General features: G+C 43.6%; 1 protein-coding gene across 1 annotated transcript; it reads right to left on the bottom strand.

Annotated features, from left to right (window-relative positions):
* Positions 1 to 30,802: 30,802 nt before the first annotated feature.
* On the bottom strand, positions 30,803 to 37,786 carry LOC309890814 (uncharacterized protein; the record flags this gene model as incomplete). Its single annotated transcript, XM_082785220.1, has 3 exons — positions 30,803 to 33,389; positions 34,308 to 35,801; positions 36,838 to 37,786. The coding sequence occupies 3 exons, from the start codon at positions 37,784 to 37,786 to the stop codon at positions 33,205 to 33,207; spliced, it is 2,628 nt and encodes an 875-aa protein (XP_082641346.1). The 3' UTR covers positions 30,803 to 33,204.
* Positions 37,787 to 72,089: the final 34,303 nt, after the last annotated feature.

The following is a 72,089-nucleotide window of genomic DNA, read 5'->3' as shown; positions in this document are numbered from 1 at the left end:
CTCGAAACAAGACACTGGAACTCATGATAAGGAAGCGGCAGACGGACAGAGAAACGAATGTAAGGACTATAAATCTTGAAACTGGACATTGGAATTCATTATAAAGATACAACAAACGGAAGAATTAGCAACAACCAGCTCTTGCAATTAAGAAACATGCCAATTCAGCAGATTCCTGACCAAAGGTGAAAAGTACACTGTGAGGAAGACTCGGGGTCTTCCTCCCAAAGACCCCTGCCCACGTCCCAAAGACCCCTGCCCACAATTCTTGGAAGGCTCTGCGCAGGCGCAAGGTGCCAAAAGGCTAATTAGCATGAGAAGCGAGGGAAGGCGGGGATAGGTAATGAATATGTATAGGCACTTGTAGAATATTGATAGATTGATTGTATAAATTCAAGACTGCTTTCCGCTTTGGGTATGCACGATAGGTGGAGAGATCCCCCGTGCATCCAGCGCTACAATAAAGAATATACCACTTAAAGGAATTTCGGCTTCGATCTTTGAATCAGAGCCTTCAGCATGAAAGACCCCTAGAGACCCCCAGAAGAGACCCCAGAGGAGACTGCGCATGCTCCAGTAGGAGAGACTGCACCCCGGAAGCTAATTTTAATAATCTATTTTTTTTAGAAGTAGTAATGAATATGTATTAGTCTAGGAGCATAAAAATCAGCTGCTTGATGTAACTGGTGTGCGTCCTGGTGGAGCGGAGACTCCCGGTGCACCCAGCGCTGTTTGCTTACCTCTATTCCTTTATATTCTTTCATAGAAGACAGCAGAGATGCTTGTGGATACCGTCCAGTTGGATTCTGGATGAATACGACTGATTCGTAAGATACCGTCCGGTTGGGTAAAGGTGCGGTTGCTAGTATTTGTGTGTGAGAGTGTAACTGAGACTTCTAAAGTCCGTGTGGAGGTCTTTTTGTTTTCTCACCAGTTCTAATCTCCTGTCGGGGGTGCTGGGCTGGTGAAGAGAGGGATACGTGGGTGGGTGATAGGTCCTAAACCCCCTGCAAGACACTCTCACTAGGGGCAACCAAGGACTGTGGGAATTGCCACTAGTAAAATTCCCGGATGGGTCAGATAAAATCGAAGACCAAGGACCAGAAAGGGAGCAAATTACCAGATATATGACCAAAAAGTCCATTACGAATAATGATTAGAAATTGGAACAATAGGGGCCCCAGAAAATTAAAGAGTAAATTAAAAATGATCCTGTATTATATGATAGAATGACCAAAAGAACTCTTAAGACCCCATGTATTTTGATCCACGGAGGACGGGGTCTGTCAGGCTTTGAACATTAATAGTTGAATACCCATGGATCCAGAAAAGAGCAAGCTGAAACATTGGAATTAGAAATTTGAGAGCAATTGATTAAGAATGAATATGTGCTACATTTGTGCCTGTGCTGCACTTATACCACCAGATAACAGGAGCCTCTCGGACCCCGAGAACCAGATCAAAAACAACCTCATGGTTCGGACTTTAATCAAGGGGTCTGAGATAAGGAGGACTGCTCACAAAGGGACAGCTTAGGAATATGTATATGTATAGGAATGTTCATGTATATGTAACTCTTTACTAGAGCAATTTGCCACGTTAGGCGTGCACGACTTTGGTGGGACTACCCACCCCGTGCTGCATGGAACTGAGTAAACATACCTACTTTACAATCTTACTGATTGTGGAGTCAGCTTTCTGTGAGTCATTTTGGTGAGCCAGGCAGGAGACACTCTGCTCGGCTGCGGGATCGGCTGCAGCGTGGACGCCCCTAGGTGCACCCTGAGCGTTTTTGCTCGGAGGGGACTCCACTCTCAGCTGCTCACCGCAGGAGCAAAGATCTCCTGAAACTGCAGACAAACGGTATGTTTTCAGCTGCTGGAGGGATACTAACTGGAGTGTTAATAATTGTATGTGTTTTTATGTATGTATTTTGTGTTGACATTTTGTATATTGTAATATTTGCATATTGTATGTATTTTGTGTTGAAAGTATTTGTGTAAATGTAAGGGTTTGAAACAAAGTGTTACAAGTCACTTCATGAAGAACACAGTCAGAGACAATACTTGTTTGGTTGGTTATCATTCTAAATTATATTCCTGTGGTATGAATGAGATGTGCTGGAGGCCTCCGTGTGCGATTGTGCTGTGTGAGTGAGACGCAGCGTTGCTGCAAAGCGAGTGCAGAGTTCCGATCCGTTGTTCCGTACTCTCCACAAGGGGAGTGGGCAGAGACGAACGAAGTGCTTGACAGACTGAAAAGAAGTGCTGTTTTATCCAAGTTTTGAGTGGTGGTGCCCAGTGTATCTTGTGTATCTTGTGTATCCTATTTTTGCTCTTAAATGTTTTGACTGTGACAAGAAAAAGGCAGGAGCATGATATGACATGCTTTCTGCAACATATGAGGCCTGCACAGGCCGAGACCTGGACTCGCTGAGACCTGAACAGGCCGAGAGACCGGAGCGGTGCCGAGAGACTGGAGTGGCGCTGGGAGACCCGAGACACTACGGAGGGACTACCACTGGACGGAGAGAGCCCTGAGAGACGCTGCAGAGCCACGGACGGCTCTGAGAGACACAGAATAGACCGGACAGAAGCCGGAAAACGCGGGGAATTGAAGTAATTGCGGGACATCCAAGATCGAGTTGCTACGGGAGACCAGAGGCGTCAGTGGACACCGGTAGCCGACCCTCACCGTGTGGCCAGTCGGCACAGAGCAGAGGGGCGGACATCAGGACCCTGCAGCCTGTCTGACGTAACCATGGAGGCAGCGGCAGCAGCGGCTGTGCTGCTTCACTCTAGCATTCTTTTTATAAAAGGTTTATCTTGCAATGCAAAAAAGACTATTAGTCCCCAGATCGGTGTTATAACTGTTACTAATGACGACTAAGCTCTATTGCAGGGCAGGAGTGCAGAGACGCAGATTACACTGCCAAATGACCACCAGCAGGCTCTTTCACAAACCTAAGGTTGCAGCTGGCACTGCCTGCAGCCATATAGCAGACGTTACACTCTCTTTCCTAACTAGTAATCATGTGTCTCATCCATTTGTGGTGAATGGTCAGTGGCAAAAAGAAAAGGAGGATGCCACTGACACTAACAGCATGGGTAATAGGAGTAGTATAAGTGACACAGGTGACGGTGCGAGGCGAGGCGCTCTGCCTGCTGCTTGCCTTCGCCTGACTGTGCACTGCTGCCGACGGTGCTAGAGTAAAATGTGAAGACTGCTCAGATGGCAGTGATGAGAGTGTTTGTGTGAAGAAGATGTGTGAAGAAGATGTGTGCTGAATCTGACTTTGTGTGCAACAGTGGTCAGTGTGTGCCAAACAGATGGCAGTGTGATGGGGATCTGGATTGTGAAGATGGGTCTGATGAAAGTGCTGAGCTGTGTCATATGAGAACAGTGTCATGGAAATGTGATGGTGAAAAAGACTGTGACAGTGGAGAAGATGAAGAGAATTGTGGCGATGTGATAGAGATCCTTACTGTAAGGATGGAAGAGATGAAATTAACTGCCCTTCCTGGACCTGTAGGCCAGACCAGTTCAGATGTGAACTGTGTCTATGGGAGTAGGCAGTGCAGTGGTGTGAGAGACTGTCTGGATGGCACTGATGAAGCAAACTGTAACAATGTTATTCAGTGCTCTGGACCTGGCAAATTCAAGTGCAGAAGTGGAGAATGCATAGATATCAATAAAGTGTGTAACCAGCAGAGAGACTGCAAGGACTGGGGTGATGAGCCCCTGAAGGAATGCAACATAAATGAATGTGACTGTCCAGCTGTGAAACTGTGGAGATAGTGATGAATGCCAAAACCCTGTAGTCAAATCTGTATCAACCTGAAAGGCTATCAGATGAATCCTGCTACAGGAACCTGGAAAGGGCCATACGGCAAAGCAAATTAAATAACTGCTATTTAACTTGTCAGAAGATAAAAAATAAAGTGTTTCAACAAGCAGCCACGGGAGGGAAGAATCGCTGAACCCTCGATGTGAGGGACTGTACCTTGTTTTACTGACTACTGAAACAGCTGTGAGAACTGCAGAAAGGGACCCACGCATCCAGAATAAAAGGACCAGTAACTACTGAAACTTGGAGGGTTGAGTCCGCTCCTGGGAAACTGAAACTCAAGCTAAGGGAGAACTAATATTCTGGCAACGAGGCTCTGCATGAATTAAGGATGCCAAATAAAAAGGACAAGCCTAAAGGGAGAAAAGGGAGAAGGCAAGACTGGGGCAGGACCCTCCACTGTGGTGTGTATGGTCTACCGAGGGAGGCAACCCCTATCGGTATTGACTGCCGAATGAGAGGGCCTCGACCGGACTTCTTCCACACTAAGATCAGGTTGTCCCGAGAAAATAACATAAAAAACCTCTTTTTTAAACCTATATAAAATTGTGATTCGTTTTACAGGAGCTGGATCACCCTGACAGGCCGAACGGTAACACAAGTCTGAATCGACCCTGAAGGCGTTTGCCTATTATGATCCAGCTACATGGGCAGAAGACAGATCCTGGGGCTATAGGACCTCAGTATATATACTTAATAGAATAATTAGGTTATTAGCTGTAATAGAAATAGTTATAAATGATGAGAACTGATCTAAATGAGTTATAAAGATGAGAACTGCTTTGTATCAAAATTGCCTAGCTTTGGATTGTTTGCTAGCACAAGAAGGAGAAGTCTGTGGAAAAATTAACTTTAGTAATTACTGTTTAAAGATTGATGAAAAGGTGTTTCTTCCTAGTAACTGATAGAATGTTATGTTCTGGTTTAGGATGAGAAGAATGTTAATAATATGCTGATGTTTTAATTGTTTTTAATTGTTACAGAGCAGTGCTTACACCAAGCCAAGGACCAAGCCAAATTCAGCTTCTCACTGTCCTGCCAGCAGGCAGGCTGGGAGGAGGGCCGGACTGCTCGGGGTAAGGTTGGGCATCGGACAGCAGGTGGTGAGCAATTGCATTGTGCATCACTTGTTTCGTACACATTATTACTAGTAGTACTATTATCATCATTATTGTTATTATCTTCTTGTTTTTAACTCAACTCACAGGCTTCACTTTCCCATTTCTCTCTCCCATCCCAGAGAAGGAGGGGGGAGGTGAGCGAGCAAACACAAACCTGGAAGGATATGGAATGGGATTTATTTTCATGGCTGCCTGGTGGACCATGGGTCAAAAGAGTGTTATTTTTATTGTTATGTGGTGTAATTACGTTATTATTTGTACCTTGTATGATACCTTGTCTTACATTATTAATACACCGGGTGATAAATAGTACATTTGTAATAACTTCATTAAAAAAAGAAGGGAATATGTCAATTATGATGCTTAAGAATTGGACCCTCCAAGAACAAACTGATGAAATCCAATTATTAATAACAGAAGAGACACGAATTGGGGATGTTAAAAAGAAGATAAGGGATTGTGAGGAATGTTTTAACAATTCGTGTCCATAAAGAACAATTCTGTTTGAATCCTGTCTGCCTCTGGGCCCTGCACTGGCAATTTAATTCTTGAACCACAGCTGCAGTGTGTCCCAGTCTCCCCCTCATTCTAGTCAATTTATCACTCCTTAAATTTATGAACCTGTTTGCTTTTGTTATTCCGGACTTCTATTTCTAACACTGCTATAGATGTGTCTGTGAATGGCTGGGGAAGAATGTTTTAATTACTCATGAAGCTGTTTGTGTTTGATGTCTGGGAGTTTCAGAACAACTGATAACAACTAGTGACTGTTATGGGATACTATGCGGATCTTTGGTATCTGGTTAGGGGGGCCGAGAGATTAAGAGGAAGGAAAAAGAAGCTGAAGGACGGCTGGGAGACAAGTCTTGAAGAGAATGTTCTATAAACTTGGTATGGTGCCAAGTAAGTACAAAGGGGGAGAGGAAGACTACGAGCCTTCAGCATGAAAGACCCCTAGAGACCCCCAGAAGAGACCCCAGAGGAGACTGCGCATGCTCCAGTAGGAGGGACTGCACCCCGGAAGCTAATTCTAATAATCTATTTTTTTTAGAAGTAGTAATGAATATGTATTAGTCTAGGAGCATAAAAATCAGCTGCTTGATGTAACTGGTGTGCGTCCTGGTGGAGCGGAGACTCCCGGTGCACCCAGCGCTGTTTGCTTACCTCTATTCCTTTATATTCTTTCAATAAATCCTATTTTTTTATTTAATCCTAATTTGAATCCTGAGCCATTTATAACAAGGGTTAGGTTAACTTTAAGGTTTATGTTAAGTGTAAGTGTAAGGGTAACGGAGACAGTAAAGGTAAGGGTAAGGGGAATGGTAAAGTTAAGGCTACAAGTACGTGTTAGGGTATGGGTTATGGTAAGGGTAAGTGTTAGGGTAATGGTTAGGGTTAATTTTAGGGTTAGGGTGAGGGAAACATAAGGGTAAGTGTTAGGGTAATAGTTAAGGGTAAGGTTAAGGTTAAGAGTAAGTGTAAGTTTTAGGGTAAGGGTTAGGGTTAATGTAAGGGTCAGGGTAAGGGCTGGGGTAAGGTTTAGGGTTAGGGTTAGGTTAAGGGTAAGGATTAGGGTAAGGGTAAGGGTATGGATAAGGATAAGTGTAAGTGTTAGGGTAAGGGTAATGTTAAAGGTAACAGTAAGTGTAAGGAGAAGGGTTAGGGTAAGGGTAAGAGTAAGGGTATTGGCAACAGTAAGGGTGAGGGTTACAGTAAGGGTAAGTGTAAGGTTTAGATTTAGGCTAAGGGTAAGTGTAGCAGAAAGGGTAAGGTTTACTGTAAGGTTTAAGGTTTCGGCTTAGGTTAAGGGTAAGGGTAAGGGTAATTGTACGAGTAATTGCTAGGGTAAGTGTAAGCGTAAGTGTACATGTAAGTGTTGTTGTAGGGCTTATGGTAAGGGTAAGGTCAAGGGTAAGGTTTATGTTAAGGGTAAGTGTAAGGGTAACAGATAGAGTAAGGGTAAGGGTAAGGTTAAGGGTACAAATATGTGTTAGGGTATGGGTTATGGTATGGGTAAGAATTAGGGTGAGTATAAGGGTAAGGGTAAGTGTAAGGGTACAGGTCAGGGTAAGGGTTAGAGTAAGGGTTAGGGTTAGGGTTAGGGTAAGTGTAAGGGTTAGGGTAAGGGTTAGTTTTAGGGTTAAAGTCAGGAAAATGTATGCGTAAGTATTAGGTTAATGTTAAGGGTAAGGTTAAGGTTAAAAGTAAGTGTAAGGTTTAGGGTAGAGGTTAGGGTTAATGCAAGGGTCAGGGTAAGGGTTGGGGTAAGGTTTAGGGTAAGGGTTAGGTTCAGGATAAGTGTTAGGGTAAGGGTAAGGTTAATGGTAACCGTAGGGTTACGGTAAGGGTAAGAATAAGGGTATGGGTAATGGTAAGGGCGAGGGTTAGGCTAAGGGTAAGTGTAAGGTTTAGATTTAGGCTAAGGGTAAGTGTAGCAGAAAGGGTAAGGTTTACGGTAAGGGTAAGTGTTAGGATAAGGGTAAGGTTTAGGGTTAGGTTAAGGGTAAGGGATAGGGTAAGGGTAAGGGTTACGGTAACGGTAAGGGTAAGGGTTACGGTAAGGGTACGGGTACGGGTAGAAGTATGTGTTAGAGTATGGGTTATGGTAAGGGTAAGGGTTAGGGTAAGGGTAAGTGTTGGGGTAATGGTTAGGGTTAATTTTAGGGTTAGGGTGAGGGAAAAGTAAGGGTAAGTATTAGGTTAAGGTTAAGGGTAAGGTTAAGGTTAAGTTTTAGGGTTAGGGTTAATGTAAGGGTCAGGGTAAGGGTTCAGGTAAGGTTTAGGGTTAGGGTTAGGTTAAGGTTAAGTGTTAGGGTAAGCGGAAGTTGTATGGATAAGGATTAGTGTAAGGGATAGGGTAAGGGTAAGTGTTCGGGTAAGGGTAAGGTTAATGGTAACCGTAAGTGTAAGGGTAAGGGTTAGGGTAAGGGGAAGAGTAAGGGTAAGGGTAGGGGAAGTCTAAGGTTATGGGTCAGGGTTAAAAGTTAGACTAAGGGTTAGGATTAGGGTTAGGTAAGGATAAGTGTTAGGGTAATGGTTACGGTTAATTTTAGGGTTATGTTGAGGGAACATAGCAACAGTGCGCGCAGTCGCAGAATATACCAGGATGTGCTGAGTAATCCCAGAATTAGCAAGGTATAAAAAGGGACCCTGGCAGGGGTGAGGTGCGTGCCGTTGGCGGAGCTGAGACTCCCCGGCTGCCCAGTGCTGTTTTGCTTGATGTTTGCTTACTCAATAAATTCCTTTCTATGATTAATACAATGCTCTCTGAAAATTAATTAAGGGGGCAACTTATAACACTTTGGACGCTCAAAACCCAAACCCAAAAACTTTGGACGCTCAAAACCCTATCCCGAAAACAGGACGCTCAAAGCCCTAACCCAAAATCATTAGGATGCTCCAAGCCCTAACCCAAAACATTCGGACGCTCAAAACCCAAACCCAAAACATTAAGATGCTCCAAACCCTATCCGGAAAACATTAGGAAGCTCAAAGACCTATCCCAAATACTTAGGACGCTCAAAACCCTATCCTGGAAACACTGAGATGCTCAGAACCCTATCCTCAAAATTTAGGACGCTCCAAACCCTAACCCAAAAACATTAGGACGCTCAAAGCCCCAACCCAAAACATTAGGACGCTCCAAACCCTATCCTGGAAACATTAAGATGCTCAAAACCCTATCCTGAAAACTGAGGATGCTCATTACCCAGACCCAAAATATTAAGATGCTCAAAACCCTAACCCAACTACTTAGGATGCTTGAAAGCCGATCCCAAAAAATTAGGGCACACAAAAGCCTAACCCCAAAAATTAAGATGCTCAAAATCCAAACCCCCAAAATTAGGATACTCAAAACCCTGGACCTGGAGAACCTAACCTGAAAAAAAAAAAAAAAAAAAAAAAAAAAAAAAAAAGATCTTAAAACCCTAACCGTAAATAACTGACCAAAAATAAAACCTTAAGACTCTAACCCTAAAAAACATATCAACACTACAACCCAAAAAACTCTAATACCCTAACACGCTAACCCTGAAACCCTTAAAACCCTAACCCCCAAATCCTTAAAACCCTAACCGTTAAAACTCCAACCCTAAAAACCTTAAAATCCTAAACATAAACCCTGAAACCTCTTACCCTGCAACCCAACCCTAGTGCCCAATCCCTGAAACCTTAAAACCCTGAATCAATCTGTAGCAAATAGCATAGGCTGAGTCGAGGATCTCAGTACAGTAGCATTATTATTCGAGATTACAATGGCGGGTGTCCCACAAGCAGGAGGGTGCCTACTAATTCCATACACAGTTTATACACTTTTTTTTTCTGCTGAGGACCGGGACCCTCCCGACCCTCCCCTGTTTCCCCTTTAACTGTGCTATTCAAGGTTCACAATCTAGCTGGTGCTTCACAGAAAATACACAGCTGCTGGCCTGTTACAAGTCACATTTCTTTTGAGGTTTTTACTCTTTGAGGTGGTAATGTTTCTTACGCCGTGATTTCCACCTAATTGCTGTAAGGATTCTGGTTGTCTGCGTTTTACAAGGTTGTCTGTTATAATAAATAAAAGTCCCAAATAGGATTACAATCAAAGTTTACAATTCACTGAATGAATAGAGGTAAGCAAACAGTGCTGGGTACGCCGGGAGTCTCTGCTCCACCAAGACGCGCACCAGTTATACACCAGTTACCTCCCTTAAGGGATATAGAGAAGCCCTCTCAGATACATCCGTCCTACTTCTCCTGCATGCGGCCGGAGGTCGGTCTAATTCTGGTGCTGTTGGTGGTGGAAGCTGGGGCAACGGTGGTACTGGTGGCGATACCACAGCCACCGGAGGGGGAGCCGCCGGGGGTGGATTGTTAGGATATGGAGGTGGTAGCTTATCCAACGGCTCACGTTTATCTTCTTTTTCTTTTTCATGTTCTTCTTGTTCTTCAAATTTCTTACCTGCTTTTAGTGTAAATATTGAGGCTGGAAAAGGACGTGAAGTCCTCCTGATCCATAATCCTGCATAATCACTTTCTTCCTGGCTAAAAGGTTCCTTTGAATTAACATGGATATTTAAGGCCTGGCAAATCCAGTCTTCGAAGGATCCAAAAACAGGCCAAAAGACATGTAGTCTTAAAGGCTCCTTTGGCCATTCTGTCACACGATACTGGACCATTTTTAATTTACTTTTTCCTTTTCTGGGGTCCCTATCATTCCAATTTCGAATCGTTATTCCTAATGGACTTTCTGGTGGTATGACTGGTAATTTCTCCCTTTCTTCTGGTCTCTGGTCTTCGATTTTGTCTGACCCATCTAGGAATTTTACTCTGGCAATTCCCACAGCCCTTGGTTACCTTAGTAAGAGTGTCTTGCAGGGGGTCGAGGACCTATCACACACCCACAAATCCTATAGGAATCCCTTCGGTCCTTCACCGGCCACGTCCCTCGTGGGAGATTGAAAACGCGGTTAGAAGACCTTCACAATCGCTTCGGAACTAAGTTCCATCTCAGTCACACTCTTACACACACAGGCAACCGAACCCCACCCAACCGAACGGTATACGCTTTAAATGCTTACGACTCCGTCATCTTCGTTCGGATCTTCACACACACAGTTACGGGCAAAATATAGTGCTGCAGCTGGCAAGGGAGCTGAAAAAAAGAATCAGAAACGTTGCTTACCTTTATTCAGGTTCAAGATGCCATTAGTTCCGACCTGACTCAAACAGCAGCCACCAAATGGTGGGGGTGCCTCTCCTAGATCAAACCAGAAATCAGGAACCAAAGCCCTCCCGGACGAGCGCCCACTTGTAATAAATGACTGGGTCCCAAATAGGATTGCAATTGAAATTTACAATTTATTAAATGAATAGAGGTAAGCAAGCAGCGCTGGGTGCGCCAGGAGTCTCTGCTCCACCAAGACGCACACAAGTTACATCAGGCGGCTGGTTTTTATGCTGCTAGGCTAATACATATTCATTACTACTTCTACAAAAGGCAGGGTTATTCTAATTAGTTCCCAGAATCCAAACCCTCCCACTGGTGCAGGCGTTATCAGTCTCCGGTGGTCCCTCTGGGGGCCGCTCGTACTGAAGGCTCGTAGTCTTCCTCCCAGGCTTTTCTCTTGTCCATCTCCTTTGTCCATCTTGGCTGGATGGCAGACACTTGCATAGTGTCCCATGCAACAGTTGTAATAGTTAGCAGTTATTCTGAAACCCCTTTGTTCTCTTATCCCCTATTGACCCGAATTGATGGACCATTCCTTTGCAAGATTCAAGAACTATATATATTAACCACTCTGGTTTTCTCAGACTTTTCATCATATCATGCGGCCCTAGCATTGTTCCATATTGACACGAATCAGATGAACTCATTTCACACTGTTAAGCTGTCTTATCACTGCAAGCATATCTCAATACCACCTTCCTTCCCTCTACAGGATGTAACTGCGCAAAAACAACATTTTTATTCCCACAACCTTGATCCCCTTACCCTGAAATCCTTATTCCCCTTAAACCTAACAACTCTAACCACAACCCTAACCCTTATTATCAACCCCCTAACGCTAATGACACTGACCTTAATCCAAACCCCAAACTGCCCCTAACCCCAGACAACCAACAACGAAACACACACACACAAAGATGGAAACTACAAAAAAGGCAAAACCCACGATACAGGCCCCAAATCACAAATACGCAACCAAAATGCTACAGAAAAGCCCCAGATGCAGGCCCCAAATGCTACTGCTAGGCCTCAAAAGCTCAAGATGCATCCCAAAGCAAAAATGCAGGCCCCAAACGTTACAGAAAAGCCCCCAAACCCAGGCTGCACAAGTCTACAAGCAGGCCCCAAACTGCCAACAGAAGCAGGCACCAACCACACCCAGATGCAGACCCCAACTGCCCACAAGCAGCTCCTACCCCACCACCCCCTCCCAAGAACTGGACTCCACCCAGACACTGGCCCAAGACCCGGACCCGACCCCCGCCAACCCCCCTACCCTCCCCCCGACACAGGTGTACAAGCAGCTCACAACCCGCCCCTTCAGAGACCGGTCCCACTCCCCCCACCCCCCCCAAGACACGGGATGCGGAGGTGTACAACCAACTCCCAACTCCCTCCCCCTCAAAGGGAGGCCCCAAAGACCCCCAAATGGAGGCTCCTAGAGTGAACAAACAGCTCCCAACTTCCCCAGGCACAGGCCCACCCCACCCCCCCCAAACACAGGCCACAAAGGTGTATAAACAGCCCAGACCCCCCTCCAACACCATGGCCCCTATAGTGTACAAGCAGCTCCCAACCACCCACAGATGCAGGCCCCAACCCTTCTCAAAAGGGAGGCACCTAGAATGCATGAGCAACTCCCAACCAGCCTAAACATAGGTCCAAAAGTGCACAAGCAGCTCCCAACCCCCCTCAAATACAGACCCCAAAAGTGTACAAGTAGCTCCCCCCCTGAGACAGGACCCAAAGGTGTACAACCAGTTCCCAACACCCCTGAGACACAGGCCCCAACCCCCCCCCCCAGACACAGCGACCCAAATTCTACAAGCAGCTCCCAACCCCTGCCAGGCAGGCCCCCTACCCTATACAAGCAGCTCCCAATCCTCCCCCCCCCCCCCCCCGAGGGAGGCCCCCAAGCCCCCCACAAACACAGGCCCCTACAGTGTACAGGCAGCTCCCAGCCACCCCCAGATGCTGGCCCCAAAGTTGTACAAACAGCTCCCAGCCACCCTGCAGAAACAGATTCCTACATTGTACAAGCAGTTCCCAGCCCGCTAGACACAGGCCCTGACCCCCCACACATGCAGGCCCCAAAGGTGTACAAGCAGCTCCCACCCCTCCCCCAGACGCAGGTCCCAAGCCCCCCCCCCCAAACACAGGCCCCTACAACCAGCACCCAACCCCCTACCCCCGATGCCAGGCCCAAAGGTGTAGAAGCAGCTCCAAACCTCCTCCCTCAACCCAGGCTCCAACAGTGTACAAGCACCTCCCAACCAACCCTCCCCTTCCCCCCCCCCCCCCCCCCGCCCCCCGACACAGGCTCCAAAGGAATACAAAGAGCTCCCACCCCTCCCCCAGATGCTGGTCTCAACCCCCCCCCGCCCCCAGAAGCAGGCCCCAAAGGTGTAGAGTCAGCTCCCAACCCCCTCAATGCCGGCCCCTAGGGTCTACAAGCAGCTCCCCCCTTGCCCCCAGATACCGGCCCCCAGACACAGACCCCAAAAGCCTAATCACAGGCCCTGAACTCTAGAGGCAGGCTCCAAAACCCAGGACAAAGCCCCAGTGGTTCGAGACAGGGCCCAAATCCCAGACACAGGCCCCAAACGCTAAACATATGCCAAAAAAAGTATTAGTGCTGGTGCCAAATGTTACAGACAGGCCCAAAAGCCCGAGATGCTCAAGGCTGAGACGTAACTTGGCTTTCTGAATTACTGGAAAGCAGCTTTCATTCTCAGATAATTGTGTGCAGGCTAGATAGGATGGGGCTTCAGGCACCTCTTCACCTGAGGAAACACACTGCCATCAGGCACCGCTGTGCCAGACAAGCTTGTTCTGCTAGAACACCCTACTCAGATGCACTGTGGCATTCAAGTGAACTGCTTTCATGCAAATATAACGACTGATGTTACAACCCACCTTGCCTGTGGCACCTGATGAACAGAAGAGTAAGCCACCGCAGCGCTTCAAAACCATCCCTGCACGTGCCGCTCCTTGTCGCTCTCTGGCCTTATCTCATATCCTTATCCACTTCTGTGGAGAGCCTGCCACGGCACCTGCAAAGCAAGACGGACACCTTTCATAGTCACCTTGTGCTACTTGGTCGTTCTGCTCCAACCCAGCTCATGACCAGCCCCTCTTCTTACACAGCTCTTCAGAGTGCAGTTTGCTCCTTTGAGCCTGTGCGAGACACCTGTGAAAGAAAAAGAAACGCATAGGCCGATGCAGCATCCAAAGACACAGCACAACTAGGTAAGTTACTCTCATCTGCTCTCTTACCTCTGCCGCTTACCAGCCCCCGAGGCAGATGCTTCAATCTACCCTCTTCAAACAGTTACAACACCTCTAAAAGACAAAGAGGGGATGCCTAGAGGAACAGTGAGACCTACAACACAACAACTGCTACATCTGTTCCTCACTCACCTTGCCAGAGGCAGCTCTGCGTGTGACGTCCCAGGTTGTACACTGCGTTACCTAACCCTTACCGTAACCCTTACCCTAACCCTTCTCACCCTTACCATTACCCAAATCCTTACCTTTACTTTTTCCTTACCCTTACTCTTTCCTTTAACCATAACCTTACCCTTACCCTATACCTTACTCCAACCCTTCCCCTTACCTTCCCCTTCCCCTTACACTTAACCTAACCCTTACCCTTCTGCTTCCCCTAAAACATATCCTAACACATTCCCTTACCCTTACACTTACCCTAACCCTTTCTATTACCCTTACACTTACTCTTGCCCTAATCCTTGCTTGCACCCTTACACTTATCCTAACCCTTACCCTTACCCATACTCAAACCCTTACTCTAACCCTTACCCTGACCCGTACCCTTACCCTTACCCTTAACCTAAGCCTAAACCTTAAACCTTACTTTAAAGCTTACCCTTTCTGCTACACTTACCCTTAGCCGAAATCTAAACCTTACACTTACCCTTAGCCTAACCCTCACCCTTACCATTACCCATACCCTTATTCTTACCCTTACCGTAACCCTTACCTTTACACTTACGGTTACCATTAACCTTACCCTTACCCTAACATTTATCCTTAACCTAACCCTTACCCTAAACCTTACCCCAACCCTTACCCTGACCCTTACATTAACCCTAACCCTTACCCTAAAACTTACACTTACTCTTAACCTTAACCTTACCCTTAACATTCACCTAATACTTACGCATACGTTTTCCTGACTTTAACCCTAAAACTAACCCTAACCATTACCCTAACATTTAACCTTACCCTAACCCTAACCCTAACCCTTACTCTAACCCTTACCCTGACCTGTACCCTTACCCTTACCCTTGCCCTTATACTTACCCTAATTCTTACCCATACCCTAACACATATTTGTACCCTTAACCTTACCGTTACCCTTAACCTTACCCTTACCCTTGCTCTATCTGTTACCCTTACGCTTACCCTTAACATAAACCTTACCCTTGACCTTACCCTTACCATAAGCCATACAACAACACTTACATGTACACTTACGCTTGCACTTACCCTAGCAATTACTCATACAATTACCCTTAACCTTACTATTAAGCTAACCCTAAACCTTACCCTTATCCTAACACTTACCCTTATCCTAAACCTTACCCTTTCTGCTACACTTACCCTTTGCCTAATTCTAAACCTTACCCGAACCCTCACCCTTACCTAAATCTAACTAAAATCTAACCATTACCCTAACCCCTCACCCTTACAATATACATATTTTTACCCTTTACCTAAACCTTTACCCCAACCCTTACCTTGACCCTTACATTAACCCTAATCCTTACACTAAACCTTACACTTACTCTTAACCTTAACCTTAGCTGTAACCTAATACTTACTCTTACGTTTCCCTCACCCTAACCCTAAAATTAACCCTAACCATTACCCTAACACTTACCCTTACCCTAACCCTTACTCTAACCCTTACAATTACCCGTACTTTTACACATACCCTTACACTTACCCTTACTCTTAAACTTACACTAACCCTTACCCTTAACTAAATCTAACCCTTACACTAAACATCATCCTTATCCTTACCATTATCCCTTCTCTTACCCTTATCCTAAACATTTCCCAAACCCTTACCCTTACATTAAACCTAACCCTTACCATAACTCTTAACCTTATCCTTAAACTTAACCTAATACTTACCCTTCCGTTTCCCTCACCCTAAACCTAAAATTAGCCTAACCATTACCCTAACACTTACCCTTACTCTAACCCTTACCCTGAACTTAAGTGTAAGTGTTAGGATAACGTTAACCTTAAGGGTGACCCTTAAGCTTATCCTTAATGTTTATGGTTAGGTTAAGAGTAATTGTACGAGTAATTACTAGGATAAGTGTAAGCGTAAGTGTACATGTAAGTGTTGATGTATGGCTTATGGTAAGGGTAAGGTCAAGGGTAAGGTTTATGTTAAGGGAAAGTGTAAGAGTAACGGATAGAATAAGGGTAAGTGTAACGGTTAAGTGTTAGGGTAATGGTTAGGGTTAATTTTAGGATTAGGGTGAGAAAAATGTAAGGTTAAGTACTAGCTTAAGGTTAAGGGTAAGGTTAAGGTTAAGAGTAAGTGTAAGGTTTAGGTTAAGGGTTAGGGTTAATGTAAGGTTCAGGGAAAGGTTTGGGGTAAGGTTTAGGGTTAGGTTCAGCTTAAGGGTAAGGGTTGGGGTAAGGTTAAGGGTATGGATAAGGAAAAGTGTAAGGGATAGGGTAAGGGTAAGTGTTAGAATAATGGTTAGGGTTAATTTTAGGGTTAGGGTGAGGGAAACGTAAGGGTAAGTATTGGGTTAAGGTAAGGGTAAGTGTAAGGTTTAGATTTAGGCTAATGGTAAATGTAGCAGAAAGGGTAAGGTTTACGATAAGGGTAAGTGTTAGGGTAAGGGTAAGGTTTAGGGTAACATAAAGGGTAAGGATTACGGTAAGGGTAAGGGTACGGGTAGAATTTGTTAGAATATGGCTTATGGTAAGGGTAAGGTTTAGGGTAAGAGTAAGTGTAAGTGTATGTGTAAGGGTACGGGTCATTGTAAGGGTTAGAGTAAGGGTTAGGGTAAGGGTAGGTGTTAGGGTAATGGTTAGGGTTAATTTTAGGGTTAGGGTGAGGGAAACGGAAGGGTAAGTATTAGGTTAAGGTTAAGGGTAAGGTTAAGGTTAAGAGTAAGTGTAAGTTTTAGGGTAAGGGTAAGGGTTAATGTAAGGGTCAGGGTAAGGGTTAAGGTAAGGTTTAGGGTTAGAGTTAGGTTAAGGTTAAGGTTTAGGGTAAGGGTAAGTTATATGTATAAGGATAAGTGTAAGGGTAAGTGTTAGGGTAAGTGTAAGGATAAGGATAAGTGTACAAGTCAGGGTAAGGTTTAGAGTTAGGATTAGGGTTTGGGTTAGGGTAAGGGTAAGTGTTAGGGTAATGGTTAGGGTTAATTTTAGGTGTATGGTGATGGATAAGAAAGGGTAAGTAGTAGGTTAAGGTTAAGCGTAAGGTTAAGGTTAAGAGTAAGTGTAAGTTTTAGGGTACGGTTTAGGGTTAATGTAAGGGTCAGGGTAAGTGTTTGGGTAAGATTTAGGGTTAGGGTAAGAGTAAGTATATGGGTAATGGTAAGGGTAAGTGTTAGGGTTAGGGTAAGTGTAAGGTTTAGATTTAGGCTAAGGGTAAGTGTAGCAGAAAGGGTAAGGGTTACGGTAAGTGTAAGTGTAAGGATAAGGTTAAGGTTTAGGCTTACGTTAAGGGTAAGGGTAATGCTTTGGTAAGGGTAAGATTAAGGGTAAAGGTAAGGGTTACGGTAAGGGTAAGGGTACTGGTAGAAGTATGTGTTAGAGTACGGCTTATGGTAAGGGTACAAGTAGCTCCCCCCCCAGAGACAGGACCCAAAGGTGTACAACCAGTTCCCAACACCCCTGAGACACAGGCCCCAACCGCCCCCCCAGACACAGCGACCCAAATTCTACAAGCAGCTCCCAACCCCTGCCAGGCAGGCCCCCTACCCTATACAAGCAGTTCCCAACCCTCCTCCCCCCCCCCCGCGAGGGAGGCCCCCAAGGCCCCCACAAACACAGGCCCCTACAGTGTACAGGCAGCTCCCAGCCACCCCCAGATGCTGGCCCCAAAGTTGTACAAACAGCTCCCAGCCACCCTGCAGAAACAGATTCCTACATTGTACAAGCAGTTCCCAGCCCGCTAGACACAGGCCCTGACCCCCCACACATGCAGGCCCCAAAGGTGTACAAGCAGCTCCCACCCCTCCCCCAGACGCAGGTCCCAAGCCCCCCCCCCCAAACACAGGCCCCTACAACCAGCACCCAACCCCCTACCCCCGATGCCAGGCCCAAAGGTGTAGAAGCAGCTCCAAACCTCCTCCCTCAACCCAGGCTCCAACAGTGTACAAGCACCTCCCAACCAACCCTCCCCTTCCCCCCCCCCCCCCCCCCCCGCCCCCCGACACAGGCTCCAAAGGAATACAAAGAGCTCCCACCCCTCCCCCAGATGCAGGTCTCAACCCCCCCGCCGCCCCCAGAAGCAGGCCCCAAAGGTGTAGAGTCAGCTCCCAACCCCCTCAATGCCGGCCCCAAGGGTCTACAAGCAGCTCCCCCCTTGCCCCCAGATACCGGCCCCCAGACACAGACCCCAAAAGCCTAATCACAGGCCCTGAACTCTAGAGGCAGGCTCCAAAACCCAGGACAAAGCCCCAGTGGTTCGAGACAGGGCCCAAATCCCAGACACAGGCCCCAAACGCTAAACATATGCCAAAAAAAGTATTAGTGCTGGTGCCAAATGTTACAGACAGGCCCAAAAGCCCGAGATGCTCAAGGCTGAGACGTAACTTGGCTTTCTGAATTACTGGAAAGCAGCTTTCATTCTCAGATAATTGTGTGCAGGCTGATTAAGGAGGTATTGGGGAGGCAAGGACAATCCCCAGACAAGGACTGTATATCTCGAAACAAGACACTGGAACTCATGATAAGGAAGCGGCAGGCGGACAGAGAAACGAATGTAAGGACTATAACTCTCGAAACTGGACATTGGAATTCATTATAAAGATACAACAAACGGGAGAATTAGCAACAACCAGCTCTTGCAATTAAGAAACATGCCAATTCAGCAGATTCCTGACCAAAGGTGAAAAGTACACTGTGAGGAAGACTCGGGGTCTTCCTCCCAAAGACCCCTGCCCACGTCCCAAAGACCCCTGCCCACAATTCTTGGAAGGCTCTGCGCAGGCGCAAGACCTTAATGATTATTAAATTAAAGCCAGGACAGAAACCCGTTAAGGTTAAGTAATATCCTTTGAGGATAGAAGATAGGAAAGGAATTAAAGAGATAATTGATCAATTTTTACAGTATGGATTATTGATTGAATGCGAATCAGAATACAATGCACCCATATTGCCAATTAAAAAGGCAGATGAAAAAGCTATAGGCTAGTTCAGGATTTGAGGGCCATAAATAAAATCACTGAGGATATATGTTGCGAGGACATTTGTTGTCGACGGAAGGAAGACACAGACGCTCAATATGAGTGATCAGTGAACTTCGATTTATTGGATAGCTCAGTCGTCTTTTATCTAATTCAATATAATTAGCTCATACATATTGCAAAAGCTAAGCTCATGATTGGTTAGTGCATTTCTCTATTCTATCAGCTAGTTTCCCACCAAAGTAACACAGTTAGTACTTTCCCAGCATACCAACAGATATCATGTTCTTGTACCTGAAACCTCCCTGAAACCTCCCTAAAACCTCCCAGAACTTACATTCCTTCCCAGGCCGCATTCACGTATTTTCTCAGGCTTATTTACGTACTTTCTCAGGCTCATTTGAGCTGTGTTCGATACTTTGTTAACTTGCGGCCTCCTAGCTGTGCAATGTTCACATGGCCTACTTCGCTTAACCATTCCTCCACAGATATACATCCAGTAGTGGCAAACCCTTATACTTTGCTGACTAAATTAAAGAATAGTCAAGTCTGGTTTACCGTACTGGATTTAAAAGATGCCTTCTTCTGCCTAGGCTTAGCCACAGAAAGCAAAAACCTATTCGCCTTTGAATGGGAAAATCCCGATTCAGGCAGAAAGACGCAGCTTACGTGGACATTACTACCTCAAGGATTCAAGAATAGCCCCACTATTTTTGGAAACCAATTATCAAGGGAACTTGAAACATGGATACCTCCGGACACTGAAGGGGCTTTGTTACAATATGTAGATGATCTCTTAATAGCTACCGAGACTAAAGGGAGTTGTATTCAATGGACTATAAGTCGTCTTAATTTTCTGGGTTTAAATGGATATCAAGTCTCTTGACAGAAAGTCCAGCTGGCTCAACAAAGTGTGACCTATCTGGGATTTGACATTTCGGAAGGACAACGAGAACTAGGAACTGAACATAAGGAAGTCATTTGCCGGACTCCAGAACCTCAAATGGTAAAGGAGCTACAAAGCTTTTTAGGAATGACAGGTTGGTGTCGCCTTTGGATTTATAATTATGGACTATTGGTAAAGCCTCTATGTGAATTGATAAAGATTAACCAGTCAAAGTTAGTCTGGACTGGAGAAGCACAAAAAGTTTTTAAACAACTTAAACAAGAATTGATGATTTTGAAATATCAAGCAATATTGGTAGAACAGGACGACGTGGAAATTGTGATAATTCATATTGTGAATCTAGCCTCTTTTCTTAGTGATGCTCCGGCACAAGCTGTGATTCACGATTGTTTAGAAACTCTAGAGACTGTGTATTCCAGCCGACCAGACCTTAAGGAGGAGCCCATGGAAGACGCGGAAGAAACTTGGTTCACGGATGGGAGCAGTTTTGTTACGCAAAGACAACGTAAAGCTGGATATGCTATAACAACTACTCAGCAGGTAATCGAGTCTAAGCCTTTACCCCCTGGAACATCAGCTCAAAAGGCGGAGATAGTTGCTCTCACGAGAGCATTGGAACTGGCAGCGGGAAAAAGGGTAAATATTTGGACAGATTCTAAATATATATTCGGCGTGGTACATGCTCATGGAGCAATTTGGAAAGAACATGGATTGCTGACCGCTCAGTGAAAACACAAAGTATGCTGAAGAAATTTTAAAATTGTTAGAGGCTGTAAAACAACCAGAAAAGGTAGCTATCATGCATTGTCAGGGACACCAAAAGGGGAACACCGATTTTGAAATTGGAAAATCGATTGGCAGAGGCTAAGCAGGCAGCTGAAATAACTGAGGTGAAGGCATTGTCTTTGATACCAAAATCCAAACTATATCCAAATTATACAAAAGAAGACTTAAAATTAATTGAAGATTTGAAAGGTAAAATGAAACCAGATGGATGAGTATATTTAAAAGATAACCACATAGTAATACCCTCTAGTTTGACATGGCCCATAGTTCTTACAGAACACAATAAAACGCATTGGGGAGCTGGCACACTGCATAAGAGCCTGAGTCAGACATTAGTGGGACGATATGATAAAACAAGTAACTCAACAATGTAGCATTTGCTTACACAATAACCCCAATACCAAGAATAGAATAAAATTTGGAATAATCGGTAAAGGAAATTATTCGGGGCAACAGTGGCAAATTGATTTTTCAGAACTCTCTAGAAAAGGGGGGTATCATTATTTACTGGTTCTGACTGACACGTTTTCAGGAAGGCCTGAAGCCTTTCCCTGTCGAACAAACAAAGCAAGAGAAGTGGTTAAAGTCTTGTTAAATGAAATAATACCATGCTTTGGGATTCTAGTAGCAATGTCTTCTGATAGAGTTTCACATTTTTGTGCGCAAGTGGTACAACAGATAAGTAAGATTCTAAAGATAGATTGGCAACTGCATGCTCCTTATAGACCACAGGCAAGTGGACAGGTAGAAAAAATGAACCATTTAATTAAACAATAAATAGCTAAAATTGGATAAGAAGCTAATTTGTCATGGCCTCAATCCCTCCCTTTAGCATTACTTGGAATTAGAGTTAAACCTAGAATAAAAGGAAATTTGAGTCCCTTCAAAATCTTATATGGAAGGCCATAGCAATTTCTATTTAGTGGAGAGGACCTAACGCAGTTAGGATCAGAATATTTATATGCTTATATAACTGAACTTCAGAAACAATTAAATAAAGTACATACATTTGTTTTAGGGACCAGGGCTAGAGGGTTGGATCAACCAATCCACCCCTTTAAGCTCGGGGATTATATATATATAAAGACTTTTTCAGGACAACCCGTGCAGGAAAAATGGAAGGAAAGTGGATGGGACCACACCAAGTATTACTGACAACACACACCGCCATTAAGATTAAGAAGCAAGCAGCTTGGATCCACAATTCAAGGGTGAAGAAGGTCCCGGCGAGGATATGGACCACCACTCCAATTGGACCAACAAAATTACGGTTTTCCAGATCCTAATGATTGCAGGGGTGCGGTTCTCAGATTTGGGGTGGGCAACTTGGGATGAGAACTTACACCTGACCTTAATACAAACAATTTCTCAAGTAACTAATAAGACGAACTGTTGGGTATGCACCCATCTGCCACAGCATGGGAATAAGGGTGTATCGTTAATTGGGATTCCCTTGCCTGCAAACTTATCTTGGACTAATTTGTGGGAAAACACATCTTGGGGTCGAAAATATTAAGCAGTTTTGGAACTAGAAGTGAGTAGCTTCTTGCCGTTAGAATCCTATTATGTGTGTGTACAAAGGTGTAACCCGCCTAAGGGTATAGGAAAACAGCATTGTATGAATACGGATACTACTTATGTGGGAAATCAGACATCTTGTAATTGAACAATTGATATTAGTACGACTAGCGGCTGGGCAAATTCAACCAGCTGGACGGTTCCAGAAGGAAAAGGGTGGTATTGGCTATGCAATGATATAGCCCGTAAGGTCTTGCCTGAGAACTGGAAGGGAACTTGCACTCTTGGAGCGGTAGTCCCCAATATGACAGTACATGATGTAGTGCCTCGAGGTTACTTGAGAACTCATATGCGGAGAATCAGACGAAAAATTAACAATCCATTGATAGAGAGACACACCCCTTTTCATAGTTTTGTGCGATGGTTTATCCCATGGTTAGGAGTGAGTGAATTGGAAAAGGCAATAGTTAATATTTCTGCAATTATAGAGAAGTTAGAAAACAAAATTCTGGATGCTATAAAGGCTCAACAAGAAGAGATACCTAGTTTATCACAGGTAGTATTCCAAAATCGGATGGCCCTAGACTTGTTACTGGCCACTCAAGGGGGAGTCTGTACAGTAATAAACACAAGTTGTTGTATGTATGTAGATCAGAGTGGAAGGATCTCTACCGACCTGGAAGAAATATGGAAGCAGACCAGGATCCTACATGAGATCAGTAAAGATGATCTTTCATGGAGTTTTAGTGAACTATGGACTAAGTTAACCTCCTGGTTGCCCAATTTCCAATGGTTGAAACAAGTATTCATTGCTCTAATCGTATTAGTAGTGTTAGGAATATTTGTGTGCATGTTGTTTAGATGCCTGCTTTGTTGTGTTACTGTAAATAAAGAAAGTATCTGATGCAAAAGAATTTGCATGGGAAAAGAAAAGGGGGGATTGATTAAGGAGGTATTGGGGAGGCAAGGACAATCCCCAGACAAGGACTGTATATCTCGAAACAAGACACTGGAACTCATGATAAGGAAGCGGCAGGCGGACAGAGAAACAAATGTAAGGACTATAACTCTCGAAACTGGACATTGGAATTCATTATAAAGATACAACAAACAGGAGAATTGGCAACAACCAGCTCTTGCAATTAAGAAACATGCCAATTCAGCAGATTCCTGACCAAAGGTGAAAAGTACACTGTGAGGAAGACTCGGGGTCTTCCTCCCAAAGACCCCTGCCCACGTCCCAAAGACCCCTGCCCACAATTCTTGGAAGGCTCTGTGCAGGAGCAAGGTGCCAAAAGGCTAATTAGCATGAGAAGCGAGGGAAGGCGGGGATAGGTAATGCATATGTATAGGTGCTTGTAGAATATTGATAGATTGATTGTATAAATTCAAGACTGCTTTCTGCTTTGGGTATGCACGATAGGTGGAGAGATCCCCCGTGCATCCAGCGCAGCAATAAAGAATATACCACTTAAAGGAATTTCGGCTTCGATCTTTGAATCAAGGCTAGATAGGATGGGGCTTCAGGCACCTCTTCACCTGAGGAAACACACTGCCATCAGGCACCGCTGTGCCAGACAAGCTTGTTCTGCTAGAACACCCTACTCAGATGCACTGTGGCATTCAAGTGAACTGCTTTCATGCAAATATAACGACTGATGTTACAACCCACCTTGCCTGTGGCACCTGATGAACAGAAGAGTAAGCCACCGCAGCGCTTCAAAACCATCCCTGCACGTGCCGCTCCTTGTCGCTCTCTGGCCTTATCTCATATCCTTATCCACTTCTGTGGAGAGCCTGCCACGGCACCTGCAAAGCAAGACGGACACCTTTCATAGTCACCTTGTGCTACTTGGTCGTTCTGCTCCAACCCAGCTCATGACCAGCCCCTCTTCTTACACAGCTCTTCAGAGTGCAGTTTGCTCCTTTGAGCCTGTGCGAGACACCTGTGAAAGAAAAAGAAACACATAGGCCGATGCAGCATCCAAAGACACAGCACAACTAGGTAAGTTACTCTCATCTGCTCCCTTACCTCTGCCGCTTACCAGCCCCCGAGGCAGATGCTTCAATCTACCCTCTTCAAACAGCTACAACACCTCTAAAAGACAGAGGGGATGCTTAGAGGAACAGTGAGACCTACAACACAACTGCTACATCTGTTCCTCACTCACCTTGCCAGAGGCAGCTCTGCGTGTGACGTCCCAGGTTGTACACTGCGTTACCTAACCCTTACCGTAACCCTTACCCTAACCCTTCTCACCCTTACCATTACCCAAATCCTTACCTTTACTTTTTCCTTACCCTTACTCTTTCCTTTAACCATAACCTTACCCTTACCCTATACCTTACTCCAACCCTTCCCCTTACCTTCCCCTTCCCCTTACACTTAACCTAACCCTTACCCTTCTGCTTCCCCTAAAACATATCCTAACACTTTCCCTTACCCTTAAACTTACCCTAACCCTTTCTATTACCCTTACACTTACTCTTGCCCTAATCCTTGCTTGCACCCTTACACTTATCCTAACCCTTACCCTTACCCTTACTCAAACCCTTACTCTAACCCTTACCCTGACCCGTACCATTTCCCTTACCCTTACCCTTATTCATACCATTACCCTTACCCTTAACCTTACCCTTACCCTAACACTTATCCTGAACCTAACCCTTACCCTAAACCTTACCCCAACCCTTACCCTGACCCTTACATTAACCCTAACCCTTACCCTAAACCTTACACTTACTCTTAACATTAACCTTACCCTTAACCTTTAGCTAATACTTAACCTTACGTTTTTCTCACCCTAACCCTATAATTAACCATAACCATTACGCTAACACTTAACCTTACCCTTACAATAAGCCATACAACAACACTTTACCATTAATCTTACCCTTACGCTAACCCTTACCCTTACCCTATCCCTTACACTTTTCCTTATCCATACCCTTAACCTTACCCCAACCCTTACCCTTAAGCTGAACCTAACCCTAAACCTTACCCCAAACCTTTCCCTGAACCTTACATTAACACTAACCCTTAACCTAAACCTTACACTTACTCTTAACCTTAACCTTACCCTTAACCTTAAGCTAGTACTTAACCTTACATTTTTCTCACCCTAATCCTAAAATTAACCCTAACCATTACCCTAACACTTAACCGTTACACTTACCCTTATTCTATCCGTTACCCTTATGCTTTCCCTTAACATAAACCTTACCCTTGACCTTACCCTTACCATAAGCCATACAACAACACTTAAATGTACACTTACGCTTACACTTACCCTAGCATTTACTCGTACAATTACCCTTACCCTTAACCTAAGCCGAAACTTTAAACCTTACAGTAAACCTTACCCTTTCTGCTACACTTACCCTTAGCCTAAATCTAAACCTTACACTTACCCTTACTGTAACCCTCACCCTTATCATTACCAATACCCTTACTCTTACCCTTACCCTAACCCTTACAATTACCCGTACTTTTACACATACCCTTACACTTACCCTTACTCTTAAACTTACACTAACCCTTACCCTTAACTAAATCTAACCCTTACACTAAACATCATCCTGACCCTTACCATTATCCCTTCTCTTACCCTTATCCTAAACGTTTCCCAAACCCTTACCCTTACATTAAACCTAACCCTTACCATAACTCTTAACCTTATCCTTAAACTTAACCTAATACTTACCCTTATGTTTCCCTCACCCTAAACCTAAAATTAGCCTAACCATTACCCTAACACTTATCCTTACTCTAACGCTTACCCTGAACTGTACCCTTACACTTCCACTTACCCACTTAAGTGTAAGAGTTAGGATAACGTTAACCTTAAGGGTGACCCTTTAGCTTATCCTTAATGTTTATGGTTAGGTTAAGAACAAGGGTAATGGTTTGGTAAGGGTAAGGTTAAGGGTAATTTTACGAGTAATTGCTAGGGTAAGTGTAAGCGTAAGTGTACATGTAAGTGTTGTTGTATGGCTTATGGTAAGGGTAAGGTCAAGGGTAAGGTTTATGTTAAGGGTAAGCGTAAGGGTAAGGGATAGAGTAAGGGTAAGGGTAAGGTTAAGGGTAACGGTAAGGTTAAGGGTACAAATATGTGTTAGGGTATGGGTTATGGTATGGGTAAGAATAAGGGTAAGTGTAAGGGTAAGGGTCAGGGTAATGGTAAGAGTAAGGGTTAGGGTTAGGGTAAGGTTAAGTGTCAGGGTAAGCGTAAGTTGTATGGATAAGGATAAGTGTAAGGGATAGGGTAAGGGTAAGTGTTAGGGTAAGGGTAAGGTTAATGGTAACCGTAAGTGTAAGGGTAAGGGTTAGGGTAAGGGGAAGAGTAAGGGGAAGGGGAAGGGGAAGTCTAAGGGTCCGGGTCAGGGTAAAAGATAGAGTAAGGGTTAGGGTTAGGGTTCGGTAAGGATAAGTGTTAGGGTAATGGTTACGGTTAATTTTAGGGTTATGGTGAGGGAAACGTAAGGGTATGTATTAGTTTAAGGGTAAGGTTAAAGTTAAGATTAAGTGTAAGGTTTAGGTTAAGGGTTAGGGTTAGAGTAAGGGTTAGGGTTAGGGTAAGGGTTAATGTAAGGGTCAGGGTAAGGGTTGGGGTAAGGTTTAGTTTAAGGGTAAAAGTAAGTATAATGGTAAGGGTAAGAGTGAAGGTTAGGGTAATGGTTAGATTTAGGTAAGGGTGAGGGTTAGGGTAAGGTTTAGAATTAGGCAAAGGGTAAGTGTAGCAGAAAGGGTAAGGTTTAGGATAAGGGTAAGTGTTAGGATAAGGGTAAGGTTTAGGGTTAGCTTAATAGTAAGGTTAAGAGTAATTGTACGAGTAATTGCTAGGGTATGTGCAAGCGTAAGTGTACATGTAAGTGTTGTTGTATGGCTTATGATAAGGTTTAGGTTAAGGTTAAGGTTTATGTTAAGTGTAAGTGTAAGGGTAACGGAGACAGTAAAGGTAAGGGTAAGGGGAACGGTAAGGTTAAGGCTACAAGTACGTGTTAGGGTATGGGTTATGGTAAGGGTAAGGGTTAGGGTAAGGGTAAGTGTAAGGGTACGGGTCAGGGTAAGGGTTAGAGTAAGGGTTAGAGTTACGGTTAGGGTTAGGGTAAGGGTAAGTGTTGGGGTAATGGTTAGGGTTAATTTTAGGGTTAGGGTGAGGGAAACGTAAGGGTAAGTGTTAGTGTAATGGTTAAGGGTAAGGTTAAGAGTAAGTGTAAGTTTTAGGGTAAGGGTTAGGGTTAATGTAAGGTTCAGGGTAAGGGTTGGGGTAAGGTTTAGGGTTAGCGTTAGGTTAAGGGTAAAGATTAGGGCAAGGGTAAGGGCATGGATAAGGATAAGTGTAAGTGTTAGGGTAAGGGTAATGTTAAAGGTAACAGTAAGTGTAAGGAGAAGGGTTAGGGTAAGGGTAAGGGTAAGAGTATTGGTAATGATAAGGGTGAGGGTTACAGTAGGGGTAAATGCAAGGTTTAGATTTCGGCTAAGGGTAAGTGTAGCAGAAAGGGTAAGGTTTACTGTAAGGTTTCGGCTTAGGTTAAGGGTAAGGGTAAGGGTAATTGTACGAGTAATTTTAGGGTTAGGGTAAGGTCAAGTGTTAGGGTAATGTTTAGGGTTAATTTTAGGGTTAGGGTGAGGGAAACGTAAGGGTAAGTATTAGGTTACAGCTAAGGTTAAGGTTAAGAGTAAGTGTAAGGTTTAGGGTAAGGGTTAGGGTTAGTTTAAGGGTCAGGGTAAGGTTTGGGGTAAGGTTTAGGGTAAGGGTTAGGTTAAGGGTAAGTGTTAGGGTAAGAGTAAGGTTAATGGTAACCGTAAGTGTAAAGGTAAGGGTTAGGGTAAGGGTAAGAATAAGGGTATGGGTAATGGTAAGGGTGAGGGTTAGGCTAAGGGTAAGTGTAAGGTTTAGATTTAGGCTAAGGGTAAGTGTAGCAGAAAGGGTAAGGTTTACGGTAAGGGTAAGTGTTAGGATAAGGGTAAGGTTTAGGGTTAGGTTAAGGGTAAGGGATAGGGTAAGGGATAGGGTAAGGGATAGGGATAGGGTAAGGTAAGGGTAAGGGTTAGGGTAACAGTAAGGGTAAGGGTACGGGTAGAAGTATGTGTTAGAGTAGGGGTTATGGTAAGGGTAAGGGTAAGGGTTAGGGTAAGAGTAAGTGTAAGGGTATGTGTAAGTGTACGGGTCACTGTAAGTGTTAGAGTAAGGGTTATGTTAGGGGTAACTGTTAGGGTAATGGTTAGGGTTAATTTTAGGGTTAGTGTGAGGAAAACGAAAAGGTAAGTATTAGGTTAAGGTTAAGAGCAAGTGTAAGGTTTAGGTTAAGGGTAAGGGTTAATGTAAGCGTCCTGGAAAGGGTTCAGGTAAGGTTTAGGGTTAGAGTTAGGTTAGGGTTAAGTGTTAGGAAAAGGGTAAGTTGTATGTATAAGAATAAGTGTGAGAGTAAGGGTATTGGTAATGATAAGGGTGAGGGTTAAGGATAAGGTATAAGGATAAGAGTATTTTAATTTTTTAATTCAATTAATTTTAAATTAAATTTTTTTAATTTAATTAATTAATATTTTAATTGTACGAGTAATTGTTAGGGTAAGTTTAAGCGTAAGTGTACATTTAAGTGTTGTTGTATGGCTTATTTTAAGGGTAAGGTTAAGTGTTAGCGTAATGGTTATGGTTAATTATAGGGTTAGGGTGAGAAAAACGTAAGGTTAAGTATTAGCTTAAGGTTAAGGGTAAGGTTAATGTTAAGAGTAAGTGTAAGGTTTAGGGTAAGGGTTAGGGTTAATGTAAGGGTCAGGGTAAGGGTTGGGGTAAGGTTTAGGGTAAGGGTTAGGTTCAGGATAAGTGTTAGGGTAAGTGTAAGGTTAATGGTAACCGTAAGTGTAAAGGTAAGGGTTAGGGTAAGGATAAGGGTATGGGTAATGGTAAGGGTGAGGGTTATGCTAAGAGTAAGTGTAAGGTTTAGATTTAGGCTAAGGGTAAGTGTAGCAGAAAGGGTAAGGTTTACGGTAAGGTTTAAGGTTTAGGGTTAGGTTAAGGGTACGGGTAAGGGTAAGGGTACGGGTCAGGGTAAGGGTTAGAGTAAGGGTAAGGGTAAGGGTTAGGATAAGTGTAAGGGTGCAAGCAAGGATTAGGGCAAGAGTAAGTGTAAGGGTAATAGAAAGGGTTAGTGTAAGTTTAAGGGTAAGGGAAAGTGTTAGGATATGTTTTAGGGAAAGCAGAAGGGTAAGGGTTAGGTTAAGTGTAAGGGGAAGGGGAAGGTAAGGGGAAGGGTTGGAGTAAGGTATAGGGTAAGGGTAAGGTTATGGTTAAAGGAAAGAGTAAGGGTAAGGAAAAAGTAAAGGTAAGGATTTGGGTAATGGTAAGGGTGAGAAGGGTTAGGGTAAGGGTTACGGTAAGGGTTAGGTAACGCAGTGTACAACCTGGGACGTCACACGCAGAGCTGCCTCTGGCAAGGTGAGTGAGGAACAGATGTAGCAGTTGTTGTGTTGTAGGTCTCACTGTTCCTCTAAGCATCCCCTCTGTCTTTTAGAGGTGTTGTAGCTGTTTGAAGAGGGTAGATTGAAGCATCTGCCTCGGGGGCTGGTAAGCGGCAGAGGTAAGGGAGCAGATGAGAGTAACTTACCTAGTTGTGCTGTGTCTTTGGATGCTGCATCGGCCTATGTGTTTCTTTTTCTTTCACAGGTGTCTCGCACAGGCTCAAAGGAGCAAACTGCACTCTGAAGAGCTGTGTAAGAAGAGGGGCTGGTCATGAGCTGGGTTGGAGCAGAACGACCAAGTAGCACAAGGTGACTATGAAAGGTGTCCGTCTTGCTTTGCAGGTGCCGTGGCAGGCTCTCCACAGAAGTGGATAAGGATATGAGATAAGGCCAGAGAGCGACAAGGAGCGGCACGTGCAGGGATGGTTTTGAAGCGCTGCGGTGGCTTACTCTTCTGTTCATCAGGTGCCACAGGCAAGGTGGGTTGTAACATCAGTCGTTATATTTGCATGAAAGCAGTTCACTTGAATGCCACAGTGCATCTGAGTAGGGTGTTCTAGCAGAACAAGCTTGTCTGGTGATTTAAAGATCAAATCCGAATTTCCTTAAGTGGTATATTCTTTATTGCAGCGCTGGATGCACGGGGGATCCTTCCGCCTATCGTGCATGTTTGAAGTGACAAACTATCTCGTATTTATACAGCGAAGCAATGAATATTCAATCAGCACCTATACATATTCATTACCTAACCCCGCCTACCCTCGCTTCGTATGCTAATCAGCTTATCAGTCCTTGCGCTTGCGCAAAGCCTTCCAAGAATTGTGGGCCAGGGTCTCCAGGATGTGGGCAGTGGTCTTTGGGAGGAAGGCCGTAGGTCTTCCTCGTAATGCACTTTCTTAATCAGTTGTTTTCCAGGCTGTAAAAATGCTGAGTTGTCTTTCGGTTTAACTGGGGGGTCGGCGGATAACAGGATGTCTCAGTTAACAAGACATAACAGACATTTGACTCAAGTTATCTCAAGTCTTAGCCTGACTGAGTGTTAACGGATAATGGGGTGTTTTCAAATAACAAAATGCTTAAACGTAACAGAAGGTCTACAGATAACAAGATGTTGTTTACTTTGTCCTTGCTAACTTTTAATCACAAGTTCTATTCTATCCTAAAGTAAGTTTATACAATATCAAACCACAAGCTTTATTCTATCCTAAAGTGAGTTTATACTATATCATTCCCCCCTTTTCTGGAAAATCTAGTAAATTCTTTTACTTAATACGAAAATTTTCTTCCCAGTCTTTATGATATGTACCCCTCAATACCTTACCATGCACATTTGTCAGGGAGGTTAACATGGACATTTGTCGTAACAATTTCCAATTCCAAACAAGTAACACAAAAGACAATATTAAACTTATACCAACTAATATCAATAAAACAATAATTGGGTGACTCAATGTGTTCAAAATTCCAGTTACAGTTGGCGACCATCCAAAAAGTGTATCCCACCAGTTGTGACTTGTGTCCCGTTTTACCCTTTGCAAAACTCTGCTTATTTCCTTTGTATCATGATGGACAGTAATTAGAGTCTTCTCTCCACTTTCCTGAATACCTTTTAAAATTCTAATCAGGTCTTGGTGTCTAACTAGTTGCTTCACTAGTGTGAGGTTCATCCCAATAGGTGTAGGTAGTAACTTATGATACATTGTGTTGTTAGACTTGATCAGCTGGTGGGATACCACTGGTGCCAAATATAGAAAATCACACCCGACGATTCTAACAAAGTTACAAATACAAAAATTAGAATGATTTCTGTTATGGAGAGTTATATTCTCCTTGTCTATTTCTACAAAATCACAAGCAGTTCTTAAACACACGCACCCTTGACCAACATATACAAGCACAGTCTTTAGACTAGTATTTGGATGAATTTCAAAGTGGCAGATACCTTGCTCCGTGTCAAAACATACATCCTGAGCATCAATTGTATTACTTTCACAAATAAATCCTTGTTGTTCCCGTGTAACACATGATTCTAGATTTACAGACTGCCATTTCCCATTCTCCATCCGTGCCCATGTTCTATGCTCCGAAGGATAAAGCACTGTCTTCTCATGGTTTAATCCTAGTGCAAGGATTGGGTGAATAACATGAACTGTAGCATTACGTATAGTAAGCACGAAGGCAGTAGCCATGTTAACAACGGGATCATAAGTAAAATTCACCAGGGTCCACCAAGACTGGAACTTCTTCTCAAAATCATTGGCATTGTCCCAAACTGCTTTTCGGATTTCAGCTGGAAAAATGCCTTCACTTCCTTCCCTAATAATCAAGGCAGCCGTTGCCTGCAACCATAACTGTGCTTGCATACAACTAAGAGCTAAGGATACATTATCTTGAATCACACTAAGTGCATCTATTATTAGTTTGTGATCTTGGTCTTCTGCATTTTCCCATTTCGGTAACACCTTTGAAACTTGCCATTGGCTAGTTCCCAATGCCAATAAGGATGATTGTAAGGGTTGTTTTAATTTTGTCAAATCACTTGTTGCTGTGGCTAGCTTATTCATTAATATTTCTGAATCAATGCCATTTAAAATTCCTAACCCTGTTCCTAGCATTCCAGTTAAGTCTCTCCGTGTCCTGCCCCTGAAATGTACTTGCTTTTGTGACCATATTGTCCAGTCTTCAAATGATGTCCTTAAGAAAGGAGAACAGGCTGGTTGAACTGCTGAGATGTTGATTTGTATTAGCAATTCAACACGCTTGAGTGACCATTCTGGATTAAATAACAATTGCTGTTGGCCCGTGTTCCTTACTACATACGGGCCTGTTTCATAAATTTTGGGTTCCAGTTTGATTAGAGGTGGGGCATGGGTTGTAGAGGGTCTCACTGTTGTAGGAAGTGTCGCATATATTATAAAATTTAACATGAGGCCCTCATCATTATTGACTTTGGACTGTCGGCCATTATTATTATTCCAAAAACAGCTAATTTCTACATCCTCTGTTAATATAAAATTATACCAGCAATCCAATTTACCTGGGCGAATACAACCCTCCTGTTGTTCATTTTTGGAAATTGGTTTAACTAAAATCCCCGTTGCTTTCTCGTCAGTCGTTCCATTAAACATTTGACACCCTATTTTAATTTCATCCCCTATGGTTCTTTGGTGTGTCCACCCTTCCCCTAATTTTCGCCATTCTGATGGTTTATATAAATAGTTACCATTTGTTCGCCAGACGACCATGACTGATAACTTTCCATTAAGATTCTTATCCTCTGTTGTTACGGCTTCAGTCCAAGGCCACCCACCATTCTCTATTATCACAGAGGCATCTTCTTGAATCACAATTACAATTATAAGCCATAAAAACAAAACAATTCTATGAACAAATCTTCTGCCAACCATATTACCAAATACTCCCAACCTTAATGTCCTCATTTTGTTCGAGTAAGCTTTAGTTTCAGTTCGTCGTCACCTGGTGTTACTTTCCAAGGAGCTCCTGGAGCCTTCTTCACTCGGGAATAGTGGATCCAAGCAGCTTGTTCTCTAATCTTGATAGCAGTGTGAGTTGTCAGCAACACTTGATACGGTCCATTCCATTTTTCCTCTAGGGGTTGTCCTGAAAAAGTCTTTATATATATATAGTCCCCAGGCTTAAAGGGGTGGATTGGTTGATCCAACCCTCTAGCCCTGGTCCCTAAAACAAATTTATGTACTTTATTTAATTGTTTTTGAAGTGCAGTTATATAAGTATATAAATATTCTGATCCCAGCTGCGTTAGATCCTCTCCGCTAAACAGAAATTGATATGGCCTTCCATACAAAATTTCAAAGGGGCTCAAATTCTCTTTTACTCTAGGTTTAACTCTAATTCTGAGTAATGCTAAAGGGAGGGATTGAGGCCATGACAAATTAGCCTCTTGTCCAATTTTAGCTATTTGTTGTTTAATTAAATGGTTCATTTTTTCTACCTGTCCACTTGCCTGTGGTCTATAAGGAGTATGCAGTTGCCAATCTATCTTTAAGATCTTACTTATCTGTTGCACCACTTGTGCACAAAAATGTGAACCTCTATCAGAAGACATTGCTACTGGAATCCCGTAGCGTGGTATTATTTCATTTAACAAGACTTTAACCACTTCTCTTGCTTTATTTGTTCGACAGGGAAAAGCTTCAGGCCATCCAGAAAACGTGTCAGTCAAAACCAGTAAATAACGATACCCCCCTTTTCTAGGGAGTTCTGAAAAATCAATTTGCCACTGTTGTCCTGGATAATTTCCTTTACCAATTATTCCAAATTTTATTCTATTCTTAGTATTGGGGTTGTTACGTAAACAGATGCTACATTTTTGAGTTACTTGTTTTATTGTTGTGTATAAATTTCGTCCCACTAATGTCTGACTCATGCTCTTATGCAATGTGTCAGCTCCCCAGTGTGTTTTATTATGTTCTGTAAGAACTATGGGCCATATCAAATTAGAGGGTATTATCACGCGGTTATCTTTTAAATATACCCATCCATCTGGTTTCTTTTTACCTTTCAAATCTTCAATTAATTTTAAGTCTTCTTTTGTATAATTTGGTTTTTGGTTCCTGTACATAGTTTGGATTTTACCGTCTGGTATCAAAGACAATGCCTTCACCTCAATTATTTCAGCTGCCCGTTTAGCCTCCTGATCTGCCAATCGATTTCCAATTTCAAAATCAGCATTCCCCTTTTGGTGTCCCCGACAATGCATGATAGCTACCTTTTCTGGTTGTTTTACTGCCTCTAACAATCTTAAAATCTCTTCAGCATGTTTTATCTGTTTTCCCTGGGCAGTCAACAATCCACGTTCTTTCCAAATTGCTCCATGAGCATGTACCACGCCGAATGCATATTTAGAGTCTGTCCAAATATTTATTTTCCTTCCTGCTGCCAGTTCCAGTGCTCGTGTAAGAGCAATTATCTCTGCTTTCTGGGCGGATGTCCCAGGGGGTAATGGTTTAGACTCGATTACCTGTTGAGCAGTTGTAACAGCATATCCTGCCTTACGTTGTCCTTGTTTTACAAAGCTGCTCCCATCAGTATACCAAGATTCATCAGCATCTTCTAAAGGTTCTTCCTTAAGATCGGGTCGACTAGAATACACAGTCTCCATTGTTTCTATACAATCATGAGTTATAGGTTCATCCAGAGTTCCGCTAAGGAAAGAAGCTGGATTTACGATGTTAGTGACCACAATTTCCACATCATCTTGTTCTACTAATATTGCTTGATATTTTAAAAATCTTTGTGGTGAAAGCCAATGATTTCCTTTTTGTTCCAAAACTGTTGAGACCGTATGGGAGACTAACACTGTCATTTTCTGTCCCATTGTAAACTTCCGAGCTTCTTGTATATTGATAACAACAGCTGCAACAGCTCGAAGGCATCCGGGCCATCCTTTACTTACTTCATCTAGTTGTTTAGAGAAGTAAGCTACTGCTCGTTTATAGGGACCCAGTCTTTGTGCTAGTACTCCCAAAGCTATCCCTTGTCTCTCATGAGAAAACAACCAAAAGGGTTTCGAGAGATCCGGTAATCCCAAAGCCGGAGCTTGCATCAATTCTCGTTTAAGTTGTTTAAAGGCGTTTCGTGCTTCTCCAGTCCAGACTAACTTTGACTGGTTAATCTTTATCAATTCATATAGAGGCTTTACCATTAGTCCATAATTATAAATCCAAAGGCGACACCAACCTGTCATTCCTAGAAAGGTTCGTAGCTCCTTTACCGTTTGGGGTTCTGGAGTCCGGCAAATGACTTCCTTACGTTCAGTTCCTAGTTCTCGCTGACCTCCCGAAATTCCAAATCCCAAGTAGGTCACGTGTTGTTGAACCAGCTGGACTTTCTGTTGAGAGACTCGATATCCATTTAAACCCAGAAAATTAAGGAGACTTATAGTCCATTGAATACAACTCTCTTTAGTCTCGGTAGCTATTAAGAGATCATCTACATATTGTAACAAAGCACCTTCAGTGTCCGGAGGTATCCAAGTTTCAAGTTCCTTTGCTAATTGGTTTCCAAAAATAGTGGGGCTATTCTTGAATCCTTGTGGTAGCACTGTCCACGTTAACTGTGTCTTTCTGCCTGAGTCAGGGTTTTCCCATTCAAAGGCAAATAGGTTTTGGCTTTCAGTGGCTAAAGGTAGGCAGAAGAAGGCATCTTTTAAATCCAGTACGGTAAACCAGACTTGACTATTCCTTAATTTAGTCAGCAAAGTATAAGGGTTTGCCACTACTGGATGTATATCCTCAGTGATCTTATTTATGGCCCTCAGATCCTGAACTAGCCTATATCTTTTTCCATCTGCCTTTTTAATTGGCAATATGGGTGTATTGTATTCTGATTCGCATTCAATCAATAATCCATACTGTATAAATCTATCAATTATCTCTTTAATTCCTTTCCTATCTTCTATCCTTAAAGGATATTGCTTAACCTTAACAGGTTTCTCTCCTGGCTTTAATTTAATAATTATTGGGGTCACATTTTTAGCTCTTCCAGGAACTTCAGTGGCCCAAACTCCTGGATATACTTGATTTATGATCTCCAAGGGTATTTCACTTTTAGGGTCTGTTTGTATTAGTGCCAAGCTTAACACATTTATTAGTTGTTCTTCTACCTATCCTTAATTCCATTTTCCCCTTTTCAAAGATAATTTCTGCTTCTAATTGTTCTAACAAATCTCGACCTAATAGAGATTTTGGAGATCCAGGCAGGTATAAAAATCTATGTATTCCCATTTGTTTTCCCAATTTATATTTCAATGGTTTTAAGAAAAAGGCTTTTTCCTGTTGGCCAGTGGCTCCCATCACAGTCACAAAGTCTTTATCTTCTGGTATTAGTTTCTGGTTCAGCACTGAGTAAGAAGCTCCCGTGTCTATTAAAAATTCCATCTCCTGTTCCAATTTCCCTAGCTTAAGTTTAACCAGTGGATCTGCTAGGGTAGAGTCCCCCGGTCCCCCTCATTGGTTCGTAATCATTACTAGCTTGTTTCCCTCTTGCCGCTTCGGGCATTCATTTTTCCAATGTCCTACCCCTTTACAATAGGCACACTGCTCAGCCCGCAAAGAGGATCGCATCATCCTTCCCCCCCTTCCCCTGCCTCGAAGAGGCTCTTCCTGTTTTCGCAGGGCTGCCACAGTGGCAGTTGCAATTGTTTCACCTAACTTTTGTCTTTCATTCCCCTCGCGATTTCTAAACACCCTCCAGGCTTCTTCTATTAATCTTTCTAAATCCCTTACATCTGGTTCCTTCATTTTCTGAAGCTTTCTTCTAATATCTTCTGCTGATTGACCTAAAAATAGAGATACTAACTGAAGTCTACCCTCCTCTGAGGAAGGGTCTATAGTGGTAAACTTCTGCATTGCCGCCCTCAGCCTTTCAAGAAATTCTGACGGGGTTTCTGAGATTCCCTGTTTTATTGTATATAGTCTTGACCAATTCACAGACTTTGGTATCGCATTTTCTAAAGCAATCCTAATCCATTCTTGATATCGTTTTAGCATCCTATAATCATTCTCATCATTATAATCCCAATTAGGATCCGCCCTAGGCACATGTACTTCCACTGTGCCGGGCAGAATTCCTGAGGCTACCTGGCTTTGTACCAGCGTTCTAGCAGCTTTAACTATTAACTGTTTTTCAGTTTCTGATAATGCAGCCAACATTATCTCTATATCCCTCCAATCCGGGTCTAAGTTTTTCACAATCAATTCAAACCTTTTAGCCACCGTCTCTGGATCATCTCGATACCCTGTCACTGCCTCTTTCCAAGAGTCTAGTTCATTAGTTGTGAAGGGTACTTTAATTCTAGCAGGTCCGTTAGCTCCCATAGCCTGCCGCAGAGGGGCTTGGATTATCGGTCCTAATTTACTCCGTGTACGAGCAGTTATCGGAGTAAACCCCTTAGATTCTATGTCATTTTCTACTTTTTCAACTTCTATTCCAGTACGTACATCACCAGTCATAGGTGGCAAAACATAATCTTCCATCCTTTCCTCTGGCTCATTTAATTTTAAACATCTCTGCCCAATGCTACATGCCGAACAACACCTCCTTATCTTCCCCGCTCCATTCCTCCTCATATCCTTTTCAATTGATAAGATTAAAGGGTCTTGTGGAGCCAGATTAATGCCACACTCCTTCTGCCATTCTGTGTGGTTTCTCAGAGTAAAAAACATATCCGCATATGAGACTTCATCCCACTTTCCTTCCCTCCTTAAAAATAACATTAATTGCAATAGAGTGTTATAATTCAAAGTCCCATTTCTGGGCCATTTTTCTCCTTCTTCTAATTTGTAAAGAGGCCACCACTGATTACAATATTTTATCAGAGTTTTCTTATTTTCACCTCCACCCGGGACCCCTCCTATATCTTTCCAATGACTTAAAATACAGCCCAATGCACTTTTCTTAGGAATTTCACTGCTTTCTCGCCCCCCCATTTTCTAATTCACAATTTCAGAATATATGTATCACTTACAAAAATGTGGGCACGCAGGTATCTTTCAATAGCAATGTCACAAAACTACTATTATTACCAGGAGATATTGCCAAAGTCACAATAACAATAATCAGAGTCAAATTCCACATGCCATAGGTCAGAAAACCGAAATATGTAACACTGTAACGATATCTTTCTTATAACAACGTCACAAAACTTATTATTATCACCAAGAAAATAGCCAAGATCGCAGTAACAATAACCAGAGTTAAATAACACAATCCATGAGTCAGAAAACCAAAATAGGCAACACAATTCCAGATGGACCTTAAAGCGAGCTCTTTCCTTAAGGTCCCCAAATATACTTATGGTTCTTACCACAAAGTATATACCAAATACTGCCTTGCAGAAGATCACCTTCCGACTTACAGACAGTTCCAGATCCAGATGGACATCAAGGTCCCCAGATATACTTGTGGTATTATCCACAAAGTATATACCAAACACTGTCCTGCAGAAGATCACCTTCCGACTTATCGGACAGTTCCAGACGACCGGTCTACCAGAAAACCAAACCAGAATAAAGAATATACTCACTTACAATGATGGGGTCCTTGTCTGCCTCCGCAGTGATCCGGTGAGTCGAGGAGTCCCTCCGGGAAATCCCGGGGGTACCCTAGGAAGTCCTGTCCCCAGCGGGTCCTGCGGACCGGCAGAGAGGTTGTCCCATCTGGGTCGCCAAATTGATTTAAAGATCAAATCCGAATTTCCTTAAGTGGTATATTCTTTATTGCAGCGCTGGATGCACGGGGGATCCTTCCGCCTATCGTGCATGTTTGAAGTGACAAACTATCTCGTATTTATACAGCGAAACAATGAATATTCAATCAGCACCTATACATATTCATTACCTAACCCCGCCTACCCTCGCTTCGTATGCTAATCAGCTTATCAGTCCTTGCGCTTGCGCAAAGCCTTCCAAGAATTGTGGGCCAGGGTCTCCAGGATGTGGGCAGTGGTCTTTGGGAGGAAGGCCGTAGGTCTTCCTCGTAATGCACTTTCTTAATCAGTTGTTTTCCAGGCTGTAAAAATGCTGAGTTGTCTTTCGGTTTAACTGGGGGGTCGGCGGATAACAGGATGTCTCAGTTAACAAGACATAACAGACATTTGACTCAAGTTATCTCAAGTCTTAGCCTGACTGAGTGTTAACGGATAATGGGGTGTTTTCAAATAACAAAATGCTTAAACGTAACAGAAGGTCTACAGATAACAAGATGTTGTTTACTTTGTCCTTGCTAACTTTTAATCACAAGTTCTATTCTATCCTAAAGTAAGTTTATACAATATCAAACCACAAGCTTTATTCTATCCTAAAGTGAGTTTATACTATATCACTGGCACAGCGGTGCCTGATGGCAGTGTGTTTCCTCAGGTGAAGAGGTGCCTGAAGCCCCATCCTATCTAGCCTGCACACAATTATCTGAGAATGAAAGCTGCTTTCCAGTAATTCAGAAAGCCAAGTTACGTCTCAGCCTTGAGCATCTCGGGCTTTTGGGCCTGTCTGTAACATTTGGCACCAGCACTAATACTTTTTTTGGCATATGTTTAGCGTTTGGGGCCTGTGTCTGGGATTTGGGCCCTGTCTCGAACCACTGGGGCTTTGTCCTGGGTTTTGGAGCCTGCCTCTAGAGTTCAGGGCCTGTGATTAGGCTTTTGGGGTCTGTGTCTGGGGGCCGGTATCTGGGGGCAAGGGGGGAGCTGCTTGTAGACCCTTGGGGCCGGCATTGAGGGGGTTGGGAGCTGACTCTACACCTTTGGGGCCTGCTTCTGGGGGCGGGGGGGGGTTGAGACCAGCATCTGGGGGAGGGGTGGGAGCTCTTTGTATTCCTTTGGAGCCTGTGTCGGGGGGCGGGGGGGGGGGGGGGGGGGAAGGGGAGGGTTGGTTGGGAGGTGCTTGTACACTGTTGGAGCCTGGGTTGAGGGAGGAGGTTTGGAGCTGCTTCTACACCTTTGGGCCTGGCATCGGGGGTAGGGGGTTGGGTGCTGGTTGTAGGGGCCTGTGTTTGGGGGGGGGGGCTTGGGACCTGCGTCTGGGGGAGGGGTGGGAGCTGCTTGTACACCTTTGGGGCCTGCATGTGTGGGGGGTCAGGGCCTGTGTCTAGCGGGCTGGGAACTGCTTGTACAATGTAGGAATCTGTTTCTGCAGGGTGGCTGGGAGCTGTTTGTACAACTTTGGGGCCAGCATCTGGGGGTGGCTGGGAGCTGCCTGTACACTGTAGGGGCCTGTGTTTGTGGGGGCCTTGGGGGCCTCCCTCGGGGGGGGGGGGGAGGAGGGTTGGGAACTGCTTGTATAGGGTAGGGGGCCTGCCTGGCAGGGGTTAGGAGCTGCTTGTAGAATTTGGGTCGCTGTGTCTGGGGGGGCGGTTGGGGCCTGTGTCTCAGGGGTGTTGGGAACTGGTTGTACACCTTTGGGTCCTGTCTCTGGGGGGGAGCTACTTGTACACTTTTGGGGTCTGTATTTGAGGGGGGTTGGGAGCTGCTTGTGCACTTTTGGACCTATGTTTAGGCTGGTTGGGAGTTGCTCATGCATTCTAGGTGCCTCCCTTTTGAGAAGGGTTGGGGCCTGCATCTGTGGGTGGTTGGGAGCTGCTTGTACACTATAGGGGCCATGGTGTTGGAGGGGGGTCTGGGCTGTTTATACACCTTTGTGTCCTGTGTTTGGGGGGGGGGGGCCTGTGCCTGGGGAAGTTGGGAGCTGTTTGTTCACTCTAGGAGCCTCCATTTGGGGGTCTTTGGGGCCTCCCTTTGAGGGGGAGGGAGTTGGGAGTTGGTTGTACACCTCCGCATCCCGTGTCTTGGGGGGGGTGGGGGGAGTGGGACCGGTCTCTGAAGGGGCGGGTTGTGAGCTGCTTGTACACCTGTGTCGGGGGGAGGGTAGGGGGGTTGGCGGGGGTCAGGTCCGGGTCTTGGGCCAGTGTCTGGGTGGAGTCCAGTTCTTGGGAGGGGGTGGTGGGGTAGGAGCTGCTTGTGGGCAGTTGGGGTCTGCATCTGGGTGTGGTTGGTGCCTGCTTCTGTTGGCAGTTTGGGGCCTGCTTGTAGACTTGTGCAGCCTGGGTTTGGGGGCTTTTCTGTAACGTTTGGGGCCTGCATTTTTGCTTTGGGATGCATCTTGAGCTTTTGAGGCCTAGCAGTAGCATTTGGGGCCTGCATCTGGGGCTTTTCTGTAGCATTTTGGTTGCGTATTTGTGATTTGGGGCCTGTATCGTGGGTTTTGCCTTTTTTGTAGTTTCCATCTTTGTGTGTGTGTGTTTCGTTGTTGGTTGTCTGGGGTTAGGGGCAGTTTGGGGTTTGGATTAAGGTCAGTGTCATTAGCGTTAGGGGGTTGATAATAAGGGTTAGGGTTGTGGTTAGAGTTGTTAGGTTTAAGGGGAATAAGGATTTCAGGGTAAGGGGATCAAGGTTGTGGGAATAAAAATGTTGTTTTTGCGCAGTTACATCCTGTAGAGGGAAGGAAGGTGGTATTGAGATATGCTTGCAGTGATAAGACAGCTTAACAGTGTGAAATGAGTTCATCTGATTCGTGTCAATATGGAACAATGCTAGGGCCGCATGACATGATGAAAAGTCTGAGAAAACCAGAGTGGTTAATATATATAGTTCTTGAATCTTGCAAAGGAATGGTCCATCAATTCGGGTCAATAGGGGATAAGAGAACAAAGGGGTTTCAGAATAACTGCTAACTATTACAACTGTTGCATGGGACACTATGCAAGTGTCTGCCATCCAGCCAAGATGGACAAAGGAGATGGACAAGAGAAAAGCCTGGGAGGAAGACTACGAGCCTTCAGTACGAGCGGCCCCCAGAGGGACCACCGGAGACTGATAACGCCTGCACCAGTGGGAGGGTTTGGATTCTGGGAACTAATTAGAATAACCCTGCCTTTTGTAGAAGTAGTAATGAATATGTATTAGCCTAGCAGCATAAAAACCAGCCGCCTGATGTAACTTGTGTGCGTCTTGGTGGAGCAGAGACTCCTGGCGCACCCAGCGCTGCTTGCTTACCTCTATTCATTTAATAAATTGTAAATTTCAATTGCAATCCTATTTGGGACCCAGTCATTTATTACAAGTGGGCGCTCGTCCGGGAGGGCTTTGGTTCCTGATTTCTGGTTTGATCTAGGAGAGGCACCCCCACCATTTGGTGGCTGCTGTTTGAGTCAGGTCGGAACTAATGGCATCTTGAACCTGAATAAAGGTAAGCAACGTTTCTGATTCTTTTTTTCAGCTCCCTTGCCAGCTGCAGCACTATATTTTGCCCGTAACTGTGTGTGTGAAGATCCGAACGAAGATGACGGAGTCGTAAGCATTTAAAGCGTATACCGTTCGGTTGGGTGGGGTTCGGTTGCCTGTGTGTGTAAGAGTGTGACTGAGATGGAACTTAGTTCCGAAGCGATTGTGAAGGTCTTCTAACCGCGTTTTCAATCTCCCACGAGGGACGTGGCCGGTGAAGGACCGAAGGGATTCCTATAGGATTTGTGGGTGTGTGATAGGTCCTCGACCCCCTGCAAGACACTCTTACTAAGGTAACCAAGGGCTGTGGGAATTGCCAGAGTAAAATTCCTAGATGGGTCAGACAAAATCGAAGACCAGAGACCAGAAGAAAGGGAGAAATTACCAGTCATACCACCAGAAAGTCCATTAGGAATAACGATTCGAAATTGGAATGATAGGGACCCCAGAAAAGGAAAAAGTAAATTAAAAATGGTCCAGTATCGTGTGACAGAATGGCCAAAGGAGCCTTTAAGACTACATGTCTTTTGGCCTGTTTTTGGATCCTTCGAAGACTGGATTTGCCAGGCCTTAAATATCCATGTTAATTCAAAGGAACCTTTTAGCCAGGAAGAAAGTGATTATGCAGGATTATGGATCAGGAAGACTTCAGGTCCTTTTCCAGCCTCAATATTTACACTAAAAGCAGGTAAGAAATTTGAAGAACAAGAAGAACATGAAAAAGAAAAAGAAGATAAACGTGAGCCGTTGGATAAGCTACCACCTCCATATCCTAACAATCCACCCCCGGCGGCTCCCCCTCCGGTGGCTGTGGTATCGCCACCAGTACCACCGTTGCCCCAGCTTCCACCACCAACAGCACCAGAATTAGACCGACCTCCGGCCGCATGCAGGAGAAGTAGGACGGATGTATCTGAGAGGGCTTCTCTATATCCCTTAAGGGAGGTAACTGGTGTATAACTGGTGCGCGTCTTGGTGGAGCAGAGACTCCCGGCGTACCCAGCACTGTTTGCTTACCTCTATTCATTCAGTGAATTGTAAACTTTGATTGTAATCCTATTTGGGACTTTTATTTATTATAACAGACAACCTTGTAAAACGCAGACAACCAGAATCCTTACAGCAATTAGGTGGAAATCACGGCGTAAGAAACATTACCACCTCAAAGAGTAAAAACCTCAAAAGAAATGTGACTTGTAACAGGCCAGCAGCTGTGTATTTTCTGTGAAGCACCAGCTAGATTGTGAACCTTGAATAGCACAGTTAAAGGGGAAACGGGAGGGTCCCGGTCCTCGACAGAAAAAAAAAGTGTATAAACCGTGTATGGAATTAGTAGGCACCCTCCTGCTTGTGGGACACCCGCCATTGTAATCTCGAATAATAATGCTACTGTACTGAGATCCTCAACTCAGCCTATGCTATTTGCTACAGATAAGACAATGAACAAACATTTATGGTGTATTACCCTAAGTTTTTGGGTTAGGGTTTTTTGCGTCTTAATGTTTTGGGGTTAGGGTTTGGAGCGCCCTAAGTTTTTGGGCTAGGGCTTTGAGCATTCCTAACGTTTTGGGTTGGGTTTGGGTTTTGAGCATCCTAAGATTTTGGGTTGGGGGTTTTAGGCATAGGTCTTCAGGGGTTTAGTGTGGTAAATAGTTTGGGTTAGGTCTGTAGGGGTTTCGAGGTTTTTTTGGATGTTAGGGCTTGAGGCTTTTTTTGTAAGGGCGGTGAGGGTTCCAGTGAGTGCTGGTAAATGCAGTTCTCGAGCACTCGGCCTGTGATTGGCCATGCTGGCTGTGCGGGGAATGCTGGTAGGTGTAGTTTTCCGGCACTGGGAGGCCATGTTGTGTGCCCAGAGCATGCCGGGAGATGTAGTTCTCGGGACTCTGGACTTCCGGGAGGCCATGTTGCGTGCCCAGAGTATGCCGGGAAATGTAGTTTTCGGATTCGGGACTTCCGGGAGGCCATGTTGAATGCCCAGAGCATACCGGGATATGTAGTTCTCGGGAACTAGGGTTAGGGGCTAGGGCTGGGGCTAGAGTTAGGGTTTCGGGTGAGGGTTGGGGTTGGGGGTTATTGTTAGGCTTAGAGGGTTAGGGTTAGGCTTAGAGGGTTAGGGTTAGGGATAGGTTAGGGGTAGGTTTAGAGGGTTAGGGTGAGGGTTAGGGGTTAGGGGTTGGGGTTGTGGTTAGGGTTAGAGTAAGGGTTAGGGTGAGAGTATTAGGGTTAGGGTTTGGGTTCAGATTAGGGTACGGGTAAGGGTTAGGGCAAGGGTAAGTGTTAGGGTAAGGCTAAGGGTAAGGGTTAGGGTAAGGCTGAGGGTGAGGATAAGGTTTAGGTTTAGGCAAAGCATTAGGTTTATGGTAAGTGTTAGGGTAAGGGTTAGGGTTAGGGTTAAAAGTTAGGGTAAAGGATAGAGTAATGGTAAGGATAAGGGTAGGGTAAGGATTAGGGTAAGCGTTAGGGTTAGGGTTAGAGGGTTAGGGTTAGGGTTAGGGTTAAGGTTAGGGTTAGGGTTAGGGTTAGGGTTAGGGTTAGGGGTTAGGGTTAGGGTTAGGGTTAGGGTTAGGGTTAGGGTTAGGGTTAGGGTTAAGGTTAGGGTTAGGGTTAGGGTTAGGGTTAGGGTTTTGTTAGGGTTAGGGTTAGGGTTCCGTTAGGCTTAGGCTTAGGCTTAGGCTTAGGCTTAGGCTTAGGCTTAGGTTTAGGTTTAGGCTTAGGGTTATGTTAGGGTTAGGTTTAGGGTTAGGGTTAGGTTTAGGGTTAGGGTTAGGGTAAGGTTTAGGGTTCTGTTTGGATTAGGGTTAGGGTTAGGGTTAGGTTTAGCTTTAGTGTTCGGTTCGGGTTAGGGTTAGGGTTAGGATTAGGGTTTGAGCGTTAGGTTTAGATCCGCGGGCAGCCGTTAGGGTTAGGGTTAGGTTTAGGGTTGGGTTAGTGTTAGGGTTAGTTTAGGGTTAGGTTTAGTTTCTGACTACAGTAACTTGATCATCCTATAAAAATTATCCTTATTGTCTTTAGCAAAGCAATGGCTTCTATATCATAAATTAATTGTACATGCCCTTGGAAAAAGCCAAGGCAATACCTCCCTTGCTTGGAGCTGTATCCAAACGCAGTAATGTATACAATCTTTAGCAGCAGCTATTATTAGAGACAGGGAGAAGGAGGAACTTTGCCCACTGAAATTCGAAAATTTATTTGGGATAATGCTTCAGAATTTGAAAAAGATTTTCAAGCATGGTGGCAATTAGTCAACTTTACCCTTTATGCAGAAAATGATCAAATTGTGTCCTTTATACTTACTATAAGTAATGCCACCGTATACAATGTATAGCCAATCATTGCATTAGGACTCAATCATAATGGAACTATACTTTATACTAAAGGGCATAAAGTATGGGCCCATCAAAAGGGAGGAAAGTGGCAAACAATTGATGTAAATGCATGCATTGTGCATGAACAAAAAAGTTCCATCTGTGAAAGTAACACGCTGGAATCCCAAGACATTTGTCTTGACACTGAGCAAAATATTTGCCACGTTGAGATACATCCTAATGAAACCCTTGATACTGTACTTGTATATATTGGGAAAGGTTGTGTTTGCATGAGAAGTCATTGTGATTCTATAGTCGTAGATAATGCTGTGGTAGATACCAGTAATCACTTTAATGTTTGTGTTTGCAATTTTATCAAAATCTCAACCATATCACACTATCAGGTAGACCTGCGCAACAGGTATAAGGCCCTGGAGGCCGAAAGGCAATCGATGGATGGAAAAGGCTATAATCCCTCTCCACCAGAGATATTGGCAGGGTTGGAAAAGCCAACCCCCCCGTATAGTGACCACAGGCAGCAGGAAGAAAAGGTGAATTTTAGTTGTGGGTGATTTATCAATCAGCGGAACAGAGGGTCCAATATGTAGAAGGGACCCTCCTCTAAGGGAAATCTGCTGCCTTCCTAGGGCCTGGGTTAGGACATCACAAGGAGGCTTCCCAGCTTGGTTCAACCGTCAGACTATTACCGATTGCTCGTCCTATATCTGGGAGGAGAAGGAGTGCCAACGCATAGCCTGTGAGCAATCAAAAGGGACTTCAAGGATTTGTCAATTTGTCAAAACTCGACAAAACGCAACGGAAACCACAAAACACGTCAAAAACACCCCAAAAGCGAACCGAATCAGAAGAAAAAATGTGATTTAACAACACAAAAAACCCTTAAACGTACCTGATGTTCTCCTAAATGTACAATCCACTCCCAACCACCAGAAAACCCAATGGAAACCCAAAAAAAAACAAACGGAGACCTCAAAACACGTCAAAAACACCCCAAAAAAGAATGGGATAACCCCCCAAAACGAAAGAAAACCCCAAAAAAATAGATCCACCCCAAAACGACACTAAACCTACCTGATGTTCTCCAAAACACGCAAGTTAAACTTTTCCAACATGATGAAAAACAAGAACCCAACAAAACCCAACAGAGACCCCAAAACATGTGAAAAACACCCCAAAAAAGAACGGGATCACCCCCAAAACTGGAAGAAAATTCCCCCCCAAAAAATTTACAATTTTCACCATGATGACCAACATGAACCAAACGAAAACCCAAAAGGAGACACCAAAACACGTCAAAAACACCCCAAAAAAGAAAGGGATCACCCATAAACTGGAAGAAAATCCCCAAAAAGCACAGATCCAATCCCAAAACCAGCCTAAACCTACCTGATGTTCTCCAAAACCCACAAATTTACCCTTTTCCACCATGATGACCATGGAAAACCCAACGAAACCCAATGGAGACAAAAAACATGTCAAAAAAAAAAAAAAAAAAAAAAAAAAAGAACAGGATCTCCCCCAAAAACAGAAGAAAAACCCAAATGCCATAGATCCACCCCAAAAGTCCCCCTAAGCCTACCTGATGTTCTCCAAAACCCACAATTTACCCTTTTTCACAATGATGACCAACGAGAACCCAACAAAACCCAACGGACAACCCCAAAACACGTCAAAAACACCCCAAAAAAGAACAGGATCACCCCAAAAAACAGAAGAAAACCCCAAATACCATGAATCCACCCCAAAAGTCCCCCTAAACCTACCTGAAGTTCTCCAAAACCCACAATTTACCCTTTTCCACCAAGATGCCAACAGAAAACCCAACAAAACCCAACAGAGACATCAAAACATGTCAAAAACACCCCAAAAAAGAACGGGATAACCCCCAAAACTGGAAGAAAATCCCCAAAAAAGCATGGATCCAATCCCAAAACCACCCTAAACCTACCTGATCTTCTCCAAATCCCAAAGTCCACTCCCAACCACCATAAAACCCATTAGGAACTCAACAAAACGCAACAGAAACCCCAAAACACCTCAAAAACACCCCAAAAGCAAACCGGATCAGAAGAAAATACGTGATTTAACCCCAAGAAAACCCTTAAACCTACCTGATCTTCTCCAAATCCCAAAATCCACTCCCACCCACCATAAAACCCATTAGGAACTCAACAAAACGCAACGGAAACCCCAAAACACGTCAAAAACACCCCAAAAAAGAACTGGATCAGAAGAAAAAAAAAAACAAAACTATGCATTTCCCTCCCAAATCACCCTAAACTCACCTGATCTTCTTCAAAACCCACAATCCACTCCCATTTAGCTTAATGACCAACGAGAACCCAACAAAACCCAACGGAGACCCCAAAAACGTCAAAAACACCCCAAAAAAGAACTGGTTCAACCCCAACAACGAAAGAAAACCCCAAAAGCCATAGATCCACACCAAAAATCCCCCTAAACCAACCTGAAGTTCTCCAAAACCCACAATTTACACTTTTCCACATTGATGACCATGGAAAACCCAACGAAACCCAACGGAGACCACAAAACACGTCAAAAAAAAAAAAAAAAAAAAAAAAAAAAGAAAGGGATCACCCCCAAAATTGGAAGAAAATCCTTCAAAATCATAGATCCACCCCAAAACCACCCTAAACCTACCTGATGATCTCCAAAACCCACAATTTACAATTTTCCAACATGATGACCATGGAAAACCCAACGAAACCCAACGGAGACCCCAAAAGAAGTCAAAAACACCCAAAACAAGAACGGGATAAACCCTAAAAACGAAAGAAAACCCCAAAAGCCATAGATCCACACCAAAAGTCCCCCTAAACCTACCTGATGTTCTCCAAAACCCACAATTTACACTTTTTCACCAGGATGACCAACATGAACCAAACGAAAACCCAAAACGAGACACCAAAACACATCAAAAACACCCCAAAAATAAAGGGATCACCCATAAACTGGAAGAAAATCCCCAAAAAGCACGGATCCAATCCCAAAACCACCCTAAACCTACCTGATGTTCTCCAAAACCCACAATTTACCATTTTCCACCACGATGACCAACGAGTACACAACAAAACCCAACGGAGACCCGCAAACACCTCAAAAACTTCCCAAAAAAGAACGGGACCACCCCAAGAAACAGAAGAAAACACCAAAAAACATGACTCTGCCCCAAAAGTCCCCCTAAACCTACCTGATGTTCTCCAAAAGCCACAATTTACACTTTTTCACCATGATGACCAACAAGAACCCAACTAAAACCCAACGGAGACCCCAAAACACGTCAAAAACACCCCAAAAAATAACTGAATCAGAAGAAAAAACACCGAAAACTATGAATTTCCCCGCAAAACCACCCTAAACTCACCTGATCTTCTTCAAAACCCACAATCCACTCCCATTTCCCTTAAGGACCAACGAGAATCCAACTAAAACCCAACGGAGACCCCAAAACAAGTCAGAAACACCCCAAAAAAGAATGGGATAACCCCCCAAAACGAAAGAAAACCCCAAAAAAATAGATCCACCCCAAAACGACACTAAACCTACCTGATGTTCTCCAAAACACGCAAGTTAAACTTTTCCAACATGATGAAAAACAAGAACCCAACAAAACCCAACAGAGACCCCAAAACATGTCAAAAACACCCCAAAAAAGAACGGGATCACCCCCAAAACTGGAAGAAAATTCCCCCCCCAAAAAATTTACAATTTTCACCATGATGACCAACATGAACCAAACGAAAACCCAAAAGGAGACACCAAAACACGTCAAAAACACCCCAAAAAAGAAAGGGATCACCCATAAACTGGAAGAAAATCCCCAAAAAGCACAGATCCAATCCCAAAACCAGCCTAAACCTACCTGATGTTCTCCAAAACCCACAAATTTACCCTTTTCCACCATGATGACCATGGAAAACCCAACGAAACCCAATGGAGACAAAAAACATGTCAAAAAAAAAAACCAAAAAAACCAAAAAAGAACAGGATCTCCCCCAAAAACAGAAGAAAAACCCAAATGCCATAGATCCACCCCAAAAGTCCCCCTAAGCCTACCTGATGTTCTCCAAAACCCACAATTTACCCTTTTTCACAATGATGACCAACGAGAACCCAACAAAACCCAACGGACAACCCCAAAACACGTCAAAAACACCCCAAAAAAGAACAGGATCACCCCAAAAAACAGAAGAAAACCCCAAATACCATGAATCCACCCCAAAAGTCCCCCTAAACCTACCTGAAGTTCTCCAAAACCCACAATTTACCCTTTTCCACCAAGATGCCAACAGAAAACCCAACGAAACCCAACGGACAACCCAAAACACGTCAGAAACACCCCAAAAATGAATTCGATCACCCCAAAACTGGAAGAAAATCCCCCAAAACCATAGATCCACCCCCAAAACACCCTAAATCTACCTGATGTTCTCCAAAACCCACAATTTACACTTTTCCACCATGATGACCACGGAAAACCCAACGAAACCCAACGGAGACCACAAAACACGTCAAAAACACGCCGAAAACCAACTGGATCACTAGAAAAAACAGAAGAAAACCCTAAAAACCATGAATCTGCCCCAAAAGTCCTCATAAACCTACCTGATGTTCTCCAAAACCCACAATTTACACTTTTCCACCATGATGACCACGGAAAACACAACGAAACCCAACGGAGAACCCAAAACACGTCAAAAACACCCCAAACAAGAACAGGATCACCCCCAAAACCAAAGAAAACCCCAAAAAGCACGGATCCAATCCCAAAACCACTCTAAACGTACCTGATGTTCTCCAAATCCAAATGTCCACTCCCAACCACCATAAAACCCATTAGGAACTCAACGAAACCCAACGGAAACCCCAAAACACGTCAAAAACACCCCAAAAAAGAACTGAATCAGAAGAAAAAACACCAAAAACTATGAATTTCCCCGCAAAACCACCCTAAACTCACCTGATCTTCTTCAAAACCCACAATCCACTCCCATTTCCCTTAAGGACCAACGAGAATCCAACTAAAACCCAACGGAGACCCCAAAACAAGTCAAAAACACCCCAAACAAGAACAGGATAACCCCTAAAAAAGAAAGAAAACCCCAAAAAACGATAGATCCACCCCAAAACCACACTAAACCTACCTGATGTTCTCCAAATCCCAAAGTCCACTCCCAACAAACTTAAAACACATTAGGAAATCAACAAAACACAACGGAAACCCCAAAACACGTCAAAAACACCACAAAAAAAAGCGGGATCACCCCCAAAACTGGAAGAAAACCCTAAAAGCCGTTGATCCACCCCAAAAGTCCCCCTAAACCTACCTGATGTTCTCCAATACCCACAATTTACCCGTTTTCACCATGATGAACAACAAGAACCCAACAAAAAACAACAGAGACCCCAAAACACATCAAAAACACCCCAAAAAATAACTGAATCAGAAGAAAAAACACCAAAAACTATGAATTTCCCCGCAAAACCACCCTAAACTCACCTGATCTTCTTCAAAACCCACAATCCACTCCCATTTACCTTAACGACCAACGAGAATCCAACTAAAACCCAACGGAGACCCCAAAACACGTCAAAAACACCCCAAAAAATAACTGAATCAGAAGAAAAAACACCAAAAACTATGAATTTCCCCGCAAAACCACCCTAAACTCACCTGATCTTCTTCAAAACCCACAATCCTCTCCCATTTACCTTAACGACCAACGAGAATCCAACTAAAACCCAACGGAGACCCCAAAACAAGTCAAAAACACCCCAAAAAAGAATGGGATAACCCCCCAAAACGAAAGAAAACCCCAAAAAAATAGATCCACCCCAAAACGACACTAAACCTACCTGATGTTCTCCAAAACACGCAAGTTAAACTTTTCCAACATGATGAAAAACAAGAACCCAACAAAACCCAACAGAGACCCCAAAACATGTCAAAAACACCCCAAAAAAGAACGGGATCACCCCCAAAACTGGAAGAAAATTCCCCCCCCCAAAAAATTTACAATTTTCACCATGATGACCAACATGAACCAAACGAAAACCCAAAAGGAGACACCAAAACACGTCAAAAACACCCCAAAAAAGAAAGGGATCACCCATAAACTGGAAGAAAATCCCCAAAAAGCACAGATCCAATCCCAAAACCAGCCTAAACCTACCTGATGTTCTCCAAAACCCACAAATTTACCCTTTTCCACCATGATGACTATGGAAAACCCAACGAAACCCAATGGAGACAAAAAACATGTCAAAAAAAAAAACCAAAAAAAACAAAAAAGAACAGGATCTCCCCCAAAAACAGAAGAAAAACCCAAATGCCATAGATCCACCCCAAAAGTCCCCCTAAGCCTACCTGATGTTCTCCAAAACCCACAATTTACCCTTTTTCACAATGATGACCAACGAGAACCCAACAAAACCCAACGGACAACCCCAAAACACGTCAAAAACACCCCAAAAAAGAACAGGATCACCCCAAAAAAACAGAAGAAAACCCCAAATACCATGAATCCACCCCAAAAGTCCCCCTAAACCTACCTGAAGTTCTCCAAAACCCACAATTTACCCTTTTCCACCAAGATGCCAACAGAAAACCCAACGAAACCCAACGGACAACCCAAAACACGTCAGAAACACCCCAAAAATGAATTCGATCACCCCAAAACTGGAAGAAAATCCCCCAAAACCATAGATCCACCCCCAAAACACCCTAAATCTACCTGATGTTCTCCAAAACCCACAATTTACACTTTTCCACCATGATGACCACGGAAAACCCAACGAAACCCAACGGAGACCACAAAACACGTCAAAAACACGCCGAAAACCAACTGGATCACTAGAAAAAACAGAAGAAAACCCTAAAAACCATGAATCTGCCCCAAAAGTCCTCATAAACCTACCTGATGTTCTCCAAAACCCACAATTTACACTTTTCCACCATGATGACCACGGAAAACACAACGAAACCCAACGGAGAACCCAAAACACGTCAAAAACACCCCAAACAAGAACAGGATCACCCCCAAAACCAAAGAAAACCCCAAAAAGCACGGATCCAATCCCAAAACCACTCTAAACGTACCTGATGTTCTCCAAATCCAAATGTCCACTCCCAACCACCATAAAACCCATTAGGAACTCAACGAAACCCAACGGAAACCCCAAAACACGTCAAAAACACCCCAAAAAAGAACTGAATCAGAAGAAAAAACACCAAAAACTATGAATTTCCCCGCAAAACCACCCTAAACTCACCTGATCTTCTTCAAAACCCACAATCCACTCCCATTTCCCTTAAGGACCAACGAGAATCCAACTAAAACCCAACGGAGACCCCAAAACAAGTCAAAAACACCCCAAACAAGAACAGGATAACCCCTAAAAAAGAAAGAAAACCCCAAAAAACGATAGATCCACCCCAAAACCACACTAAACCTACCTGATGTTCTCCAAATCCCAAAGTCCACTCCCAACAAACTTAAAACACATTAGGAAATCAACAAAACACAACGGAAACCCCAAAACACGTCAAAAACACCAAAAAAAAAAGCGGGATCACCCCCAAAACTGGAAGAAAACCCTAAAAGCCGTTGATCCACCCCAAAAGTCCCCCTAAACCTACCTGATGTTCTCCAATACCCACAATTTACCCGTTTTCACCATGATGAACAACAAGAACCCAACAAAAAACAACGGAGACCCCAAAACACATCAAAAACACCCCAAAAAATAACTGAATCAGAAGAAAAAACACCAAAAACTATGAATTTCCCCGCAAAACCACCCTAAACTCACCTGATCTTCTTCAAAACCCACAATCCACTCCCATTTACCTTAACGACCAACGAGAATCCAACTAAAACCCAACGGAGACCCCAAAACACGTCAAAAACACCCCAAAAAATAACTGAATCAGAAGAAAAAACACCAAAAACTATGAATTTCCCCGCAAAACCACCCTAAACTCACCTGATCTTCTTCAAAACCCACAATCCTCTCCCATTTACCTTAACGACCAACGAGAATCCAACTAAAACCCAACGGAGACCCCAAAACAAGTCAAAAACACCCCAAAAAAGAATGGGATAACCCCCCAAAACGAAAGAAAACCCCAAAAAAATAGATCCACCCCAAAACGACACTAAACCTACCTGATGTTCTCCAAAACACGCAAGTTAAACTTTTCCAACATGATGAAAAACAAGAACCCAACAAAACCCAACAGAGACCCCAAAACATGTCAAAAACACCCCAAAAAAGAACGGGATCACCCCCAAAACTGGAAGAAAATTCCCCCCCCCAAAAAATTTACAATTTTCACCATGATGACCAACATGAACCAAACGAAAACCCAAAAGGAGACACCAAAACACGTCAAAAACACCCCAAAAAAGAAAGGGATCACCCATAAACTGGAAGAAAATCCCCAAAAAGCACAGATCCAATCCCAAAACCAGCCTAAACCTACCTGATGTTCTCCAAAACCCACAAATTTACCCTTTTCCACCATGATGACTATGGAAAACCCAACGAAACCCAATGGAGACAAAAAACATGTCAAAGAAAAAAACCAAAAAAAACAAAAAAGAACAGGATCTCCCCCAAAAACAGAAGAAAAACCCAAATGCCATAGATCCACCCCAAAAGTCCCCCTAAGCCTACCTGATGTTCTCCAAAACCCACAATTTACCCTTTTTCACAATGATGACCAACGAGAACCCAACAAAACCCAACGGACAACCCCAAAACACGTCAAAAACACCCCAAAAAAGAACAGGATCACCCCAAAAAACAGAAGAAAACCCCAAATACCATGAATCCACCCCAAAAGTCCCCCTAAACCTACCTGAGTCTCCAGTAACCCACAATTTACCCTTTTCCACCAAGATGCCAACAGAAAACCCAACGAAACCCAACGGACAACCCAAAACACGTCAGAAACACCCCAAAAATGAATTCGATCACCCCAAAACTGGAAGAAAATCCCCCAAAACCATAGATCCACCCCCAAAACACCCTAAATCTACCTGATGTTCTCCAAAACCCACAATTTACACTTTTCCACCATGATGACCACGGAAAACCCAACGAAACCCAACGGAGACCACAAAACACGTCAAAAACACGCCGAAAACCAACTGGATCACTAGAAAAAACAGAAGAAAACCCTAAAAACCATGAATCTGCCCCAAAAGTCCTCATAAACCTACCTGATGTTCTCCAAAACCCACAATTTACACTTTTCCACCATGATGACCACGGAAAACACAACGAAACCCAACGGAGAACCCAAAACACGTCAAAAACACCCCAAACAAGAACAGGATCACCCCCAAAACCAAAGAAAACCCCAAAAAGCACGGATCCAATCCCAAAACCACTCTAAACGTACCTGATGTTCTCCAAATCCAAATGTCCACTCCCAACCACCATAAAACCCATTAGGAACTCAGCGAAACCCAACGGAAACCCCAAAACACGTCAAAAACACCCCAAAAAATAACTGAATCAGAAGAAAAAACACCAAAAACTATGAATTTCCCCGCAAAACCACCCTAAACTCACCTGATCTTCTTCAAAACCCACAATCCACTCCCATTTACCTTAACGACCAACGAGAATCCAACTAAAACCCAACGGAGACCCCAAAACACGTCAAAAACACCCCAAAAAATAACTGAATCAGAAGAAAAAACACCAAAAACTATGAATTTCCCCGCAAAACCACCCTAAACTCACCTGATCTTCTTCAAAACCCACAATCCTCTCCCATTTACCTTAACGACCAATGAGAATCCAACTAAAACCCAACGGAGACCCCAAAACAAGTCAAAAACACCCCAAAAAAGAATGGGATAACCCCCCAAAACGAAAGAAAACCCCAAAAAAATAGATCCACCCCAAAACGACACTAAACCTACCTGATGTTCTCCAAAACACGCAAGTTAAACTTTTCCAACATGATGAAAAACAAGAACCCAACAAAACCCAACAGAGACCCCAAAACATGTCAAAAACACCCCAAAAAAGAACGGGATCACCCCCAAAACTGGAAGAAAATTCCCCCCCCAAAAAATTTACAATTTTCACCATGATGACCAACATGAACCAAACGAAAACCCAAAAGGAGACACCAAAACACGTCAAAAACACCCCAAAAAAGAAAGGGATCACCCATAAACTGGAAGAAAATCCCCAAAAAGCACAGATCCAATCCCAAAACCAGCCTAAACCTACCTGATGTTCTCCAAAACCCACAAATTTACCCTTTTCCACCATGATGACCATGGAAAACCCAACGAAACCCAATGGAGACAAAAAACATGTCAAAAAAAAAAAAAAAAAAAAAAAAAGAACAGGATCTCCCCCAAAAACAGAAGAAAAACCCAAATGCCATAGATCCACCCCAAAAGTCCCCCTAAGCCTACCTGATGTTCTCCAAAACCCACAATTTACCCTTTTTCACAATGATGACCAACGAGAACCCAACAAAACCCAACGGACAACCCCAAAACACGTCAAAAACACCCCAAAAAAGAACAGGATCACCCCAAAAAACAGAAGAAAACCCCAAATACCATGAATCCACCCCAAAAGTCCCCCTAAACCTACCTGAAGTTCTCCAAAACCCACAATTTACCCTTTTCCACCAAGATGCCAACAGAAAACCCAACAAAACCCAACGAAGAACCCAAAACACGTCAGAAACACCCCAAAAATGAATTCGATCACCCCAAAACTGGAAGAAAATCCCCCAAAACCATAGATCCACCCCCAAAACACCCTAAATCTACCTGATGTTCTCCAAAACCCACAATTTACACTTTTCCACCATGATGACCACGGAAAACCCAACGAAACCCAACGGAGACCACAAAACACGTCAAAAACACGCCGAAAACCAACTGGATCACTAGAAAAAACAGAAGAAAACCCTAAAAACCATGAATCTGCCCCAAAAGTCCTCATAAACCTACCTGATGTTCTCCAAAACCCACAATTTACACTTTTCCACCATGATGACCACGGAAAACACAACGAAACCCAACGGAGAACCCAAAACACGTCAAAAACACCCCAAACAAGAACAGGATCACCCCCAAAACCAAAGAAAACCCCAAAAAGCACGGATCCAATCCCAAAACCACTCTAAACGTACCTGATGTTCTCCAAATCCAAATGTCCACTCCCAACCACCATAAAACCCATTAGGAACTCAACGAAACCCAACGGAAACCCCAAAACACGTCAAAAACACCCCAAAAAAGAACTGAATCAGAAGAAAAAACACCAAAAACTATGAATTTCCCCGCAAAAACACCCTAAACTCACCTGATCTTCTTCAAAACCCACAATCCACTCCCATTTCCCTTAAGGACCAACGAGAATCCAACTAAAACCCAACGGAGACCCCAAAACAAGTCAAAAACACCCCAAACAAGAACAGGATAACCCCTAAAAAAGAAAGAAAACCCCAAAAAACGATAGATCCACCCCAAAACCACACTAAACCTACCTGATGTTCTCCAAATCCCAAAGTCCACTCCCAACAAACTTAAAACACATTAGGAAATCAACAAAACACAACGGAAACCCCAAAACACGTCAAAAACACCAAAAAAAAAAGCGGGATCACCCCCAAAACTGGAAGAAAACCCTAAAAGCCGTTGATCCACCCCAAAAGTCCCCCTAAACCTACCTGATGTTCTCCAATACCCACAATTTACCCGTTTTCACCATGATGAACAACAAGAACCCAACAAAAAACAACGGAGACCCCAAAACACATCAAAAACACCCCAAAAAAGAACTGAATCAGAAGAAAAAACACCAAAAACTATGAATTTCCCCGCAAAACCACCCTAAACTCACCTGATCTTCTTCAAAACCCACAATCCACTCCCATTTACCTTAACGACCAACGAGAATCCAACTAAAACCCAACGGAGACCCCAAAACACGTCAAAAACACCCCAAAAAATAACTGAATCAGAAGAAAAAACACCAAAAACTATGAATTTCCCCGCAAAACCACCCTAAACTCACCTGATCTTCTTCAAAACCCACAATCCTCTCCCATTTACCTTAACGACCAACGAGAATCCAACTAAAACCCAACGGAGACCCCAAAACAAGTCAAAAACACCCCAAAAAAGAATGGGATAACCCCCCAAAACGAAAGAAAACCCCAAAAAAACATAGATCCACCCCAAAACGACACTAAACCTACCTGATGTTCTCCAAAACACGCAAGTTAAACTTTTCCAACATGATGAAAAACAAGAACCCAACAAAACCCAACAGAGACCCCAAAACATGTCAAAAACACCCCAAAAAAGAACGGGATCACCCCCAAAACTGGAAGAAAATTCCCCCCCCAAAAATTTACAATTTTCACCATGATGACCAACATGAACCAAACGAAAACCCAAAAGGAGACACCAAAACACGTCAAAAACACCCCAAAAAAGAAAGGGATCACCCATAAACTGGAAGAAAATCCCCAAAAAGCACAGATCCAATCCCAAAACCAGCCTAAACCTACCTGATGTTCTCCAAAACCCACAAATTTACCCTTTTCCACCATGATGACTATGGAAAACCCAACGAAACCCAATGGAGACAAAAAACATGTCAAAAAAAAAACAAAAAAACAAAAAAACAAAAAAGAACAGGATCTCCCCCAAAAACAGAAGAAAAACCCAAATGCCATAGATCCACCCCAAAAGTCCCCCTAAGCCTACCTGATGTTCTCCAAAACCCACAATTTACCCTTTTTCACAATGATGACCAACGAGAACCCAACAAAACCCAACGGACAACCCCAAAACACGTCAAAAACACCCCAAAAAAGAACAGGATCACCCCAAAAAACAGAAGAAAACCCCAAATACCATGAATCCACCCCAAAAGTCCCCCTAAACCTACCTGAAGTTCTCCAAAACCCACAATTTACCCTTTTCCACCAAGATGCCAACAGAAAACCCAACGAAACCCAACGGACAACCCAAAACACGTCAGAAACACCCCAAAAATGAATTCGATCACCCCAAAACTGGAAGAAAATCCCCCAAAACCATAGATCCACCCCCAAAACACCCTAAACCTACCTGATGTTCTCCAAAAACCACAATTTACCCTTTTCCACCATGATGACCAACGGAAAACCCAACGAAACCCAACGGAGACCACAAAACACGTCAAAAACACGCCGAAAACCAACTGGATCACTAGAAAAACAGAAGAAAACCCTAAAAACCATGAATCTGCCCAAAAGTCCTCATAAACCTACCTGATCTTCTCCAAAACCCACAATCCACACCTATTTAACATAATGACAAACAAGAACCCAACAAAACCTAATGGAGACACCAAAACACGTCAAAAACACCCCAAACAAGAACAGCATCACCACCAAAACTGGAAGAAAATCCCCCAAAAAACCATACATCCACCCCAAAACCACCCTAAAACTACCTGATCTTCTCCAAAACCCACAATCCACACCTATTTAACATAATGACAAACAAGAACCCAACAAAACCTAATGGAGACCGCAAAACACGTAAAAAACACCACAAAAAATATCGGCATCACCCCCAAAACTGGAAGAAAATCCCCCAAAACCATAGATCCACCCCAAAACCACCCTAAACCTACCTGATCTTCTCCAAAAACCACAATTTACACTTTTCCACCATGATAACCAACGAGAACCCAACAAAACCCAACGGAGACCCCAAAAAACGTCAAAAACACCCCAAACAAGAACGGCATCACCCCCAAAACTGGAAGAAAATCCCCCAAAACCATAGATCCACCCCAAAACCACCCTAAACCTACCTGATCTTCTCCAAAACCCACAATCCACACCTATTTAACATAATGACAAACAAGAACCCAACAAAACCTAATGGAGACCCCAAAACACGTCAAAAACACCCCAAACAAGAAAAGGATCACCACCAAAACTGGAAGAAAATACACCAAAACCATAGATCCACCCCAAAGACACCCTAAACCTACCTGATGTTCTCCTAATCCCAAAGCACACTCCAAACCACCATAAAACACATTAGGAATTCAACGAAACGCAACGGAAACCCCAAAACACTTCAAAATCACCCGAAGAAAGGAGAGGATCACTCCCCCAAAAAGAAGAAAACCCCAAATACCATGAATCCACGCGAAAACTCCGCCTAAACCTACCTGAAGTTCTCCAAAACCCACAATTTACACTTTTACAACACGATGACCAACGAGAACCCAACAAAAACCAAACAGAGACCACAAAAACCTGAAAAAATACCCCAAACAAGAATGGCATCACCCCCAAAACTGGAAGAAAACCCCCAAAACCATAGATCCACCCCAAAGACACCCTAAACCTACCTGATGTTCTCCAAAAACCACAATTTACCCTTTTCCACCATGATAACCAACGAGAACCCAACAAAACCCAACGGAGACCCCAAAAAACGTCAAAAACACCCCAAAGAAGAACGGCATCACCACCAAAACTGGAAGAAAATCCCCCAAAACCATAGATCCACCCCAAAGACACCCTAAACCTACCTGATGTTCTCCAAAACCCACAATTTACCCTTTTCCAACACGATGACAAACGAGAACTCAACAGAACCCAACAGAGACCCCAAAAAACGTCAAAAACACCCCAAACAAGAACGGCATCACCACCAAAACTGGAAGAAAATCCACCAAAACCATAGATCCACCCCAAAACCACCCTAAAACTACCTGATCTTCTCCAAAAACCACAATCCACACCTATTTAACATAATGACAAACAAGAACCCAACAAAATCTAATGGAGACACCAAAACACTTCAAAAACACTCCAAACAAGAACGGCATCACCACCAAAACTGGAAGAAAATCCCCCAAAACCATAGATCCACCCCAAAGACACCCTAAACCTACCTGATCTTCTCCAAAACCCACAATCCACTCCTATTTAACATAAAGACAAACAAGAACCCAACAAAACCTAATGGAGACCCCAAAACACGTAAAAAACACCACAAAAAATATCGGCATCACCCCCAAAACTGGAAGAAAATCCCCCAAAACCATAGATCCACCCCAAAACCACCCTAAACCTACCTGATCTTCTCCAAAAACCACAATTTACCCTTTTACAACACGATGACCAACGAGAACCCAACAGAACCCAACAGAGACCCCAAAAAACGTCAAAAACACCCCAAACAAGAACGGCATCACCACCAAAACTGGAAGAAAATCCCCCAAAACCATACATCCACCCCAAAACCACCCTAAACCTACCTGATCTTCTCCAAAAACCACAATCCACTCCTATTTAACATAATGACAAACAAGAACCCAACAAAACCTAATGGAGACCCCAAAACACGTAAAAAACACCACAAAAAATATCGGCATCACCCCCAAAACTGGAAGAAAATCCCCCAAAACCATAGATCCACCCCAAAACCACCCTAAACCTACCTGATCTTCTCCAAAAACCACAATTTACCCTTTTCCACCATGATAACCAACGAGAACCCAACAAAACCCAACGGAGACCCCAAAAAACGTCAAAAACACCCCAAACAAGAACGGCATCACCACCAAAACTGGAAGAAAATCCCCCAAAACCATAGATCCACCCCAAAACCACCCTAAACCTACCTGATCTTCTCCAAAACCCACAATCCACTCCTATTTAACATAATGACAAACAAGAACCCAACAAAACCTAATGGAGACACCAAAACACGTCAAAAACACCCCAAACAAGAACGGCATCACCACCAAAACTGGAAGAAAATCCCCCAAAACCATAGATCCACCCCAAAGACACCCTAAACCTACCTGATGTTCTCCAAAAACCACAATTTACCCTTTTCCAACACGATGACCAACGAGAACCCAACAGAACCCAACAGAGACCCCAAAAAACGTCAAAAACACCCCAAACAAGAACGGCATCACGCCCAAAACTGGAAGAAAATCCCCCAAAACCATAGATCCACCCCAAAACCACCCTAAACCTACCTGATCTTCTCCAAAACCCACAATCCACTCCTATTTAACATAATGACAAACAAGAACCCAACAAAACCTAATGGAGACACCAAAACACGTCAAAAACACCACAAACAAGAACGGCATCACCACCAAAACTGGAAGAAAATCCCCCAAAACCATAGATCCACCCCAAAACCACCCTAAACCTACCTGATCTTCTCCAAAAATCACAATTTACACTTTTACAACACGATGACCAACGAGAACCCAACAGAACCCAACAGAGACCCCAAAAAACGTCAAAAACACCCCAAACAAGAACGGCATCACCACCAAAACTGGAAGAAAATCCCCCAAAACCATACATCCACCCCAAAACCACCCTAAAACTACCTGATCTTCTCCAAAACCCACAATCCACACCTATTTAACATAATGACAAACAAGAACCCAACAAAACCTAATGGAGACCCCAAAACACGTAAAAAACACCCCAAAAAATATCGGCATCACCCCCAAAACTGGAAGAAAATCCCCCAAAACCATAGATCCACCCCAAAACCACCCTAAACCTACCTGATCTTCTCCAAAAACCACAATTTACACTTTTCCACCATGATAACCAACGAGAACCCAACAAAACCCAACGGAGACCCCAAAAAACGTCAAAAACACCCCAAACAAGAACGGCATCACCCCCAAAACTGGAAGAAAATCCCCCAAAACCATAGATCCACCCCAAAACCACCCTAAACCTACCTGATCTTCTCCAAAACCCACAATCCACTCCTATTTAACATAATGACAAACAAGAACCCAACAAAACCTAATGGAGACACCAAAACACGTCAAAAACACCCCAAACAAGAAAAGGATCACCACCAAAACTGGAAGAAAATACACCAAAACCATAGATCCACCCCAAAGACACCCTAAACCTACCTGATGTTCTCCTAATCCCAAAGCACACTCCAAACCACCATAAAACACATTAGGAATTCAACGAAACGCAACGGAAACCCCAAAACAATTCAAAATCACCCGAAGAAAGGAGAGGATCACTCCCCCAAAAAGAAGAAAACCCCAAATACCATGAATCCACGCGAAAACTCCCCCTAAACCTACCTGAAGTTCTCCAAAACCCACAATTTACACTTTTACAACACGATGACCAACGAGAACCCAACAAAACCAAACAGAGACCACAAAAACCTGAAAAAATACCCCAAACAAGAATGGCATCACCCCCAAAACTGGAAGAAAACCCCCAAAACCATAGATCCACCCCAAAACCACCCTAAACCTACCTGATCTTCTCCAAAAACCACAATTTACCCTTTTACAACACGATGACCAACGAGAACCCAACAGAACCCAACAGAGACACCAAAAAACGTCAAAAACACCCCAAACAAGAACGGCATCACCACCAAAACTGGAAGAAAATCCCCCAAAACCATACATCCACCCCAAAACCACCCTAAAACTACCTGATCTTCTCCAAAACCCACAATCCACACCTATTTAACATAATGACAAACAAGAACCCAACAAAACCTAATGGAGACCCCAAAACACGTAAAAAACACCACAAAAAATATCGGCATCACCCCCAAAACTGGAAGAAAATACACCAAAACCATAGATCCACCCCAAAACCACCCTAAACCTACCTGATCTTCTCCAAAAAACACAATTTACCCTTTTCCATCATGATAACCAACGAGAACCCAACAAAACCCAACGGAGACCCCAAAAAACGTCAAAAACACCCCAAACAAGAACGGCATCACCACCAAAACTGGAAGAAAATCCCCCAAAACCATAGATCCACCCCAAAACCACCCTAAACCTACCTGATCTTCTCCAAAACCCACAATCCACTCCTATTTAACATAATGACAAACAAGAACCCAACAAAACCTAATGGAGACCCCAAAACACGTAAAAAACACCCCAAAAAATATCGGCATCACCCCCAAAACTGGAAGAAAATCCCCCAAAACCATAGATCCACCCCAAAACCACCCTAAACCTACCTGATCTTCTCCAAAAACCACAATCCACACTTTTCCACCATGATAACCAACGAGAACCCAACAAAACCCAACGGAGACCCCAAAAAACGTCAAAAACACCCCAAACAAGAACGGCATCACCCCCAAAACTGGAAGAAAATCCCCCAAAACCATAGATCCACCCCAAAACCACCCTAAACCTACCTGATCTTCTCCAAAACCCACAATCCACTCCTATTAAACATAATGACAAACAAGAACCCAACAAAACCTAATGGAGACACCAAAACACGTCAAAAACACCCCAAACAAGAAAAGGATCACCACCAAAACTGGAAGAAAATACACCAAAACCATAGATCCACCCCAAAGACACCCTAAACCTACCTGATGTTCTCCTAATCCCAAAGCACACTCCAAACCACCATAAAACACATTAGGAATTCAACGAAACGCAACGGAAACCCCAAAACACTTCAAAATCACCCGAAGAAAGGAGAGGATCACTCCCCCAAAAAGAAGAAAACCCCAAATACCATGAATCCACGCGAAAACTCCCCCTAAACCTACCTGAAGTTCTCCAAAACCCACAATTTACACTTTTACAACACGATGACCAACGAGAACCCAACAAAACCAAACAGAGACCACAAAAACCTGAAAAAATACCCCAAACAAGAATGGCATCACCCCCAAAACTGGAAGAAAACCCCCAAAACCATAGATCCACCCCAAAGACACCCTAAACCTACCTGATGTTCTCCAAAAACCACAATTTACCCTTTTCCAACACGATGACCAACGAGAACCCAACAGAACCCAACAGAGACCCCAAAAAACGTCAAAAACACCCCAAAGAAGAACGGCATCACCACCAAAACTGGAAGAAAATCCCCCAAAACCATAGATCCACCCCAAAACCACCCTAAACCTACCTGATCTTCTCCAAAACCCACAATCCACTCCTATTTAACATAATGACAAACAAGAACCCAACAAAACCTAATGGAGACCCCAAAACAAGTAAAAAACACCACAAAAAATATCGGCATCACCCCCAAAACTGGAAGAAAATCCCCCAAAACCATAGATCCACCCCAAAACCACCCTAAACCTACCTGATCTTCTCCAAAAAACACAATTTACCCTTTTCCACCATGATAACCAACGAGAACCCAACAAAACCCAACGGAGACCCCAAAAAACGTCAAAAACACCCCAAACAAGAACGGCATCACCACCAAAACTGGAAGAAAATCCCCCAAAACCATACATCCACCCCAAAACCACCCTAAAACTACCTGATCTTCTCCAAAACCCACAATCCACACCTATTTAACATAATGACAAACAAGAACCCAACAAAACCTAATGGAGACCGCAAAACACGTAAAAAACACCACAAAAAATATCGGCATCACCCCCAAAACTGGAAGAAAATCCCCCAAAACCATAGATCCACCCCAAAACCACCCTAAACCTACCTGATCTTCTCCAAAAACCACAATTTACACTTTTCCACCATGATAACCAACGAGAACCCAACAAAACCCAACGGAGACCCCAAAAAACGTCAAAAACACCCCAAACAAGAACGGCATCACCACCAAAACTGGAAGAAAATCCCCCAAAACCATAGATCCACCCCAAAACCACCCTAAACCTACCTGATCTTCTCCAAAACCCACAATCCACACCTATTTAACATAATGACAAACAAGAACCCAACAAAACCTAATGGAGACCCCAAAACACGTCAAAAACACCCCAAACAAGAAAAGGATCACCACCAAAACTGGAAGAAAATACACCAAAACCATAGATCCACCCCAAAGACACCCTAAACCTACCTGATGTTCTCCTAATCCCAAAGCACACTCCAAACCACCATAAAACACATTAGGAATTCAACGAAACGCAACGGAAACCCCAAAACACTTCAAAATCACCCGAAGAAAGGAGAGGATCACTCCCCCAAAAAGAAGAAAACCCCAAATACCATGAATCCACGCGAAAACTCCGCCTAAACCTACCTGAAGTTCTCCAAAACCCACAATTTACACTTTTACAACACGATGACCAACGAGAACCCAACAAAACCAAACAGAGACCACAAAAACCTGAAAAAATACCCCAAACAAGAATGGCATCACCCCCAAAACTGGAAGAAAACCCCCAAAACCATAGATCCACCCCAAAGACACCCTAAACCTACCTGATGTTCTCCAAAAACCACAATTTACCCTTTTCCACCATGATAACCAACGAGAACCCAACAAAACCCAACGGAGACCCCAAAAAACGTCAAAAACACCCCAAAGAAGAACGGCATCACCACCAAAACTGGAAGAAAATCCCCCAAAACCATAGATCCACCCCAAAGACACCCTAAACCTACCTGATGTTCTCCAAAACCCACAATTTACCCTTTTCCAACACGATGACAAACGAGAACTCAACAGAACCCAACAGAGACCCCAAAAAACGTCAAAAACACCCCAAACAAGAACGGCATCACCACCAAAACTGGAAGAAAATCCACCAAAACCATAGATCCACCCCAAAACCACCCTAAAACTACCTGATCTTCTCCAAAAACCACAATCCACACCTATTTAACATAATGACAAACAAGAACCCAACAAAATCTAATGGAGACACCAAAACACTTCAAAAACACTCCAAACAAGAACGGCATCACCACCAAAACTGGAAGAAAATCCCCCAAAACCATAGATCCACCCCAAAGACACCCTAAACCTACCTGATCTTCTCCAAAACCCACAATCCACTCCTATTTAACATAAAGACAAACAAGAACCCAACAAAACCTAATGGAGACCCCAAAACACGTAAAAAACACCACAAAAAATATCGGCATCACCCCCAAAACTGGAAGAAAATCCCCCAAAACCATAGATCCACCCCAAAACCACCCTAAACCTACCTGATCTTCTCCAAAAACCACAATTTACCCTTTTACAACACGATGACCAACGAGAACCCAACAGAACCCAACAGAGACCCCAAAAAACGTCAAAAACACCCCAAACAAGAACGGCATCACCACCAAAACTGGAAGAAAATCCCCCAAAACCATACATCCACCCCAAAACCACCCTAAACCTACCTGATCTTCTCCAAAAACCACAATCCACTCCTATTTAACATAATGACAAACAAGAACCCAACAAAACCTAATGGAGACCCCAAAACACGTAAAAAACACCACAAAAAATATCGGCATCACCCCCAAAACTGGAAGAAAATCCCCCAAAACCATAGATCCACCCCAAAACCACCCTAAACCTACCTGATCTTCTCCAAAAACCACAATTTACCCTTTTCCACCATGATAACCAACGAGAACCCAACAAAACCCAACGGAGACCCCAAAAAACGTCAAAAACACCCCAAACAAGAACGGCATCACCACCAAAACTGGAAGAAAATCCCCCAAAACCATAGATCCACCCCAAAACCACCCTAAACCTACCTGATCTTCTCCAAAACCCACAATCCACTCCTATTTAACATAATGACAAACAAGAACCCAACAAAACCTAATGGAGACACCAAAACACGTCAAAAACACCCCAAACAAGAACGGCATCACCACCAAAACTGGAAGAAAATCCCCCAAAACCATAGATCCACCCCAAAGACACCCTAAACCTACCTGATGTTCTCCAAAAACCACAATTTACCCTTTTCCAACACGATGACCAACGAGAACCCAACAGAACCCAACAGAGACCCCAAAAAACGTCAAAAACACCCCAAACAAGAACGGCATCACGCCCAAAACTGGAAGAAAATCCCCCAAAACCATAGATCCACCCCAAAACCACCCTAAACCTACCTGATCTTCTCCAAAACCCACAATCCACTCCTATTTAACATAATGACAAACAAGAACCCAACAAAACCTAATGGAGACACCAAAACACGTCAAAAACACCACAAACAAGAACGGCATCACCACCAAAACTGGAAGAAAATCCCCCAAAACCATAGATCCACCCCAAAACCACCCTAAACCTACCTGATCTTCTCCAAAAATCACAATTTACACTTTTACAACACGATGACCAACGAGAACCCAACAGAACCCAACAGAGACCCCAAAAAACGTCAAAAACACCCCAAACAAGAACGGCATCACCACCAAAACTGGAAGAAAATCCCCCAAAACCATACATCCACCCCAAAACCACCCTAAAACTACCTGATCTTCTCCAAAACCCACAATCCACACCTATTTAACATAATGACAAACAAGAACCCAACAAAACCTAATGGAGACCCCAAAACACGTAAAAAACACCCCAAAAAATATCGGCATCACCCCCAAAACTGGAAGAAAATCCCCCAAAACCATAGATCCACCCCAAAACCACCCTAAACCTACCTGATCTTCTCCAAAAACCACAATTTACACTTTTCCACCATGATAACCAACGAGAACCCAACAAAACCCAACGGAGACCCCAAAAAACGTCAAAAACACCCCAAACAAGAACGGCATCACCCCCAAAACTGGAAGAAAATCCCCCAAAACCATAGATCCACCCCAAAACCACCCTAAACCTACCTGATCTTCTCCAAAACCCACAATCCACTCCTATTTAACATAATGACAAACAAGAACCCAACAAAACCTAATGGAGACACCAAAACACGTCAAAAACACCCCAAACAAGAAAAGGATCACCACCAAAACTGGAAGAAAATACACCAAAACCATAGATCCACCCCAAAGACACCCTAAACCTACCTGATGTTCTCCTAATCCCAAAGCACACTCCAAACCACCATAAAACACATTAGGAATTCAACGAAACGCAACGGAAACCCCAAAACAATTCAAAATCACCCGAAGAAAGGAGAGGATCACTCCCCCAAAAAGAAGAAAACCCCAAATACCATGAATCCACGCGAAAACTCCCCCTAAACCTACCTGAAGTTCTCCAAAACCCACAATTTACACTTTTACAACACGATGACCAACGAGAACCCAACAAAACCAAACAGAGACCACAAAAACCTGAAAAAATACCCCAAACAAGAATGGCATCACCCCCAAAACTGGAAGAAAACCCCCAAAACCATAGATCCACCCCAAAACCACCCTAAACCTACCTGATCTTCTCCAAAAACCACAATTTACCCTTTTACAACACGATGACCAACGAGAACCCAACAGAACCCAACAGAGACACCAAAAAACGTCAAAAACACCCCAAACAAGAACGGCATCACCACCAAAACTGGAAGAAAATCCCCCAAAACCATACATCCACCCCAAAACCACCCTAAAACTACCTGATCTTCTCCAAAACCCACAATCCACACCTATTTAACATAATGACAAACAAGAACCCAACAAAACCTAATGGAGACCCCAAAACACGTAAAAAACACCACAAAAAATATCGGCATCACCCCCAAAACTGGAAGAAAATACACCAAAACCATAGATCCACCCCAAAACCACCCTAAACCTACCTGATCTTCTCCAAAAAACACAATTTACCCTTTTCCATCATGATAACCAACGAGAACCCAACAAAACCCAACGGAGACCCCAAAAAACGTCAAAAACACCCCAAACAAGAACGGCATCACCACCAAAACTGGAAGAAAATCCCCCAAAACCATAGATCCACCCCAAAACCACCCTAAACCTACCTGATCTTCTCCAAAACCCACAATCCACACCTATTTAACATAATGACAAACAAGAACCCAACAAAACCTAATGGAGACACCAAAACACGTCAAAAACACCCCAAAAAATATCGGCATCACCACCAAAACTGGAAGAAAATCCCCCAAAACCATAGATCCACCCCAAAGACACCCTAAACCTACCTGATCTTCTCCAAAAACCACAATTTACCCTTTTCCAACACGATGACCAACGAGAACCCAACAGAACCCAACAGAGACCCCAAAAAACGTCAAAAACACCCCAAACAAGAACGGCATCACCACCAAAACTGGAAGAAAATCCCCCAAAACCATAGATCCACCCCAAAACCACCCTAAACCTACCTGATCTTCTCCAAAACCCACAATCCACACCTATTTAACATAATGACAACAAGAACCCAACAAAACCTAATGGAGGCACCAAAACACGTCAAAAACACCCCAAACAAGAAAAGGATCACCACCAAAACTGGAAGAAAATACACCAAAACCATAGATCCACCCCAAAGACACCCTAAACCTACCTGATGTTCTCCTAATCCCAAAGCACACTCCAAACCACCATAAAACACATTAGGAATTCAACGAAACGCAACGGAAACCCCAAAACACTTCAAAATCACCCGAAGAAAGGAGAGGATCACTCCCCCAAAAAGAAGAAAACCCCAAATACCATGAATCCACGCGAAAACTCCCCCTAAACCTACCTGAAGTTCTCCAAAACCCACAATTTACACTTTTACAACACGATGACCAACGAGAACCCAACAAAACCAAACAGAGACCACAAAAACCTGAAAAAATACCCCAAACAAGAATGGCATCACCCCCAAAACTGGAAGAAAACCCCCAAAACCATAGATCCACCCCAAAGACACCCTAAACCTACCTGATGTTCTCCAAAAACCACAATTTACCCTTTTACAACACGATGACCAACGAGAACCCAACAGAACCCAACAGAGACCCCAAAAAACGTCAAAAACACCCCAAACAAGAACGGCATCACCACCAAAACTGGAAGAAAATCCCCCAAAACCATACATCCACCCCAAAACCACCCTAAAACTACCTGATCTTCTCCAAAACCCACAATCCACTCCTATTTAACATAATGACAAACAAGAACCCAACAAAACCTAATGGAGACCCCAAAACAAGTAAAAAACACCCCAAAAAATATCGGCATCACCCCCAAAACTGGAAGAAAATCCCCCAAAACCATAGATCCACCCCAAAACCACCCTAAACCTACCTGATCTTCTCCAAAAACCACAATTTACCCTTTTCCACCATGATAACCAACGAGAACCCAACAAAACCCAACGGAGACCCCAAAAAACGTCAAAAACACCCCAAACAAGAACGGCATCACCACCAAAACTGGAAGAAAATCCCCCAAAACCATACATCCACCCCAAAACCACCCTAAACCTACCTGATCTTCTCCAAAACCCACAATCCACACCTATTTAACATAATGACAAACAAGAACCCAACAAAACCTAATGGAGACCCCAAAACACGTCAAAAACACCCCAAACAAGAAAAGGATCACCACCAAAACTGGAAGAAAATACACCAAAACCATAGATCCACCCCAAAGACACCCTAAACCTACCTGATGTTCTCCTAATCCCAAAGCACACTCCAAACCACCATAAAACACATTAGGAATTCAACGAAACGCAACGGAAACCCCAAAACACTTCAAAATCACCCGAAGAAAGGAGAGGATCACTCCCCCAAAAAGAAGAAAACCCCAAATACCATGAATACACGCGAAAACTCCCCCTAAACCTACATGAAGTTCTCCAAAACCCACAATTTACACTTTTACAACACGATGACCAACGAGAACCCAACAAAACCAAACAGAGACCACAAAAACCTGAAAAAATACCCCAAACAAGAATGGCATCACCACCAAAACTGGAAGAAAACCCCCAAAACCATAGATCCACCCCAAAACCACCCTAAACCTACCTGATCTTCTCCAAAAACCACAATTTACCCTTTTACAACACGATGACCAACGAGAACCCAACAGAACCCAACAGAGACCCCAAAAAACGTCAAAAACACCCCAAACAAGAACGGCATCACCCCCAAAACTGGAAGAAAATCCCCCAAAACCATACATCCACCCCAAAACCACCCTAAAACTACCTGATCTTCTCCAAAACCCACAATCCACTCCTATTTAACATAATGACAAACAAGAACCCAACAAAACCTAATGGAGACCCCAAAACACGTAAAAAACACCACAAAAAATATCGGCATCACCCCCAAAACTGGAAGAAAATACACCAAAACCATAGATCCACCCCAAAACCACCCTAAACCTACCTGATCTTCTCCAAAAAACACAATTTACCCTTTTCCATCATGATAACCAACGAGAACCCAACAAAACCCAACGGAGACCCCAAAAAACGTCAAAAACACC

The sequence above is a fragment of the Aythya marila genome (genome assembly GCF_965140915.1).
Source record: "Aythya marila genome assembly, contig: HAP1_HAP1_SCAFFOLD_348, whole genome shotgun sequence".
In the NCBI taxonomy this organism is placed as follows: domain Eukaryota; kingdom Metazoa; phylum Chordata; class Aves; order Anseriformes; family Anatidae; genus Aythya; species Aythya marila.
The sequence above is the reverse complement of the archived record's forward strand: the minus strand, read 5'-3'. Positions and strand labels throughout refer to the sequence as shown.